The sequence below is a fragment of the Molothrus ater genome, chromosome 2, assembly GCF_012460135.2.
Source record: "Molothrus ater isolate BHLD 08-10-18 breed brown headed cowbird chromosome 2, BPBGC_Mater_1.1, whole genome shotgun sequence".
In the NCBI taxonomy this organism is placed as follows: Eukaryota; Metazoa; Chordata; class Aves; order Passeriformes; family Icteridae; genus Molothrus; species Molothrus ater.
Window position 1 is genome coordinate 114,158,667 of NC_050479.2, and position 72,089 is coordinate 114,230,755.

At 40.0% G+C, this 72,089-nt stretch overlaps 3 protein-coding genes across 3 annotated transcripts; 1 reads left to right on the forward strand and 2 right to left on the reverse strand.

Annotated features, from left to right (window-relative positions):
• Positions 1-2,544: 2,544 nt before the first annotated feature.
• ZNF654 (zinc finger protein 654) lies at positions 2,545-32,477 on the reverse strand. The gene is made up of 9 exons (XM_036387770.1): positions 32,346-32,477; positions 23,504-23,649; positions 20,526-20,607; positions 19,136-19,271; positions 15,242-15,444; positions 14,367-14,506; positions 10,444-10,585; positions 6,681-9,006; positions 2,545-6,356 (listed from the first exon to the last, which is right to left on the reverse strand). The coding sequence occupies exons 1-9, from the start codon at positions 32,475-32,477 to the stop codon at positions 6,349-6,351; spliced, it is 3,315 nt and encodes a 1,104-aa protein (XP_036243663.1). The 3' UTR covers positions 2,545-6,348.
• Positions 32,478-34,650: 2,173 nt separating this feature from the next.
• N6AMT1 (N-6 adenine-specific DNA methyltransferase 1) lies at positions 34,651-48,386 on the reverse strand. Its single transcript, XM_036386122.2, is given in 8 exon segments — positions 34,651-41,955; positions 45,275-45,402; positions 46,071-46,212; positions 46,316-46,399; positions 46,939-47,029; positions 47,440-47,529; positions 48,252-48,352; positions 48,354-48,386. Coding segments are annotated over 7 exon segments (648 nt in total). The 3' UTR covers positions 34,651-41,955; positions 45,275-45,295.
• Positions 35,468-40,027, forward strand: CGGBP1 (CGG triplet repeat binding protein 1). Its single transcript, XM_036386235.2, has one exon. The coding sequence runs from the start codon at positions 35,468-35,470 to the stop codon at positions 35,969-35,971; it is 504 nt and encodes a 167-aa protein (XP_036242128.1). The 3' UTR covers positions 35,972-40,027.
• Positions 48,387-72,089: the final 23,703 nt, after the last annotated feature.

The following is a 72,089-nucleotide window of genomic DNA, read 5'->3' on the forward strand; positions in this document are numbered from 1 at the left end:
GAGGGACAGACACTGATCTCTCTGTGGTGATGGTGACAACAGCCGAGGGAATGATCTGAAGTGTCAGGGAAGGTGTAGGCTGGATATTAGAAAAAGGTTCTTCTCAGCACTAGCCTGGCAGAGCTCAAAAAGCATCTTGATGGTGCTCTTAGCACAGGGTGTGACTCTTGGGGTCCTGTGCAGGGCCAGGAGTTGGACTCTGTGATCCTTAGGGGTCCCAGCCAGATCAGGATATTCTCTGATGTCACCCTGCACCTCCTGGACCAAGCCAGAGTCCAATCCACTTGTACCTGAGGCAAGAACTGCACATTCCCAAATGGTGCATGGCCCCAGGACTGGGAAATCCAACAGCACAGCACCTGTTTAAGGAAACAAAGTCCTATAAGCTAAAGATGCTTTTTGTTACTAAATGCAAGCTCTCAACCTTGAGTTGCTCTTCCACCTAGCACCAGTGGTAGACACCTTATAAAAGAGACAAGAGGAAAGATGAACAAAAAAGGGAAGAGAAGGCAGCAGAAGCTTTCACTGAACTAAGCATCATAAGCTACATGCCGAGAAATAAAGGTGCAAAGAGTGCTTGACCTCTCTGTGGCAGAAAAAGCCAACATTCTGCTCCACTCTATGCTTTAATAGGGACATGTGAGGAGACCACCTTTTTGTGCTAAAGCTGCCTGTGATTTCAAACCCAGGAACACACAGATCCTGTAAAGACACACAAAAGAACCGCGTTTTTACTGATGATGCTTTTGCACAAAGAACTGAACTCATCATTATGGTGGGCTCTGTTCAGAGCTGTAGTAAGGAATGCCTGCCCTCAAGATCTGGTAAACCTACAACAGAACACTGATGAAAAGGTCACATTCCTTATCCCTGTATTTTAGATTATTGTTTCCTCTTTAAGATCTAAAAATTCTCCATGCACATGTCCCAGGTTGATCAGAAGGAAAAGCAACACACATTCAGCTGAGTAAGAGCTGTTCTCTTGAGCTGCAGCAATGAATTCCATATAAGCGAGAAACAGCTGAACAAAATTTGCCCATGAATTTTAAATTCAACATTAAGATAAAAATTCAAACTGGAAGCATCTGGAAAGCTTTAACATAATAATGCTTATTGTCTGCTGTGCCAAACTTCCCCTCCTGAGCACAATGATTTACTATTCTTGATAAGTATCAATCCTGCAAACTACAAATTAGACAACGCATCTGAGAAATATAAATTACCTCTGCTTCATTTTGCTTGTTTCAATAAACCTTTATTTAGATTTGCAACCTTCAAGGAGTAATGCCTATCCAAATCTTCTGGAATTCAGGGAAACAAAAAAAAAACCCACCATCAAGATACCATTAAAAAAATTAGAGGGAGATCAAGATCTTTGCTCTGTTTTCAGTAAGGAATCAGGAGGTGGGAGGGGAAGGCAGGGAGAATTCTGTGCCTCAGAATAGTCACATTGCCATTAATCCTTAGAGAGGAAAAGTGCACTGGCATCAGAGAGATTGGAGAGACTTCTCAATATTCAGGTCTCTCCACAGCCCCTTTCCTGTTCTAAACCAAGACCAGCCCTTTCAGCAGGTTTATTTATAATATATTTACATATTATCTTACTTGGTAAATCTTTTCCCCTTTGGAGGTAATGGGGTAGAAAAGGGATAATCTCAGAAGTAGGTTTCATTTTTTTCTCTCTTTCTCATAACTCAAAATTCCCTTTAGAGTTTTTATTCAAACTTTTAATTGACTTGAGCATTGAGCAGGAACCAGCATTCCCAAAGGGGATGAAACAGGAAAATTATTAGCCTATATAAACCAAAAGGTGAACAGTACTCTTGTAACAATACATTGCTGTCGTAATTTAAGGAGTTACTACAAGGACTGTCATTGCATTTTCTCCCTCCTGTCCGTCTGAGGAGGGGCAAAGAAGTTTATATTTGGTGTTAATATATTTAACAATGTATTTATTAAATGGCTTATGTATACATTGCCATTTTGATAAATAGTTTTCCTGGCAAAATGTACCTGAGATCCCATACCCTTACGCTCACACTTACCTTCCTTAGGCAAGGACCTTGTCAAAATTATCCACAGTAGAAAACAAAGGTAAGTGTGAAGTTACACACATCCAAAAAAGTCACCATCCAAAATTTTCTAGGAGACAGTAAAAAAACCCTAGGATTTTACAGGGCTGTAAATAATAAATCTAAATTATCCAGTATTTTCAGGCATCAGTGTTGAACTTTCTGAAGAAAACAAAAAAGCAGTTACACTCTGTCTTGCTGTCTGAACTTGACAACCAACCAGAAGCAGAGCTATCTTAGAACAGCTGCACCCTGACTTGTCTGTGGCCCCAGATTTGGATTTTGAGTCCTAGGAATTAACTGCTGCCCCCATTTTGAAGCTTGGTCTGTTCAAATGCAAATATCCACACACTTGGAACATCAAGACCTGGCATCTTCACACAGGTGCCACTCAACCGTCACGTACCAAACATAACACAGTGGCTCTGAACATGACAGCAGCATTTCCAGAGTGATTCTCGAAAAGACAAGATCAGTTTCTATCAACAACAAAGACAATATTTTATTGAACAAATCTATGTACAGTACAAAAGGTCTTTAAAATGAAACACTACTGTAGATTTATTGCAGTTTGATGGCTCAGTTTTAATTTGTACTCTTATATAAAATGCAAAGTAAAATAATTTAACATTCAACAAGGAAGCACAAATTTCCTTTCTTGCTGAACCTGTAACAGCTTTTACAAATTAAGAGTCCCAAAATGCATACATTGCATTTAATCAGAAAGGTGTTATACAGTACCAAATAAATTAAGAAAATAGTAACACTACCACCCCCTTTGGGTCTTTTGTCCATAGCACTGGTGTTAAACAATAAAAGAAATGAGTACAGCTGAACCTTCCATGTGATATTAAAATCACAAAGTTTAATGTTATAAATTATCCAAACTATACAATTCATATAATTTTTATGAATATGGCTAAATAACCAAAGTACCAGTGACCTTGCCCCACAGATATGACCACTTGCAACCTAGTTTCAGTATTCCTTTTTTTTTGTGAAAGATGCCTACACCAAGCGGCAGCTTCTTGAAATTAGAAATTCCATGACCTTTACAGTGAAACATGATGTGGTTAGAGGAAACACTCTGAAAAGCAAAGTCCAAACCCAACAGAAGGAATGTTATTAATTGCACCAACTTTGATCCAACAAGGCTCCTAAGCTCATGGACAACTTCAGGCAGCTTTAGGGTAGCTGGAGGCTTACATTACACATGTACTTCAGGATTCATTGAATCAAAGTGATACATCTTCAAGGATTTCCAATTACATCACACAATGCTTTATGTTTGGGAAAAAAAAAAACAGCCAAAAAACCTCCAACTTTTAAGACCTGTAACCTGTTTACAGCCTTAGAAGTTCCAGGCTTGGTCTGGGGTAATACTCAAAATAAAAGAATCCTTAAAAAGCATGGAGAATTATTCCACACATGATCCAAGTATCTTTTTGCCTCTGATTAAAGTTGCTTAATACTGCAACTATCTGAGAATACCAACAGGTATCAGAGAGTAGCTTACAGAAAATGCAATGTCTTTTGAAGTGAAAATAATTATTTTAAAACATTACCACCCACTTGCTCCTTTACATCAATTTAACAGATTCCTGATAATTGTAGGATGATGCTCATCTTCACCTATGTAAGAATTCATAGTTCCTATTTTCCAGAGTGTACACACTGAATACATGAGAGAAACAAAGGGTGGTGTCCCAGAAAAGCATCTTGGAACAAAAATTACTTTAATGCAGGTACAAAAAATTATGGTCACAGTTTATGCATGTACACAGATGCATTTATCTACACACTTAAACCAAAGATAATACAAGTCTCAATCATGTTTTAAAGCATCTTCAAACATATGGAGCTCCACGGAAAAGGCAAAAAAAGCACCAAAGATTAAAAGGTACATTAAAAAGATTTCACAGAAACATCTTTTTTGTATCTTTGTTGACTCACTTTTTAGATTTTCAGAACTGTAATACTTTAAAATGAACCTTTTTTTTTCTCCCAAATATATTTAAGCAATGTCAAGCAAAGAAGGGGGAGCCTGGAAACATTCAACACAGTACCCAGGTCCTTAAAAATTAGTTGGTATCTTAAAGTAAAAAACATGAAAGTGCATTTGTCTGATAAGGACCCCATTAACTTTATGTTTAAAAAATTTAATGTATTTATACATGTAAATATATATATAGTGTGTATATATGTATATATAATGAATGATGCATTTAAATCAGGTTTTTTGCAACTGCAAAAAAAATTCTTTGGTGCCTCAAACATCATACAAATCTCTGGAAGTGGGCCATAACTGGGATTCATGTAATGCACAAATACCTGTGATCATAATTTTAGAACCTTTTATGTTAATCCAACCCAAAGTTAAGGCAAAACTCTTCTACAACTCAAAAGCATGATTTCGAATTTGCATTCTTTTTACCTGGCAGGAAGGGGAAAGAAAGCAGAATTAATGCAAATACCTGTTTAGTTCCACAGAGGATTATCAGCAGAGGCATTACTGAACTACTGAGTTTATCTTCCAGAACTACTTCACAGCCAATCTTACAGAGAAGCCCTTGGGTATGCAAGAGTGAGCCATTGCTACAAAGAACAGGGGGTTTTATGCACCCCCTGATTTTTACTCATTAACTTTCACCCACCTGTTGATTTAAGCCCTGCACACACTGTGATGAACTCTTCAGTGACAGCTGAGCAGAACAGTTGCTCTGTGCCGTCATACATTTCTGGAATGACTCTGAAAATCAGTTTTCGCCCCTGTGCCTCCCCTGCCGGCAATCCCACTACAACTTCCATAGAACAGGATCCCAAATAAAAATAATATTATGTGGCAAGACAGTGCGAGATAAATTAGAGGATAAATTTGTACAGTAATTGGACAATGTGCATGTTTGCCACAATTCTGCCTTAGGGTAGGAAGACCAAAAATTACAATGGCATCTTTTTGGTTTCAAAATCTTCTGTATTTCAGTTTTCCATATAGAACTGAAGAACTCCTATTTCCTGTCTTCACATTGTGATTGTTTCTGTGAACAGTGAATTGTGAATAAAGTGCTTAACATTTAAGTAACTCCTTCACCAGCCTTTGGGAAAGGCTCTCCTTTCAAGGGATGCTACTAAATGGGATTGATTGCCATGTGTCTTGAGGATTGAAAGGACTCCTGTTTTCTCCCTTCTAGACAATGAATAATTAGTGACAGTACTGAGTTGTGGCCCACCACCATTAAGCAACATAACAGATGTGAAACAGGTTCTTCCTGACCTTACTGCTCACCCCAACCTGATGTGCTCTGCTTCTGTTTGCCTTCTCAAGTTCTCATCTGTCCTACCAACAGCTGAGGGACCTCTGTGCTTGCAGAATATTAGTTTAACTCTGCAAGCTTAACCCTTTCAACATTCCAAATTTGCTTCCATCAGCTGCTGTTATTATCCACACAATCTATCACTTGTGCTGGTCTTCCCACACCTACAGCAGATGTTTTACAGGAGTCACTTTTACTTCAGCCTTGCAAAGGGCTTCTCTTACACACATCTGATTTCGACTGTGTGCAAGTCTCACAAAATAGCACATCAACTCACTTTTTCCTGCTTGTTCTGTATTTCAAGTTTTTGGCTATTCCAGCATCCCATCTAGCTCAAGATTTCCTTCCACATTCCTCTTTGGATTCTGAGTAGAAGTTTATGAAACAAGCTCCATTCTTTTGAGCAGATAATGGACTCACATACTCAGACTGAAAAAAACCTAAAAAATAAAAGAATGCATGGTTTCTTTATGCATTTATCCACAAGGTAAGAATGTAACACCTCCTTGAATGATTCCATCTCAGCTCTGTGGACAGATAACCATTAACCACACAAACTAAAGCAGCTTTCAGAACTGGCTGATGGGATTTCCACAAGGCAATGAACACCTCTACTTCCTCTGCCTGCTCACCTCTATGCCTCATTGTCCTTCAACCTTCATGCTAGAAAAGCTGTGCCATTAAGCATCAATCATACATTTGGGATGAACATGGCTTTTTTTGATAACTGGTACTTTGGGGGTTTTGTAGCAACTTTTCTGGACTCAAGACCTGCAGAGCTCCTATTACTCCTTTGTGAGTTTTGTCTAGAAAATGTGCTTTGTCTTTATCAAGGTCATGTTTTTCTATAGGAATTTGAGACTGCTTCATGATTAAGGCCAACTGGGAGACAAACTGATGCTGCTTCATGTAGTGTTTCCTTACACCACTCCTGATCTGATACTTTTCTCCACAACATTGAATCAGGCACCTGTAAAAGACAAAAGATCAGAATGTAAATAATTTCTTAATCTAGAACACTGCTTATGTTTTTCACCATAGTTAGTTTCAAACATGCAAGGAACGACAGATTGAATTACCCCATTCTGTTTTATCAGAAGTCTTTTCCGTAAGTTTGCCTACGAATTTTCACCACCTCTTTCTTATTTGGAACAGCATGTCCAATTTCAACTTCCAATTTAGCAGAGTACTGTGATTTAGTTAGTGTGTGTCTTATCTATTCCTGTTGCAAAGACCATTTTCTGATTGCTACTGACTGCCAAGGAAACCAGCATGGAAGGACTGCAGGACTTACTTTCATCATCGGAATCGAATCCAAAGAGCGTCTGACACTTCTTTTGTGCAAGGTGAGCCTCAAGTGCTTCTGAATTACAGTAGATGGTCAAGCAGTTGCCACATCTAAATCTTTCTGTTGATTTGCTACAAATTTTGTCTTGTTCAGAGTAAGCATCTACCTCATCTGCCAAAATTTTTCTCCGTTTTGGCATGCTAATGTAACGTTCATCGAGGTAACTGGGAGGCAATGGTCTGACATATGGTTTTGTTAAGATGACACCATATGAAGTAGTCTCTGTTGTCTGATTTGGTTTAGAAGGTACCTGTGAGACTGCAGGGGCATTATTTTGTGGTGCATCGTGGCAATTCTGTAAAACTGGTAACACTGACCCATTTTCTGTCCTTGTTTCATCTGCTACTCTGTCCAAAGGTACCTGGGCTGCCTTGGATGATGTCTGATCTGGGTCACTGTGCCCATTGACCAGTTGGACACTAACAACATTACAGTTTTCAGGATTTGGCTGTAACACAGGTGTCTTTTGGTCTATCAAACTTAAAACTGGAGCACTACCCTCAGATGAGCTTTCATTTCCATTGTGAATTACATTATTTGCTTTCTTCTCCACACTTTGAATATATGTCTTTGGTTCTGCAGAATCTTTCCTTGACTTCCAGGTTGGAATTGGTAAATCTACAGTTTCTTTTTCATTAACAGATTCATCATCATCTTGGTAACTACAAAGTTCTGAAGGATCATCTGAAGAATCTTTTTCACTTGCATCTTCTGAACATTCTGGGGTTTTATTTAAATAATGCTGAGCCTCGTGTTCATACAGCAAAGGGAGCTCCTCAAATAGCTCACAGCAGTTTGAGAAATTGCACTGAGCTTTAAATACACTATGACTTTTTATATGTTCTGCAAGCTCAGTTGACAGCTTAAATCTCTGATTACAATTAAAGTGTAAACAAAAGTAAACATTTGGATACACATGTCTCTTCAGGTGGTCTATAAAATGTTGAGAATCAGCAAATTTCCTCTGGCAGAAGCGGCATTTTCCTTTATTCCATTTCATTATATGCTGCTGCACCTTCAGATCAGTTGGGTGAGTTTTTCTGGCGTGTTTGTTGAGGAACCTTATTTTTTTAAACACTCTAGCACAACCATTAGCAGGGCACTTAAAGGTTCCTTCCTCATCCAAAGCATCAATATCTTTTTGAGGGCAAAACACTCCATTCACTTTATGCAGAATGGGTGACTCTTTACTGGAGCTCTCATCATCCTCAGGCAAGCTCTCTGTACTCAAAGCATCAGGAACATTATTAAAACAGCTGTCACTACTGTTTTCAGTAGCATCATCCTGGTCACTTAGATGGTTTTCCACTGCCTCAAAAACCTGTTCTGCATTCTCAGCCTCCTCTTGGACCTGATCAGAACTCGGAGCTACTGTAGCTACTGTAGCCTCTGGTTCAGCATCTTTGGAACCCTCAGAATTCCCATTTTCAAGAGACACAGGAACACTACAACATTGCACTTCATGAAGAGCAGGAGCCTCCTGACCAGCCTCAAGAGCTGCAGCAAGATGCTGCCTTTCTATCTTCCTGACGTGATTCCTTAAGTGCTTCAGCATGAGTCCTTTCTGCCTGAACTTCCTGGTGCAGAGCACACAGGAGAAGCTGCCCTTTTTTTGGTGAGCTTGTGCGTGTTTCACTATGTGATCCCCAAGGAACTCTTTGTTGCAGATCACACAGCGGTGCCTTGGTTCAGTCTGATCCAGAGTTCTGGATGCCTCAAGAGCTTGGTGGTTCTTTCTGGCATTTCCTTTGGAGCGGGCTCCAGAGCAGTTTCCAGGGTCAAGCTCCCCATTGCTGACATCTGTTAAACAGCCACGTTCCTCACCCAGAGCCCTGTAATCTGCTGTTTTCTCTGTGTTTGCAGGAGAGTTTTCCAGTGTACTTTCACTCAAGCCATCCAAGGCTTTATCCCCCAACAAGGCTAAACAATTCTGCTTGATCATCAAGAAATTCCAGAACTCGGGATCGAAAAACAATCCTTTCTTCAGGATGGGCAGCAACTCGAACCGCACGCGGTTCTGAACAGAACTAGTGCACTCATTGTATTCTTCATCTGCACATTTGTACAAGTGCTCAACAGTGTAATAAGATTCCAAGGTGCGCTCCAGGAAAAAGATGGAGAGAGCACAAATTCTGAGGATCTCCAAGTCATTCGGCAGAAAATGAGCGATTGCTTTATAAATAAGACTTTTCATGTTGGGATCTTCACGGAGGTCCAGCTGTAGGGCACATCCACATATCTCAACACAAATCTGAAGGCCATCTTCACCAACCTGCAAGAAAGAAATCATAGTGTACATAAACAATTCCCAAACATCCCACATATTTATATTCATCTATTGCAGAACAGGAGTTCAGAAAGCATCCTGCTACCGAACGTCACCCAAGGACATGAACATTTTTAAATATTGCTCAAACAAGACTATAAATACAGATACAAAAATGGTTTGCACTGAAAGCTGTACAGCTAGGAAGTTCCAGCTCTGCCCCATGCAGCTCTGTAGTTAAAGACAATTATTTGGGGATATAAACCAGAACTGCAAGAGATCATTTCTGATCTATCGATATCTTCTGCCTGCCTTTTCATTACCTAGGCTGCTTCACACTGTAATTGGACAGTTCCTCTATATTTTGGCCATTCTAACCTTTCTCGCTTGAATTACATTAAAACCATGGTAATGTTGCTGACAGTTTTGAACAACCCATGGCCAAGAAGTCTAAAAGGCTTCATTTTCCAAAACTGATGACCCATCCTTCTAATGAGCAGAATTCCTAATCCACAATTTAAACTGGGGGCCCTGTCATGAACATAGAGAATGATCAGAAATAGTCTGCCCAACAGGCAGCAGATTAAAGTCAAAAGAGGTACAGGAAATTTAGAAATAATTAATACCTCCTGTATTTGGGTTTTAACAAATACAGACATCGCTCCATAAGTAGGGGATTATTAAAAAAATAAGACTACTCAGATGCAAATAGAATTATCGATTTCCCCACAAGCATTTTAGAATACATTCCCTTGAACAGCAACAAATTATTTCATTTAGATCTGACAAAATAATTTAGAATTCATTTAGGGCATAAAATATGAAGGAGCTCTGTTAAGTCAGGTCAATGACAAATAACATGTGTTGGGAAACGAATCTCAGGCCTGCGTGCAAAGCATTGCACATGACATCTTTTGCAGACGGGGCAGAACAAGACCGAGATCGGAAGCATGAAATACAGCACAATTTTCTGAAGCAAAAATCATGTATTGTCCTGTATTATTCTCCCTTTTCCTTTATGCTATATTAAGCCATTTTGTCCAGTTATAATTAGAATTGGTAAAAGGACTCAAAATTTAACAAGGAAGAAGGGTACATATAATTACACAGATCCTATTTCCTTAAGAGGTCAGCCTGAAAAAAAAAAAAATCCCCAACCCAACGATTCACATTTATTCCATGGACTTATTCCTCAAACTTGCTGCAGAAATAAAAAAACTCAGAATTCAATTAAAAAAAAAAAAAATCTTAAAACCACACAAGCAATCTTCATATTGAAGCCCATTCTGGAACCTGACAAAATTTTAAGAATAATATTGTCCTTCCCTAACCCCTTTTTTTTTAACTTTCCACCGAAAGCGGTCATTACACAATATGAACACCACTTCTCTTTAACTGGTTATCAAAAACAAACTGGATGAGGCAAAAACCAACAGAACTTACTTCATCCTTAATGACTTTCATGAAAGGGAAAATGACTCTGACATTTGTAGCAATTCTTAGAAGCTGGTAGCAGTGGTCCACAAATACTTGTTTGGATGGGTTAGATTTGAGCTGCAGTTTACTCCAAATGAAGATCAGGTCCCTATTAGGTAGAGAATAAAATATTCCAATTACATTGAGTTTTAGAACACTCTCACTAAGCACAATGCATTACTAAAGACAATTATTTGCATATTCTGTGATTAAAATCATATTTGAGGGTGTAATACTGACCTAATTAACACCAAGATGTGCACAACGGAAAATGCAACTTAATTACTTTGTTAAAGCATTCAGGGTATCTCCTATCACCAAGCAATTAAATATTCAACAAAACATTCATGTATTCACCTCAGTTTCAGAGAAGTGCACAATAAAATCAGACAGAACAGCACCTAGCCCTCAACACCACAAGCAATAAACATCTGTGTGCTCTTGGGATTAAGTCACTTCCAGTACAAGAATGAAGAGTCCTTCAGGAAAAGAAGCTTTTGAATGTGATAAGTGGAAGCAGCATAGGAAGCTCCTGATGTGGCAGGAAATAGTGATGTTCTCCAGTTACTACAGCACAATTTTCTGCCTAGAGCAGTTATCCCAAAGTTTCGGGTTCTACAGCTATCCTACATCTTCATGATCTGCAGTTAAATAACATTCCAGCCTGAGCAAAGGAAATGTAAACAGATTAGTGCTAAACTCTGCACAAGTGATGCATTAGCCTATAAAATAGAGCTAACTGAAGTTGACAGCATAAAAGTTTTGTGCACTTTAATTCAGAGACCTAGGAAGGCAACTGGGCTAACTTTTAGTCATGAGAAGATTTGCCAGCACTAAGATCTCACACAGGGGTAGCTCTACTTAGGACTCAGGAGAAATCCCACCACAGTGTTACAATGAAAGCAGGACTCACTGACTTTGATTTTCTGAAGGAAGATAATTTTCTACTCCAGCAATCTCCTCCCTCAAAACAAACCTGGCTACTAACAAATTATTTGGCTGATTTCCAGAGTCAGACAAACTTTTTGAGGTTAAGCTTCTCTTAGTGAGCTCAGAGCCTGAAAGAAGTGACAGAACTGCCTATGACAAAACCAACTCCACTTTTAAGTTCAGGACAGCTCTAGAATTCTGCTTGACATTGAGACCTTGACTGGTTTCTTTCATTCAGAATCCAAGAGAACTAAAGTTGAAAGAAAGATCAAGCTTATGGGGGAAACTGAAAAGGGACACCTATAAGCAGCTCTACACACAAAAAAATTAAACTTTCTGGTTTCCTAAAGATACAAACTGCTCACCTCTGCCTTTACCAGGCTAGAAACCCAAATTCTACATATTTGCAAACTTCATATACAAGTTTGAAATTAGTGTCTTGATGCACTAAACCATTCTTAACAATCCAGTAGAAGTCTCAACCTGAAGTACAGAAGTAAGAACTGAGTAGTTTTGCTGTTGTATGTTACAATTCAATAATCCATCTCATTCTCTGCTTTGCCTCATATAATTTCAGAGCAAGTTTCAACACTAAAATTGTTACTGAGAGATCACAGAACTCAGCACCTCTCTACCAGAGGCAACCATGCATTCCAGCCTCTTAACTACCTACAAAATACCAAAGCCACTGTGTGCCACATGAAATGATGGTTAAACCCTCCCTAACTTAGCTGGATCTAAACCCTTTGCTGCTCTTAGTAAGTAGTGAACATGCTCTGCCAAAAGACTGATCAAACCTGTGGTAAAAATTCTTTGACTTACTGAATTTACTGCATAGGAATCACCTGAAAACAGCCAAAATAGCATTTAAAAATCATCTGTCAGAGAAGGAAGGCCATCTATGCCTGCTCAATCAAAATATTGTGTATCTTCCTGAAGACACAACACTTGGATACAAAGTATAATAAATTGATTTCTTACCATTATTTCACACAAAAAAATTTTAGTATGACCAAACACAGCTTGCTTGATGATTTAATTTCAGAAAAATAATTTGTTCATCTGAATCTAGAATTAATTCTTGACATCAGTGAAAATTTGAATTTTGTGACCAAGCTGCTTAACGTTCATCTTCCTCTAAGATGACAGCTAATGGTTTTAGCTAGAAGATTTCATATGGCTGTATAATAGCAGATATTTGCTACAGCCTCTCTCATCTGTTTTGGTGTCCTATCTTTGCTTGTAATGTTAGCAGCTAGATCTCTGTTAGATCTGCAAGGCCCTCAGTTCCAAATAAGGTGAGATGATTTCTACTGTGCTGGAAACACTAAAATCTTCCCTGGGGAAAAAATAGACTCTGAAGGTTAATTTAACCTGGCTCCTACTTCTTCAAAAAACTGGACTACAGCATAATCATGCCTTCACAAGCTTTGCTGCAGTTTCCATGAGATATTAAGTATAACACAGAGTTCTTGTTGGGAACACAACTGTTAAGGCTCAGCATCTGTGAACAATGAAACATCTGCTTGAGCTGCACAGACAGAACCGCTCTGAACTCTTCCAAAGATCCTCAAGTTCTATATTCTGAATAAATTAAAGTACTGAGATGCCAAGATTATTTCCCTGAAATCTAGGTATCAAACAGTACTTGAGCCTCTACTGGAATTTCATCTTTAACATCTGATTTGTCAGAACAAAAAGAGATACATCTTGCTTTGAGCAGCAATTTCAAAAATGGACGATGCAAAACTCAATGATCAGCTGGGTAAGAGCAAGGTCAACATGTTACTACAGCAAAAAGGGTTTTAATTACAGTATTGAAAATGCATTTCTTCAAAGATTGACTCCCCCAATCAGAAAGCATTAATTTATGGAGGTTACACTTGTAACTTCCTAGTAAGAAATAGGGAGATGCAGCTTTTGGGCTGGAATCAGCAAAGATGGATTCAATTCCCACTGAGCTCACACAAACTCTACCTTTTTGGTTGAACAGTCCTGTCCATCTTTTCCTGGACAGACTGGATGAAAAATATCACTATCTATTACTAACACATTGTACTATAATGGATGCCATTATCATAATCCCAATGGTTTTGATTGAGCAATTACTCCTCCTACAGCCCAGTAGTTAAGGAAAAACATTAATATCAAAGTAAACATTATCATATCTAACTTTCATTAGTTCTCAAGACAACAAAGCTTTTTGATTTCCTGGAATCTGTGAACACAAAAATCCAAGGCAGCTTCTGAACTCAATATTAAAATTAGTTAGACAGATTGAAAATTTGATCTCTATCAAATCCTTGCTAGGATGTTTTGCTTTAACTACATCAACAAAGAAAGCATATTTTATCAAGGAATGCAGATCTTCCTTTAGTTACAGAAATTATACAGGCTCGGCAGGATTATATTCCTTAGTCATCTTTCAGTCCTCAGAATGATGAAATTTGTTGACAACACTCTAAAAAACACTTCTTAGCCCTAAAACCAAGTTCAGGTATCAAGATAATTAAATGTGTGTGAAGACATCTTCAATGTTTTCTAGACAACTCCATCTAGGTGATACCTCTGTTCATGACATCCAAGTTTCCATAATTAACAGCACATTTTCAGCACCAAACATTCTCTTTTTAGGCACATTGGTGACACACTACAGTTAGAGAGCAAAATATCTACATGGTTAAGCCTACAGACTGCATTTTGCAAATAATAAATGCTACATTTCTAGGTAGGGTACATAAAGTTCCACTTTTCTGTTACTTGGAAATAGTAAACAAAGAGTTATGAACTATTAGGCTACCCTGTATATGACTGTGTGTAAAAGGGCAGACAGGCACAACAGAAGCACCAGGTACATTTAAAAATACTGTTTATCTGGTATTTTTAAGTTAGGTGACTTTCATTTTGGCAATAAGCATGTATTTTCTGCTCAGCTGCTTCCCCAGAAATAAAGTATTTACCATATACAATACATGTCCCCATTTTGGAGCTGTGGGACTAAGAAGGATTCACAAAGCTGTAAGGCTAAGGTAGTCTTCCCTTCTTTTTCAGTGTTGCAGATGATCTCAATTCCACTCTTGCAATCAGTCCTCAACAAGTGCTATACAATTAAAATAAAATCAATTTAGATCAATTTGCTGACATGAAATCAAAACCAATCAGATCTTGCTCTACTAAAAACTTCAGGAATTGCTATTAACACAGGATGCCTTTGAAATGGTTTTTGTGTACATCTATAAGTAAAGATTTTGGAGGGATTTCGAGCTCTTTCATATTCTGATGGTCATTACTCTAAAAAATAATTGTCTGAGAAATTAAAATACAACACAAAAGCACTTGTTCTTGCCACTTTTGGGTGGCTTGTTCTTAAAACAAGGTTAAGAAAAGCACTGTTATCTACTAAGTGCTATTAGTGATAAAAGAGCTCAAATCAAATCAGCTCAAGTGTCATTGTACATATTGGGGCATCATTAAAAAACTTGAACAAAACTATATAATGTATGATTAACATTAATTAGGCTCAAGTGCTTTTACTAAAATTGTTAATAGTAAAATAGTCAATACAATGAAGTTACAAAATACTTAGGGACTATATCTACAAGAATACTTGACCAAGAAATTGCATTTAGGTCAACAAGATTTGTAGGCATTTCACATTCAACTTTTCCAAGCTTAAGCCAGCACTAAGTTGAGCAACACCAGTGTGGGCTGCCTGATTTTATGACATTTGGGTCCACAAAATCAGAGTTCCACATGCTCCTCTTGACAACTCGTACACAGCAAGTATAAAGCACCACTTGATTTTAAAAAAGAAATGTATACTGACAAACAATACCTCCTGGAATAGCTGATCTTCTAATGGTGACATATAAAGACAGGTGAAAAGAGCTTGATGGAAATACAGATCTTTACTGATATCTGGATGATTTATGCAAGATTTGATAAGAGCCATTGCCTCAGGGATGCGTTCACAGGCAATAAGGTATCTGGCACGGAGTTCAAAGAACAGTGGATTTTCAGAGCTTAAATATTTGTTAACTGCACAGAAAAGAAAGATTTAAAGGCAATTAGAATATGAAGTCCAAACAACAAATATATCTAAATGTAATGCTGTCTTTAATAACAAATAATATTAAGAAAAAATAAAGGGTCTGCTAAAAAAAGTCTATAAAATATTAAATTAAATACCATAAGAAATCTGTCCTGCTTGGAAACAGAAATTGTTATTTTTCTTAAACAATAATCTAATTCAGTATTTTGTTTCTAACAAGTTAACACAAGGTGCTGCAAAGGATTGGTGAAATTTATATTGTATAGAAGCAGAAGTAAGCATTTTAAAAAAAGAAAATTCCCTCCTTTCTCAGCAGTGGAATATGTGAGACTGTCAGAAGCACAGGATTGACATCACCTCCAAAACTATAATTATAAATATTTTTTAAAACCTCAAGATACTCATTATCCATTAAAATGTAAGACCTCAAAGTGATGAATAAAGTTAACTGCAATTCACATGCTATTGCCTTAAGAAGCTTTGAATGCCTCAATCTTGCTTGCTTGGAAAACATATCTTCCTCTGAAAGTGCTACTGGGCACAATTTCTATCTAAATACCTTTAAATTCTGGCTCCTAATTTCTGGAAATCTGGTTTTTAGCTCTAAAACATAATATTTGAATGAAAAAAATTCAAGTGAGATACTGAAAATACTCAACATTGAAGTAAATGGAAATTCAGAAATACCTACAAGACATGCTTTGCATCTTTATTATAAAAGATCATACAGATTGTAGTATCTCTGTGGATTTAAAGTTAAAATATCACTAGCTACAAGGCTACAACTTCAGTACTTTAGAGTTTCATGTTTTAAAGAAAGAAAGAAAGAATGAGATTGTCAATTTAAAGTCAGTGAAGGCTGCAAGTTCATCCCTTAGAAGGAATCTGTATTAATTACAAGCAACTTAAAGCAATACTTCAGAAATGGTTACTAAAAACTACCATCAGAACAAAGAAGTTTTCTTCCCCCAAAATGAAGAGATTACTTGTACAATAACCTTTCAGATAAAGCTTTTTTTTTAAGGATGGAAATAATTTCTTACACTCAAACCCAAGATTCCGCTAGCATCTTTATTTTTATGCAAGCTAGCAGTGTTCCATGCTAATGAACATTTAAGTAGTACAATCCAAGGTGTCAGGTTTCAATTTGATTTGTTAACAGATGCACTGTAAGAAAGAAACATCTCATTCCCATTATCCTTTAGCACTTTAGAGAACAAATTCAGAAAACAAGAGGACTAAAAGGCAAGCCAGTGTCTAATGGGGGTGATGAACTGCAAGAAAAAGTCATTATATGGAAAAGTCATTAGAGCCAAGCAAAGGCCTCTCCTTTACTGAATTAGCACCCTTAGGATAATAAACTACATCCTCTGTTTTGTATGCAAGCATTACTGAAAAATAAGGCTGGAAATACTCAGCTCTGGTAAGTGCTAATGGTAAGGAAATGCTGCCCATCTAACAAGTGGCTATAACACCCTTTTCCCTTAAAGGAGGGGGAACTGCACTGCAGAGCTCACCCTGTTCTTATTCCTGTTTGGTGTGGGGAATTCTCAGGTCCCTTCTGCTCCAGAAATGAGACTCTGACAGCCTCCTCTCCCAGGGAAGGGCATCTCCACACCCTACACAACTGCCAGCAGGAGCTATCAAGGATGGGGGTTCCTACAGCCTCCTCTGTTTCCACAGTTTCACTGATGCTACTGGCAGGGCAGTGCTCCCTCCCTGTCCTGGCCTGTCCTATTTTCCCAGGGCAGCACACAGAGCTCTCCTAACCCCCCCAAACCAAAGACAACTGCTAGCTACAATAGTGTTTGGCCAAGCCTGAGACACACTAAGAAACAACATTTATTGCTACCCAGGCAATTTGCTTTAGAGCAACAGACATCAACCAGCACCTCAGAAATTCATTAACTGCTCCCTCTGACTGCACCTCTGTCATGTTCTCTTCTAGATGCCCACCTTATTCTCCCTAGTCCATTACAAGTTGATTGTTCTATGTTTCAAGCCTACTATTTTTCTTTCAACTCAATGACTGCTTTGTTTCCAGCCATCTCCAAAGAGATTGTGACATCTCAAAGTTTACTACAATTCCTGTAGAGACAGACCCAGAGAGGTTTGTCTTGGCCAAGCTTCTCCATGGAGTTAATGAATCCAGGACAGGATTAGGTAGTTCGCACAAACTGATTTTTTGCAAGGAATGGTTGGTGATTCAGCAATAATAGGCAGGTTTTCCTATTTAAATAACCCCTGAGGGAGCCACATGGCCAAGTTTCAAAATACACACTGCAAGCCTATAAAGCAACACAGGATGTTTGCTTTGTGTAAGACTTGACAAGAATCAAATTTTAGAGGAAGTGAGAGGAAGAAAGAACAAGCTCTCAAAATATAAATTATCTAAAATAAAATGTTTGTCAGCAAAGATGAGATGTGTCAAGGGTGTGTGTGAGGATATCTAGGTAAAAGGAGAGAAAATCTCTCAGCAGAGGGAAAGGAGATGCAGCCAGAAACAAAGTGCCCATCTAGTGATAACAGGTTTCATTCCTGCTTTGCCAGGTTAAAAACAAACATCCTCAAACTGTAACCCATCATAGAGAGGATTCATGGTGACCAAGAGAATCATTACAGCAAAGGAGTAAACTAATTCTGTGCTGGAGAGATGGAGATCAAGACCTAATTCCTTATCATAATCACCAAAATCATGGGATGCAGAACAAAACAAGGTTCATCTTGGTTTTCATTTCGTTTCTGTACTTATTTGACCAGAACTTTATGAGATATCTAATAAAAATCATGGGTAAATCTGTTGCTCAAGCAGTTGCTTACAAAAGAGACAGAATAACAAAGGCATAATGATGTTAATTTGCTATCAAAACCCTTGTTCTGGTTAAGGAGGCAGCTCACTGAGCTGTCCTGTCTTTAGTGCTCTTCCTCTCTCTCAATGAACACACTGACACAAACACAGTGGTGAGTTTCTATCAGGCACTACACCATAATAACTGAGCAGAGCTGGCATTTTCCATCACTATCAAACTAAAAACAACTTTTAAGAGGTCCCCTGAGGAATACTGTTGCTTGACATGTTAGTAAAGACTTGACTGTAGCTTGGGTATTTTTCCTCCTAGGAACTTTCATTAACATTCCAGTGATTTTGCTCCCATGCACTGCACCTTTCCCAGCTCCAGGAATTACATACCCATAAACAGAAAACAGCTGTCACATGTAGCCATGGGCATCATTGGACACAGAACCAAGAGAAGCCACAAGACCAAGTATTTACAAGTGAAGAGAAAAATTAAATGAGTCAGAGTGCCAGGAGACAAATACACATCAGATCCTCTCCACTCATGTTATTTCAGGAGTCTAAATGAAGTCAAGTTTGTCTCCATGCTTTAAGTGTACACTTAGACTTGGGAAATCCACCCTGTGAATTTTATTAACTACTCCATAGCTGCCAGTGATACAAAATGACAAATATGATCTTTACATTATAAAAGCAGACTTAAATTAGCAAAGAAATTCAGCTTCCTTTCAAACAAAAAAGAGACCAGCACATTTTACTACAGAAAAATAGTTAAAATACTACAATGCCAGCTGATAACACCTGACCCCACATAATTTTAAAAAGCAAAACTGAACACATTTTTTCAGTACTCTGGAAAATTACTGTGATAAATGAAGTACCTAATTCCTGTGACACAGGCTTTGCTTTAAGAATTGCTTGTAATACTGGATCCTCCCATGGTCCACCATCTCGAATGATTCGAGTCACTAGTTCCAGGTTCAGATTCCTGTATTTATTTAGAAGGTTTTGACATTCCTAAGTGTACAAAGAGAAACAATTAGAAAGAAAAAAAGATCTTGTCTAAAACAGTTAGATTATCCCAAAGATACAAACCAAGAAACCCATGCATGGCTGAGTATTTCCTCAGTCAGTCATTTGAGCTACAAAGTCTTTCACTGACCATACAGAAAGCCCTAAAGCAACAACTGATATTATCTACAAATAGCAATACAGAACTGTTGAAGGTCAAATTCATGGCTTCTACAGCCCTCAGAAAGAGCCTTCCACTTGTATAACAATGCAAAACCAACTTGGATTGGAGATATTACTGGCACACACTGAGACAAGCCTTCACCTCATGGCATCCTGCACAGACTTAGACATGTTGAGCTCGATTTGTGATTTCTGAGGGGAAAAACTGATTTAAGCCATGAGTCACCAGCCCTCAAGCAATCATTTTTCTCCAGATCTCTGCATAACAGGAATTATGTTTGCCTGTAATATCATGGAATGCTTTAGCCAGCCATTATTTTCACATCAAGTTCCCTCTCATCGCCATGCATTATTTGCTGTAAAAGCATGAACAACACCATTAATCTAATCAGAAAATTTTAGTAATGAGTTATCTAATATTGAAACAAAAAAATGCAGCAGAAATATGGCTTCCCTCCACATACAATTACCTGCTTTTCACTGCCAGTTTGATTACACAACTGATGCAGAAACAGTGCTGGCACATTAATTTGGAGAAGCAGTAATAGACAGGTATCAACATAAAAACAGCAAAGGAAGAGTTTTTTCTCAAACTGCAGTTCCATGGGCAGAATTAATAGAGACCCAACCCAGCTTCTCATCCTTTCTTTCCCTACAAAGTTTCCTCTCATGGTGGCACAACCCTAAAAATCCATTCAGGTATAAAAAAAACCCAAACAAACCAAACCCCACACTTACCTGGCAAAACAAGTTCTTAATTTAGGGTCATTTATCTTATGCAGTTTTACACAGACATAGAAAACTCTGTCCCAATCCACCCAAGAACAGACCAATCCATGTTTATGCTAACTTGAAGACTTCATTGAGATGAAGCTTCAATTTAAAATTTACTCATTAAAACCAGAGGGGAAATGTGAGATTTCATGTCATGAACCGAATGACATTAAGCTCTAAATAGACATAAACAAAGTTTCTTTCACTTTAATGGCACATTTCCTCCAGGTCATACAGTCACAAAAACTGTCTTTACATCTACTAAAAGAATATTAAAGTTTAAATGAAAGTAGGCAACACTACCTGGATTGAACCTAAAATATCTTTCAAAGGATCTTCATAGAATTCATCCTTTCCAAAGAACAGCAGCAATTCAAAAAGACTCCTGAAAAACAGAAGTAGTGACAAGTCACACTAAAAACATTGATTCAAAAAATGAAACTACTCTTAAGTCTCTTACTTTTAGCAGCATGCAAACCAAAATCAGGGATTCTGTGAATTTTAGACTTGTGCCATGTGGAGTCACTCAAAGATTTCTGGAGGCCAACAATTCCTGTTTTCAACTACTAACACACTTTACTTCATTTCAGCCTGTCTTGCCATAACTGAGGTGTCTCTATGAAGGTGTTGGTTTAAAGGTATTAATTATTTTATCTTTAGAAAAAAAAAGCTTTTGAAGACTATTTAGAAGGGGACAGCTTTTGTGCAGATATGCAAACAAAACTATGTTCACTTTGTGTGTGGCATTCAAATTCATACAACTTGAATTTTATCACCACCAAATTTTTAATCAGATCAGGTCTTTGTCCAGCAAGATGAAATCAGAAGTGTTACCCCAAAAAGAGGTGTCAGAAATGGGTGAAGAAAGGACTAATACTTTCAAAGCTGCTAAGATTCAAATTGATTTGTGGTCTCCATGGTTTGTATCTTAAAACACTGGTCTAGCATTTTAGTTCCTTTAAATCCTGTTACAGAATCAGAGAGGCTGGTAAAAAGCAGCTTTCCAGATCACTTTTCAATTCAGGTTTTAGTTTATAAAAGCCTTCTTCCAGATAATGCAGTTGAGTGAATTCAATCAAAAACTTGGCAGTCGTGGATCTGCAGTACAACTGTTACTGTTCTGCCTAAAGATTCTGAGAAATTTCATTTCTACTTGGAAAAAGTACCAGGCAGGCACTGCACTAATGAGCTGCAATTGCTGATGGAAAAAGTCAAGGGCAGCAGACAAGAACTGAGCGACTCTCAGAGGAACAGGCAGGACTTCAAAAATATTGTACAAATTAAAGGCATTTTTTTCTTCAGTAACATTTTCATTAAACGTGTGCATAAAATAAGTCTTAATATTCACAGACAAAATTAAGTTTTCGATAGGAAAAATGGAAAAGTACCATAAAATTAGATTTCCAACAGATTCTGCTCAAGTATTTTTTCTAACCAATGATTAACTCTGCCAAAAACAGGCTTAGAGAAATAGATACCAACTTATTAAGTTCAGTGACAGAATTTCTCTCAAGGCTAAGCCTGAGAATCTCAATTCAAATATGCAATGAAAAAACAATCCCTACCCAATAAGTATGTGATTCTGAAAAAAACATGAGCTCATTTCATGTTAAACAAAATTTTGCAGCATACTTGACTCTCAGCAAAGGTCAGCCATGAGTCACATCATGATCTGGCAAGCAACCAAACTGGAACTTAAATAATAAGACAAAACTAATTAGAGCAAGATGCATGCTTGCATTTAAACTTGTTTTGAGTGACTTAAAAAGAGGAAGATCTTGCAAAAAAAATCTGGTAATCAATAGTGAACAAGTGTAAACTACAATTTTCTGCTTTATCAATGCACTTACAGTCTAATATAGGAAGCCTTCAAAATATTTTTATTTCCTCATCACCAGTCTCCAGTTAAAATTACTACAGTCAGTTCCAACTTTGTTTATATTGATCACATCACTGCTTCAGCATCAGAAGATTGCCTCAAAACACCAGTGTGGCACCATTATAAAACCCCCTGATATTAATGCAGATGATGCTTCATTTGATATGAATAGCAAGCTTATTAAGTATAGGAAATAAACCAGTTGCTCCTGTTCACAGTTTATTGCCTGGTTACCAAGGAAATCTTACTCAAGGATGACAATACAGTCAGGCAGAGTTTTACTGTCCAAGAACTAAGACCTAATATACAGTGAATTTTCAAAAGAGATTTGAGCAAGGTTGCCCAGGTAACTGCAGCTACTAAGCCCTGGGATCCCTTTATATCATATGACATGCAAAACTGTGCCAGCCAGGCAGAAGAATAAATAATCTGACATCCTAGAATGGAAGCAAATCTCATGGAGTAAACCCAGTCTCAAAAAACAAAACAGACAAGGATGACGGCAACTCAGTGACCACTTTACTTCTCGATTATCAGAATGGATCCATCCAAAAAAAACGTGAATTTCCACCTTGTTACCTCCCAAGTTTTGCTATTTAAAGGTACATATAAACATAGTTTGAACTCTGTAGGCTTTTTCCTTAAAACTAGTGAAAAAACCCACTGCAACAGATGTCACTATGTTTTGATGTAACTTTGAAAACTGTGGTCTTATGATGCCATAAATAGTCCTCTGTCAAGCAGTTTCACACACACAAAACAGGAAATGTCCACAGTGAGGCTTCACCAGCATTTAAAGACAGCATTTATTTTTTCTTACATACTTATTACTCTGACACTTCCAGTCTTCATGTGGGAAAATAACCAACGCATCAAGAAAATTAAAATTAGAGCAAAATTTATGAAACATTCTGTAATTCTTGAAGCTGAATGTGACTTTGGGTCAGTTAACTGCATGACAAGTAATTCTCAGAAGCATTTTGATGGATCAAATATAAAAATCCATACAATTTCAAAGTAATTGACTTCTTTCTTAAGACATTTATCTTAAGAAGTACTCAGCTTATTACATCACTAGAAGTACAGAAGTAAAAATTTGAGATAAATGATTTAAAATTATCTACTGGCAAAGGCTGGTCTTCAAATACTCCAAAATAAGGTTATGATGATCATTTATTTTTTAGATTATTCATTTTGCCAGACATCCCTTATGACAAAACACTGTCATAGCCAACTTGAATATTTAACAAGGATACAAAAAAGACGAAAACAAATTCCACTAAGCAATTCTTGGTTCTGTGTAGCTACACCACCTGCAAAACCCCTCTGAGGAGCTCAGAGGATCTGAAACCCTTTTGCTGTGCTATTGTAAAAGAAGGAATAACAAAAAAGAAGTACTTACAAAGCAAGGCTACTCAGTACATACTGTACGTGCTCACACTCGGCTGGGAAGGACACACAGGCAGATGTGAAGCAGCACAGCGCCGTCTGCAGCACCTGCAGCTGAGGCAGAGGCACCTGCCACCTCCCAGCATAGTCTTCAACAACCTAGGCAAAACCATGGAAATACACATTATTATCCAAGACATTCTCCTTGGTCAGAAAGAAGAAGCAGTGTACACTATCCCTGCTTCAGCTTCCCACCTTCTCCCTCAGGAACAGTTTGTAACCTAAAAAATGTGACTGTTTTCTGGTTTATGACCTAGATCATGAAAGGAATATCACAAGGGACCTTCAACTTCTCTTTTCAGAGGAGAAGACAGGAAATACTTTCTTCTTATGCTGTGCCACAGATATTGCACTCTGTATTTAAACACAAGCTTTTATTTTGCAAAGGGATGCAAATTAGAGAGTCTGTAACAACATCCAGACGTTCTAGTCTAAAAACTTTCCAAGAGGGGAAAGAGTAACCTGCACTCTTCCAGCCTTTATGTCAGCAGGCACAAACATTCCAGTCCCTCTTCCTTATCTGATCAAATGAGTAAATTTGGCTTTATTTAGACCTAGGATGGATCTAAGGCAACAGCAGCTGAGATGGACCCATACTTGTATGCAGATTCTATGTTTTCCAAACTTATTTTAGTAATTTGTTTGAAAAACTGTTAGCTTAATGCAGCAAATATCTAGGTTGACTGAAGAAGAATTAGCAGACTTGTAGATAAATACTCTTCCTCTTAAGAAGACTAAATATTTTTAAGATGGTCCTGCCTCACAGACCTATGAAGAGTTCCCTGAAATAGTTTTAGCCAAGTCCCTTTTATAGAAAACCACAAAAGCCTTAGAAAAACAAAGCAGACAGAAACAAAAAACATCCTTTACAAGTGTGAGCCTCCAAAAGGTCAAACAAAGGTGGAAATAAAGCATCACTTCCCACCAGGATGTTTCACAATGCTTGCACCCGATGGGCACAGTACAGATATGTTCATAAATTATTTCAAGCAACGAAACAACATTTTGTGTCCTACTGTACATCCCTCACTTCACTTCCAGCACTCATCTGAACCCACTGTAAGCTCAGTTAGGAATTACTGGGCAGGGAACAGCCTCCCCAAAAAAAGCCATCAGTCCCAGTCTGCACCAGTTCCTTTGCCACACAAACACCAGAGCCAGCAGAGAAATGAACACAGCAGCAACACCACCTTGGCCTAGCAGTTGGTCTGCAGCTCAAATGTACCAAAACACATTCACAGCAACAGTCCCCCCATCCCAAACTGCTCAGGAAAAACAGGAATAGCAAACTTTTCCTGAATGCAGATAACCTAAAACCATGAATTCATCAGCCACAGGAAAAAAGAAATCTAACTGGTCAAGTCTCAGAAGACTTGCAACAATCAGGAAAAGATGGGATGTGGGGAATGTGTGTGGACAAAAAGCTAAACTAAATATAAAATAATAAATTCCAAACCACACTTCACACACATTCTATACAGAAGGAGGGGTAGGGAATAATGTATACTTCAATGTCTCTTTTTCAGTAATCTCATGGAATAACTTTTTCAGTAATATAAACCAAGCTCTATTTTTTGTACAGAATACTCAAGATGCCATGCTTTGAAAGAGGACGGCAAAGCAGAAAATAAGTAGAAGTTTATCAGCACATTTTGAACAGGCACACCAATTGCACTACAGTGAAGTCAACAACAAAAAAAAAAAAAAACCAAAAAAAAAAAAACCCAAAAAAAACCAACAACATAACATACTCAATGCACAGTGGCCTTGTTCAATACACCAGAGAGAAAACCAGAAGGGAAGCAACCTTTTTTATGTGACTTTCTGCAACAGGTGCTTTCAAAGTCTCTGTGTGCAATTTTTAATATCCTTAAAGCATCACCCCCCAGTCTGTGTGTACCTGCCATTGCCAATAACCATGAAGGGACTGGGCCTTTTTGCTTTCCCTCTCTCATTCAGAGCAGATAAAGATACTGAAAGGAGGCTGAAGCACCTTCCTGACACCAAACCCCCCATTCAGCTCCATCTTTCTCCTACACCAACACACTGCTTCCCTTCCTTTAATAGGTTTTAGTAACTTAGAGGAAAATCTAAGACTCAGATGTGTCCACTTAAAAAAATCAAGACCAGACTCATCAAAAATTTCTGAGCACACAGCTAAGACAGCTAACCCCCAAAATAACCAGGTAATAAGTAAAAACCTGGCCTATAGCACTGAAACAATAGCTTTTCTTGGAATATTATGTTTTAACTGATTAATTATACACATATATTAGAAGTGATTAAATATGCACATATAAAATTACGTTATAACTGATTAATTCTATACATATATTTTAAGTGATTAAATATGCACATATAAAGTTATTTGGCTGTATTTCAAAGACTTAAGAGAAACAGCATTGCAAATAATTAGATTTGCAAATACATAGGACACAAACCCCAAATGTTTTATGCAGTGCTAGGCTGGAAGTTGCCACAGCTTTTCCTATTCCTCCACACAAGAAAATAAAGAAACTACAAATACCACCAATTTTAAAAGTTTATCATTACTAGAATTTGAAACAAAGTTACTCCCATAGCTTCTTCTAAGATTTAAAAGTAAAGTCACCACAGGATTAAATGCACAACAATTCTGTGAGTTTTTCTCTTTATAGTTTTCAGACACAGAAAACTTATTGGCAAATATAATGGTTGTCATTCATTATAATAAACATATGTAAGGGTTGTCACATGAGAGGACAAACCCAAAAGAGGCAAGCTTAGAAAGACCAAAGTTTCCTGAAAATTAAAATCCTTAATTAAAAGCACCCACCACAGTTGCCTGATCAGCAGAAATACCAGAGCAGCTCAGATACCAAAGTTCAGTTCTAGAACCTGAGTAATACTACATTTACTCTTCCTGGAAACATTACAAGAAATCACCACAGCTTTTTAACTGTCTTTTGAACCTGCTCAGTGGATGAAGAGCATTTTGTTTTGTTTCCAAATACAAACAAGCCAACCATGTCCTTATAAATAAGGATTTTACTATACAAATAGAGAGTAGGAAAAGCCTTATGATTTTAGGGTAATATGAAATATTACTTGACATGTAAAAGTTGAAAATGCCTTTACACTAAAATATATAAGCAACGCCTTTACTGCAATTCACATGTGAATATTATATAAGGAGTAACCAAACATAATCACACTTCTGGCAAAAGAAAACACATCACCCAGCAACAGCATGATGCATCCTATGAGACAAGTTTCTACCCTTAAAGCTAAATGCTTTCCCTCTACTCTTAATCACCAAAACCTCATCCATCTCCTCAGCCTGCTTCAGGCAAGAACAATTCCCAAGTTTGGCTACCATATGTCCATTACATTTAGCCCAGCCAAAAAGTCATGTATGTTTATAGTCTGTCACTTGCACAACAGTGAAAACTAGACATTAATTCTAGAAAAGCAGTTTGGGCTGATTGGACCAGTGCTTTATCACTGAGAGATAAATGTACATACTTCAAAAGGAGAAATATTCCTCTTCATCTTTTGATTAGCACCTCACCCCCCAAATGAAAAAGTCAACTAATGAAAGGAATTGTTTTGCTCACTTATGAAAGGGAGAACTGCCAATCTTGTGAACACACAAACGCTCACATCCACATCACAGGTAACCAGTAAAATTCAGTTTATTAGGTGTATCGGTAAAGAAGCACAATTACTTCTTTTCCTCATCTAAACAAAAGGACAAAACTTCTAGATTTTTGCATTAGCTCCTGCACCACGTGTGCCTTCTCTAACTTGAACAAGCCCACGTAGCAAAGCCGTCAGACTGAAGCATCACTCACTGGAGATCGTCCCTTTAGGAATAAAAACCTGCAAGTCCTTTCTAAATTATAATCCTGATAAATTTTTTCGAAGGAAAAATAACAAGCTTATTTCCGTGCTAAAGCTATACTTAATGAAAAGGCATTAAAACCTGGAGAAGTAGCAATACCTAGAAGTTTGAAAGTATCAAAGAGGAAAGTTTCAGAGAAGTAAAAAGATGTTACAAAGATCAAGAAAAGTCTACAATGTTTTGCACAAATGTACAAATGTTTCTTTTGGAAAAGAGTAACTCCTTAATCCTACTTGTAAAACAGGGAGATCATTTCCCTGGGTAAAGCTGAAAGGACAGCAGGCACAAAAGCTGATGAGAATCACCCTGAGTATGTGAATAAGAAAAGATTTTATGATGTTAATGACAAGAGCACTGAAGACTGGAAGCCTGGAGGAGTCAATCTTCAGATAAAGAGCTTGCAAATCAACTGCTTTTGTGAATTCCCATAGACTGAATGAGGAGCCAAGAGCACTTCACCCACCAGAGCCCAGCTTTGCATGACAGACCCTTATCAGCCTTCCCATCAGTGTCAGAGAAAGGAGTGACACCACCTAACCCAGGCCAAGGACACCCTTCTGCACACACTGGTAAATCCTCACCACAACTGGAAACTCCCCTCGGCATCCAACTTGGCAGTAAAAACCACGTGGATTTCCTTTTAAACATTAATTCACTTGAATCTGAAGCAGCACAACACTAAACTACCATCAACTAAACTGAACACATTGGTTTCCACCATTCCCACATGTAAAAAACACCACAACAGGGTAAATTTTAAATTTAAACAGTTTCAAGTAGTTATGGTACTCTCTGAAATTTATTTAATGAAATGTATGATAGGCCCTTTGTAAGCTACAATGTAACAAGCAGTATCAACATTCAAAAACATGAAGAAGTAAAATATTACTTAGAACAGCGGTCTTAAAATTTGAGCCATTAACAAGGAAAAAGCATATTTGTTCAGGAAGGTACAAAAACCCCAAAACATCAACACCACAAATTATTACATGAGCAAATAAGTGGTGCAAAATTACAGATTATGTTTTTCAGAGACATAAGCTTCAAGGATGTTGAAGAAATCACTTGTCACTGCTAGTATTCACGTGAGCAAGACTTTTGTAGCTGAGCCTTAAAATGGTGTATGAAGATCAAATATGGATCCAAATGGCCCAAAATTTGATAATAAAAGTCTGGCAGAACCTAAAGGTTTGGGGAGGTTTACTTTGCACTTGTTTTGGTTCTGTTTTTTAATACAAAAACAAATTAACCACTACTGATCCGAACTCCAGAGTAAGAGACAAAAGCAAATACTTTGAAATTTAGGCAGAAAAAATGTGAAACGACATTAACCCCAAAGTCGGAAGAACAAACATCTAAAGTTGTATATTTTTTTACTTCCATCACCACAAAGCAAGATGAACAACAGTTGAATCACACACCTCTCCCTTCTTTTTTTTTGCCTGCTAAAATAAATCCAGGAAACACTATCTTCTCTGGTGTGTTACTATATTTTACTACTTAACTTTTTTTACAAGCCCAAGAATTGTTTTTCCACCAATTAACGTAAGCAAAGGAGGTAATCTTTCTTTCAGGAGTGGGATCATGCTGGAAGGCTGTAAGCTGATGCCATAGGAAGAACAGATCAAGGAGTGTTTACCCCTCACAGCATTACCTTGTTACTTGAGAAGAACTCACCTGGCATTTATTCCAGTCAGTACCAACAACATAAAATAACATCGAGTCCAGTTATGCAGCCCTGAGGACAACTGCAGAAATGCTGCAAGCAACTTGGAGTATTTTGATAGTAAAGTTATGAGAAAATATCCAAAAATATCCCAAAAAAATCAATTAATTTCTTTTTCTAGTTAATAAAACTGTACCCACTTCCATTGCAATGAAGAAAGCTACATCCATTTCCCAGCTCACTATTAAAGCTTGTTTTTAAGCCATATAAAATTGGAAATTCATCCATGTAATTATAAAAGTAGTCCCCTTAACCCTCATACCAAAAAAGTCCCCATCTATTCTGTTTTTACTGCCCTTCATCATTTGTATTTCTGTCTCACAGGAACATCTCAATGGCTACAGTTCCTGAGAAACCTCCTGAAAAAATTTTAAATTCCACATACAAACACAAGCTGAAACTCTTCCAAACGTTTAGGCTGAGGGAGTCTCTTCTAGGTACCACCTTTCAAATGTCTTTAACTTACAAAGTAGTTACAGATGCGTTGTTCTTTTGCCTGCCAAAGCTGGGAACAGCAGATTTGCTTTTCCCAACATCCAAGTGGGCCTGGAACTCCACAAATAAGAAGAAAAGCCACATCAGCAAATTGTAGAAAGTAACACAGAAACAGCTGGTGAGATGCATAAGCTGGGCACTTGACTCATCGTCCAACTGTCTTTTTTCCCTTCCAGCCACAAAAACCTTGATTTCTGCTTTGCCCATATCATCAATCTCAAATAACATTCCAAGAAAAAATTTTATTCCATTTTGCCTTGAAAGATTCAGGCTGTAACGACTCTCTATGACCACAAACACCTACAAGACCCAGATTCCAAAACTACAAATGGGCTTCAAGACGCCACATTCCATCTGCATCTTGGATCACTAAATTGTGATTATCCATAAATTTATGGAAAATGCTCTCATAATCCTGACACCTCATCTTTCTCAAACTGGCACTTAATCAATTCAAAACTCAAGTTGAATTACAATACTCCAGGCCTCAAGAGAACTGAATCTGGCTGTTTACTGCAGGTTTTTTACCTTTCTAACATCATTTAAGGATAAAAGATGTGCACACCAATGCATTTCAAGCTCTAAGCCACTCTCTTAAAGAGAGATAGGTAGGATGTTCTAGGTACAGAAAACATATCTACAGACTAAAAAAGGCTTTCTTTACACCTTGCTTCATTTATCCTGTAGTTCTTATTGAGACATGCTCAGTCTTTAGCTTAACTACAAGCAATCTAAACAGAATTATTTTCAGGTGACAGCAAGCTCCAGCACCATGTCTGAAGCACACCCAAGTGTTTTGATAGGTTGTTATTCTGAAAATAACAATGTTTCTTTTGGGGAGTCCAAACTCACTGCACCATCACTAAGCAACTATTTCTACAACTGCTGTTCCACTTAGGACATAAACCCAGGAGCACAGGAGGCAAACCAGGACCTTCAGAAGGGCCAAATGAGTATAAAGACAAGCAAAACTGTGTTAGCAGTGCAAAATGGAGTGAGGTGGGAAGGCTCAGTCAGCAGAGCAGCCAAACACATCCCCCAGGAGATCTGGATACAAAAGTACAAATATATATTACGTGTATAGTTACACAGTGTCAATCCCAGGAGGAAAAATGAGCTCATGTGGAGCACATACAACCTCATTTGTTGTCAATCCATGAATGTCACACAGCTACAGCCTTTTCAGACCAGCACACCCCTTAGGATCTTGTGTTTGTGTAGTTAAATCAGCAGAAAACCCCATTACCAAAAAACATGTTTAAACAAAACACTGGTTACCTTGAGCACATGACTGCTGTTCACACCAGGCCAAATTTACACAAAACACACACACAAAAAAAGAAACCCTAGGGATAAACTGTTAATATATTAACTTACTCTCATCAAGATTATTTAAACTATGCATTGCTGCAAAGAAAGTTTAAGAGAAAAGGAGCAGAGCCCTTTACATACTCAGAACATTGGCTGCTTTTCTGGAGAGTTCATCAACTCAAAGTAGGGGAGAGGGTTTGGCAATCTCCCTACACACACATGCAAAAAAATCTGCATAAGTCAACACGAGATATATAACAAAAAACACTTGTGATACAACTATTTCACAGGAAAATTCTTCCACTGCTGTTGTCCTCTTCCGTTTCCTACTAATGCATGCTTTGCCCTGGAACTGGCATTAGTACATGAAGCAATCACCTTGTCTGGACTTCCTCCACACAATGAATTCAACATTGAGAGAGAAAACATTAAGATAAAACCCCCAGAGTTGAGCAAAAGTAAATGTCTTTCCAACCAGCCAACATGATCAAATATGGTTGTCATTCCTTACAGTTGTAGAAAATGCCAGACTTCCAAAAACATTTGCTTCTCCTTTTACTGTCTCTGCAATTCTTGAGAGATTATAAAACAGAACAAAACATGAAAGGATGAACAGCACCAAAAAGCAACTCATGGGCTTAGTGAGCAGAATGCCCCCCGAGATTATTGTAAGCACATATAACAGTAAGTAATATTTTAGACAGGGTGTTTCACTGAACGATGAAAGAGGAACAAAGTGACAATAAGGCATCACACTTTTGTAGATGGCAGAAGACAACTGCAGAGGTGAGATAAGTCAAAGAGTTGATAAAACGAAGCAGTTCTATATAAAAAAACCTCTGGGATGTGTTTTGAGCAGCAGCAAGTGGCATAGCTGGAATACACCAAAGGTAACTAATGCTCCATCCACACCTGCCGATTAAAGCAACCAGGAGAAGCAACCTGTTGGTGCTTGTCACTTTGCAAGGCACACCTAAAGGGCTTTCTTGGAGCCCAAGAATCCCGAGCCCGCATCGACAAAACGCTGCTTTTCAAACGACAAAACCCTAAAAATCATAAAACACCCTGGACTAATCCGGTCAGCGAGACGAGAACTGTTCCCGAGGCCCTTCTCGCCTCTCGGCCACGCAGACGAGGCCAGCCGGGATCGTCCTGCCCGCAGCACCACGCGTGTCCCCGCAGCCGCCCCCGGCTCTTCCTATCCGCTCCCGCTCCGGGACTCGCCTCGCCTTCCATCCCTGGCCCCCAGGACCCTCCGTGCCCGCCCGGCCCGGCCTCACTCCCCCGGGCCGCGCCCCGCACCCGCTCCTCGGCCCGGCAGCGTGAGCGTCCGGCCCGGCCCGGCTCCCTCAGCGCTGCCCCCCGCGCCGCGGCGCTCACCTGGCAGAAGCGGCGGCAGTAGTACTGGCTGCGGAGCAGAGCGGGCAGCCCGGCCGGGAGCCCCGGCGCCGCCAGCGCCTCCAGCTCCTCGCTGAGCCGCTCCGACTCCTGGTCGCTCTCGTCTTCCGCCATGGCGGCCCCGCCGCCCCGCGCGTACCGAGCGCCCCCGCCCCGCCCCGCCGCGCCGGAAGAACCGCCCCCGCCGCGCCGCCAAGCGTCCGGCCACGCCCCCGCCGCGCCGCACTTCCATTGGTCCGCCAGCCCTGCCAATCAACGCGCCGCTCACCTCTGGCCCCGCCGCTTCGCAGGAGCGCGATGCGATTGGTGGAAAAGTCTCGTCGTTACTTCAGACCCGCCTTTCCACTGGCTGCTCCCCCCGTCGGTTACGCCCTCCTCCGCAGCAGCCCGCCCGATGCCCCGTCCGCTGAGCGCCACCGCCCGCGCTCTGATTGGCCGGCGCACGCCTCTATCAGCGCTCTCACGCCCGCTTCCCATACGTAATTGGGCTCAATCCTTGCCCATCTCCGCAGCGAACCGATCAGCGAGTGACTTCCGGCGGCGGGGGCGGGCCGGCGGAGTGGGCGGGGCCGTGCGGCTGCGGCGGAGCGGCGCGTCCGGCCCGGCCCGGCGGGGCCCAGCGCGGAGCGGCGGAGCAGCAGCCCCGGGGCGGCCCCGGGCGGGCGGCGCGGCTGCTGCGGGTAATGGTGCCTGGCACGGGTCCGGCGGATCCGCATCCGCGCGTGGGGAGGAGGCTGCGGGGCCTCCCGGGAAACACCCGCGCTACGGGGAAGGGCCGCAGCCGCGGGGCCTGGGCTGTGCCCGGCCGGGCTCCGCGCGTTTCACCCGCGGCGCCGGCAGCCCGGGGGACGAACCCGGGCGAGCAACGCACCGAGTGATGGTCCCGGTCCCTGGGCGGAACCCGCCCGGCGCTTGGAGATGCAGACTCGCTGTGCTCCTCTCCCAGCGGCTCCGGTGCGGTGACAGCGGTCACAGCCGAGACCCCGGAGCAGCCGCCTCGCCCGGAGTGCCCCGGAGAGCGGATCCGTGAGCACCCTGGGGTGGGGAGGCAGCAGCCCTCTGCAAGGAAACACGCCAAAATTTGATATCCCCCCCAAAAAAATAGACCTACCAAAAATCCTGTGTTCTGCTGCTCTCAGAATCCTGAGAGATTTTGCTGCAGTAGGACTACAAGCACCTGGTTTGGTGGGGGAATTCTTTTTTGGCTTTTCAGAAGCCAAAGCAACAAGTTTGTGTTGGATTCGGACTTGTTTTCTTCTTGATTTCAGGAAATGGTTGTTAGGAAACTCTTGTATAAAGCAAGAAAAAGAATGAAGAAGGTTACATTGATGCTGGGTACAGACTGTTTATCATTGTATCAGTCTAAGACTTACAGGTCTGCAAAGCTGCAGTGAGAGCAAAACATATTCACTAGGAAACTAGCTAATACCAAGATCTTTGTTGCCTTTTGCAGAAGCTTGTAATCTCTTCTTGTAGCAATGGCTTAAGAAAAAAGACAGTGTTGATGACAGAATTCTCTATTCCTTTAGTTCCAGGGTGGGGAAAACCCATTCTGGGCAGCAGAAACTGTATTCAACCTTTTTTTTTTTTTTAATGTCGCTACAGCAAACTGGGTAACAAAAGAAAACAAGTACAGAGAAGTACATACGGAGGTAGCAGGACACTTAGAAGAAACATTGTTGCCTTTTCGATTTTTTTTTCAGGAAATGGGTAGCTAATGCAATGACCATTAATTTTGCTCAGAAAACCTCTAACCTCAGCAGAGCTGCTACTTGACTTCAGCTTTACTTTAAAAAGAAGTTAATTTACCTATAGTTGAGATTTGCAGTAGCTACGTACCTCAACAACAAAAGGGACACTGTTTGATTTCAGAGCACTTGACTGGGTTATTGCTTGCTTTGGTGACACGGTCTAGTTTAGAGTGATGGTAAACTTGTTTGAAAATAGAATTGCATCTATTGCAATGCAAAATAAGAAATTCTATGTTCCCATCAGGCTGTTCCAGCACTGACAAAATTATTTGCTCTAAACTCCAGGTTCAATCTAATAGCTGCAGTTTAAAAACCAGGGCTGTTTCCAAACAAGTGCTGGCAAAGCTTCGGTTTGGGGTTTTTTGTTGGGGGTTACTGACTTTTGAAAGTTACAGTAATGGTTTTCTTGCTTGATATGGAAAAAATACACAGAAAAACACTGATTCAACACAATTAAGATACTGTCAAATACATTGAAAACACTAAGAACAAAGTATCCTTTGTCCTAATGTGTAAAGGATAAAAAAGGGTCTTCATAAAAAGCAAAAAGTGGTTTTGTTTTACTTTAAGTGATTAACAGATTAGGTTTTGAGGGTTCTGTCAATATTAGTGGTGTGAGGATAACTTCAAACAATTGTTAAAAAACACTTTAATTACAATCTAATACCTTATAACTACACCTATATATCCACCACAATCTCAACAGATGCACAATACATACCATAAAAAAATCAAATAGAAAAAAAACTCTCACCACATTAATAAAATCTTATAGTAAAAGTCCAGATAGACTCTTACAGTAACCTGTTGTCATCTTATTGCAGGGGTTCCATACTGTTGTCTCCTCATTGCAAAAGTTTCATACCTTCTTAGTGTTTCTTGTGGGCAGCTCTCAGAGCACTGACTCTTCCTTCTTCACAAAGCAGGCAACTGACTCCAGTTCCTTTCTCAAGCCCACTCCACTCTTTTATAGCACTCTTCTTCTCATTGGTTACAGCTGTGGCCTGTTCAAGTCAGGCCTATTCCTAATCTTTGATAATTGTCCCAGCTGCGACTCCTTAGGGGTAAGATTACTTTCTACACTATCTTTATTTTCTTATATTCTATCCCCCTACAGTAACCCAAATAACAGAAACCACTCCTCATAATAAACCTAAAAACCAAACCAAAAGAAGTGTTTTCCTCTGACTCACAAGGAACTTCACTCTCCCATTTAACTGGACTTGCAGATGAAAATCCTTTCAATAGCAGTGTCACAAACATGTCTTATGTGTAGCTAATGACATTTTAGATGTCAGCAGGTGCCAGGCTGGACATTGATTGAACTCTTATTTGTTCCCCAGCTTTGCTGTAATGGAGCGGTTCGGGGTGAAGTCGGCGCCGTCGCGGAACCGCTCCAAGACCGCCCTGTACGTGACGCCCCAGGACCGCGTGACGGAGTTCGGCAGCGAGCTGCACGAGGACGGGGGGAAGCTCTTCTGCACCTCCTGCAACGTGGTGCTCAACCACGTCCGCAAGTCCGCCATCAATGACCACCTCAAGTCCAAAACACACACCAAGAGGAAGGCGGAGTTCGAGGAGCAGAACGTCAGGAAGAAGCAAAGGACTCTGACTGCCTCCCTGCAGTGCAACAGCGCTGCCCAGACAGAGAAAAGCAGCGTGATCCAGGACTTTGTGAAAATGTGCCTGGAGGCCAACATCCCCCTGGAGAAGGCCGATCACCCCTCTGTGCGGGCCTTCCTGTCCCGCTACGTTAAGAACGGCAGCTCCATACCCAAGTCAGAGCAGCTAAGGAAAGCCTATCTGCCTGATGGCTATGACAATGAGAACCAGCTCATCAACACTGAAGACCGTTGAGAAGAGAACTGTTTTCATCCTTGTTGTGAAGTTTTACATATTGATGGTGTGGTTTATTTTTATATTCATGCATATATACAGTGTTACATATTGATTTTACAAGCTATTTTGTATTCTTGTAGAAATGACAATCTACTCCTGAACTTAGCAGTGTGCCACAGATTGTTGCTAACCCTGCTGTGGACTTCAGAGCTACGTTGATGTAGAGCTCATGAGGAATGTAGGGAGCATCCCTGGCATACACCTGATCTCTGTTCAGTCCAGCTGTAACTGAGGCTGAGAAAAAGGCACTGGAATGGAGGACCCCAGTTCACAGTGCATCTAAGAAGACGGTGTGGTAGGGATTGCTGTTCGTGGCAGTGGATTGCTGTGTCCAGTATCCTGTCCCTAAGTGACCAAGAAGAGGTGCTGCACCTTTGAAATGCAAGAAGCTCTGGGATGGTTAGTTAAAATATCACTGCTCTGTTGGGGGAGGACTATTGCAACTTTCTATTCAAGCTTGGTTTATGTTTTGAAACAGGAAACATTTTTCTTCTAGAACTCTCTCTTATGCTGTTTGGTGCAACTGTGGATGTATTCATTATCCAGCTTAACCAGCCAGTCTCTTGTACTGACCTCTGAACTCCACTATTCTCATAAGGCTGGGAGTTCTGCAGGTTTGCTATGTCTGCTTTTCTAAAAACACCGTTCCTTTGTCTTGGTTTCACATGCCCCCTTCCATTTCAGTGCCAATATTTGAAAGCTGAGTAGACAAACCAGTAACTGAGTGTGGTTTGCAGTGCAGCTGCTGTCAAGTGTAACTTATGCTGGACAAAGTTCTTAGCAGAGATTACTGCCTTTTTCCTACTAGCAGGACTAAGCTAAATCTAAATTGGGGATGGTAGAGGCACTAAACTGAGGAGTTGGGAAGGTTTTTTCATTGTGCACAGGAGAAGAGGCTGCTCCACCTTTCCCTGAAGGTCCTTTACACATCTGGCCTTATCATCAGCCTTTCAGTCAAGGGAGGTGAAGTGAATAAAATAAAACAGTTACTGCAAAGGTTCTTCAGTACTTGTAAACACAAGTAGGAAGGCAGATACACTTGGAACGTAAAATAGAATTACAGACCTGGGCTGTATTTCTTACTCTGTACCACAGCCACATCTATTGGACTGGCAGAAAGCAAAATGGGAAATTGAAGAATTTCAATAATGTTACTCTCTCCAAAATCTAGTTAATAGTTACTAAGCTATTCCAAATGATGATGCCAAATAGTTCACTAACACAAATGTTCCATAAAGGTTTGGAATTAAATGAGGGAGTACTGTGCAAAGTGCCGGAATACAACTGACCTCTGCCTGCTCTAGATCTCCTGGAGATGCTCTGGGTTCAGACAGGTTCCAAGCATCTCCCGGGAGCACAGGAATCCTCCCTCTCCGTGGGTACAATGGCATAAGGATGCTTTAACTCCTGAGGGTGGAGCCAGTTGTCCAGCTTCCTTTCCCCAGCAGAGTTTCACAGCAGTTTATTTACAGCGATACCAAGAATTGCTGAAAAGAGAGACAAAATAACCAGATTATTTTGGGTTTAGAGCTATTTCCCACCTGTATCTAGAGCAGTCTCCTTTGCTGGGCTGAGAGTGAGCTATTTCCCACCTGTACCTAGAGCAGTCTCCTTTGCTTACATACTTAGTAACAACTATTTTTTAGTGCAATTAGTCTGCAGAAATGCACTTGTGTTCCATGTCCTGCTATGAAACCAGCTGGAATAGATGGACAAAGCTAAAAAGCAGGTTTCCTACCCATATGCATCAGTCCAGGAGTGCTCAGCCCACTGCTGGTCTAGGACTTCAGACAGAAATAACAGTAGCAACTTTTTAATCTAATCCTAGAGATCAATATATGCCTTCCTAAATATCATTTCTTATTGCACAAGCTTGGGTTTACCTTAAAATCCTTAACTGCCTTGGGCTAGAACTGTTTAATTAATTTTCTGAAGCCAAGTGAAAGGTAAACTGCCAATAGCCTTTTCTGTCCTGACAAGAACTGAAAGTATTTTCTCATAGCTGCTGTTTCCTTACAGTGAAACAACATCCTTGCTTTAATTTTTAATCTTTATTGAAACCTCAGCAATGCTATCTTAGAATTCAAGCAAATGGAGAATAATGGGATATTTAGAAAAGAAAAGCAGCTAGAGAAATGGGATGGGCAAAAGGAATTTGGGCTAGTTCACTCAGTTTTGCTAACATGGGATTTTCCAGGCTGCAACCCATAACAATTTTATATAGGATTAGATGCTGTGGGTTCTTCCCTTGACTGACAGACTGACAGACATTTTGAAAGCTTCATGGGAACATTAAATAGGCTCCTGCATAACTGGAAAAGAAGAAAAGAAATCAAGTTGCTTTCAAATTTACAGTTTTACATAAAAATGAAGCAATTGGCAAGTGTAATGGACTCAATTTGCAGGACATTGCTGGTTTAATAATAGGATATTTTCATTTAAAAATAAAGCTACATACTTTTCAAGCTTTTTTGAAAATCAGGATGTTGATCCATTCATTGCAACAAACATTAATAATGGAGTAAAGCTACGAAAAATAAAGCACTTCCAGGTAATCTAGAAAGAATGAATAAGTTTAAAATCATGAACATAACCCAAATCATCAAGGCATTTTTAAAGAAAATATGAGTAAGTGGTTGCATTCTGTCATGAGACAGAGTCCTTCAAACACTCAAATTCAGAACATCATTTTGCCAGTATGGCTGCAGACGGATAAAATATAACTTTATTTTAATTGCTGTTGATCTTAGGGAAGATTTACAGCAGAAGTTTTCTCATCTATCTAAACCTAAGGAATAACTAAATCCTAGTTTTGAGGCTGTGATGGAGTTGTTTGAACAGTCTCCATGGGTGATTAATTTCTTGTGCAAGAATAAATTTCCTGTAAAGAAGAAAACTCTCAGAAGTAAAGGGAGGATGGTAACAGTGTCAGCTTTTCACTTTACATCCAAATGTAGGGACAAGCTCTAAGAGATACTTTCTGCCGTGTGGTTTTAGGAATATATTTGAACTCTAAATGTAACAGAAAAAAATTAAAAGAAGTATTTTCTTTTCTGACCAATACTTAAACTAATTTAGCCAAGTTAGCTGAAATTACTCCCAAGTGTTTTTCTTGAAAGAAAAGTTGCAAAGAGTAAAATACAAACAGGAGCATTCTCTGTTGTGTGACTCCTTACATGGACACACCATGATAGTTTCAGCTTGCATGTTATTGAAAAAACAGGAGCAAGCTTCAGAATTTTTAATCATTTTGAAGCCTGTAATTTGGCAGGTCCCATGGGAAGGTGAAGCATTCAGCATAATGAAAGGGAATCATTTTTCAGTGGAGAGAGAAACTTGTTCTGCACAATGGGATATTCTCATGATAGAAAGGCTGGTTTTAGCCAGAGCCCCTTTTAGCAATTCTGTTGAACTGAAGAGTGAGATGCTCCCTGTTAGGTTTTGCAGCATAATAGGCTGATTTTCAGGAAAAAGGAAAAAAAAAAGCTGGAAGTTTGGCAAGGATAATCTCTATTTATATTTACATATAAAAAGAGGCAAGGCTCACTGTTGTTGCATTCACATTGTACTCACTGCTACTTACTCTGTGTAATTTGAGTGCTTGTTGTCTTTGTACAATTTTAAAGTCGTGTCTAACTTTCAAAATATTTTCATTTTAACCAAGTTTCTCACTGTAATAGTGCTGTTAGAGTTTAGTCTCTTTTGGTCTGATGAAGATGCTTCATTTTTGTTTTGGTGGTAGGGATGTTTTGTTGATGGTGAGTGGCCACAGAAATGGTTTTATTTAAAAAAATAAGTCATGAACTTATGATTAGATACTAGAGTGAGGCTGAAGAAACCCGGGTCCTGCAGTGCCACAAGACTTCCTGTAGGAACAGTAAGACCAGAGTAAGTGATTTAAGTTTTTATATTAAAACAATACTGAAGAGAAATACTTTACATTGTAAAGTTTTCACTTGGTAATGGAAAAACGGTCTCTTTAAAAAAAATAAAGGTATTCCTTTTTTTATAGAATTTATGCATAATCTCTTATTTTACCAATCAAGTGGATTAAGAACTTGTGGTCGTTCCCATAGAGTGGTGTAATATAAGACACAAGAAATGGACGGGGTCAGGAAAATTTCAGGAGCTGCTGCTGTAGCCTAAGGTAACATCAGATATTGAAGCATTTGGTTGATTTACCTGTGCAGTGACACTGAAGTCTGTTTCAGGACTGGTTATACAAAACCTCTGCTTCCTGTCACTCCTGATTTTCTTCATGGTGACAGAAATTCCCTAATGATGCCTTCTGCTCCAAGTGAATACCAGGTGGAATGATTTTTGTACATTTTGACACTGCAGTAAACCATTTGTAGTACAGGATCTTGCAGCAACCCAAGGCCTCAGATCTTTTCAGGAAGGGCTTCTGTAATGTGGAAGAATCCAAAAAGGTCACAGTTTGATTTCTCTCCCTTGGGGACTTCATGAAAATTGAGCAAATAACATCAACCCATCAAAGATTATCATCAAGTGTGGGTTTGATTGTTTACGCATTTCTTTTCCTGAATTCTGACCTTTCTTGACATCTAAGGACGGATCAATGATAAATTCAGGCAACCTCTTGACTGATGAATTTATGAACCATAATTTTCTCATTTTCAGTCACTTCCAGGTCACAGCACATTAAGATCAAGTGCTTTTTGTTGTGAAATGGAAAAGCAGAATAGAAATAAACATACCCTTTGTAAAATTTTCTTGTGTGGACAATTTGTGTATGAAACAGCACATGCACACTTGCAAAATCAATGTATCAGTCAGGATTTCTGTGGAAGCTGATGCAGAATCAGGTGAAGCAAATATTTAAAGTTTAGTAATTAGGCCATGCTAAATTCTGATAGTGACATTTTACCTTTTTACCTGAATCAAGGCAGTTCAATCCATATCCAGAATGCAGTAGGATCAAGTACACACAGCTTTCAGGCCACAGTGATATTGATAACTAGGTTTGACATTTGTAATTTGCATAGGCTGAAGGAGAGACAATCTTTGACAATTCTGCTTTTTTTTTTTTTTTTCCTCATCCCATGACTTTTTGTACAAGGAGTTTGGAATTTGTGGCTTGTGTGGCCACCTCTTTCATATCTACAGGCACATCTCAGGTAGAAGCAGAAAGTGCAGGATGAGAGTTGGAATACAGAGAGCTACTGCAGCTCAGGTGAAAGTACTGTTCAGTAGTTCTGTTCAGGGCTGACAGAAAAGTATTTAGGGACTTTAGAGGTTTTTAGGAGGGGTTTGTATATTGGTTTGCCTGAAGTGGTTTTTTAATCTGTCCTCCAGTGTCCAATTCAGCATTGGATTTTACTGCAGTAACTGACCACCTTCTCACCTCAATTCTTCTATAATTAGTTTTAAATTGCTTCCTCCCTCCCCTTTTTTCTGAACCTGTCATTACTCCAACACAAATCCAACAGCTACAATACCCATGGTTGCACTTATGTAAGTGTTTTACAGACAACAAACCCCGAAGTGGAGCTTTAACCAGCTCTGGACAGAAGGAACTGAGCCCCCTCCTGAGAGCACCCAAGCTGAGCCTACAATCCAGAACCTGGCTCAAGATGTGCGCTTCAGTTTAACAAGACTCATCTCACCTCCTGAAACTGAAACTGCTAAGGGAAAAGTGGGGAGATGCAAAGAATCTCATGTTGTGAAGGACTTACACTAAAATGAAGGAGCTGACCCCTCCTCTAACAGGGAGGGGAGTAAAACTGCAGGGGCTACCTTGGCTGGTGCAGCAGTAAATCCTGAGTTCTGAGATCACGAGTGACAGGCAAGGAGCTGATGGGACACTGGAACATTGCTGCTCCTTTAAGGCACTAAAACTCCTTCACGCAGTGTTAAAAGGTAATTTTCAGCAGACTTCCTGCAGCCCACTCTCAGAACGCTGTGTCTCACTCTGCGGTTTCCTACAAACAGGAAAAATGCAGCCCCAAAATAGAACGTTGGTCTTGTCAGAAGAAAAACTGAGGTGGGACAGAAAGAACATTGCATAGATTATGGTTGGGTTTTTCTTTTCACTTGCCTTCAGTAAATTAGCAACAGCCCTAGACTGAAGGGTAAGGGGAGACTGAATCAGGTAAAGTTTCTATTTATAGCGATCCTCAGGTCTGAATTTCACCCCATCTTTTTGGAGCCTTTTCCTCCAAAATAATATCTAATACAGAGAACTATTGTAGTTGTGTTTAAATGGAAGAGGTTCTTTGAATTCAATTGCACTGAGGGTTTTTAAATACCTGATTTCTCTTAGGATTCAGCAAAGAAGTTACTGAGTTATTACAGACAATGCTCATATGGTGACATCTTTTTCTGCCATATCCTTTTCCTAATTATACAGTTTAGGATTAGGACTCTCATTCCTTACTTTGACAAATACTTATTTTATATTTATTTAGCATTTACTATCCCTTGAAACATGCTTTTAAAGCAAACCTAAACTCGTGCAGTGTCTCAAATCCATGGACTCAGTTAAAAAAACAAAATTAAAAACTCTAAATTACCATTTGGAGATCAAAAATATCTCATTTGTATCTTAATAATATAATAAAAATAGAATGGCTCAAGGTGGTAATTAAGTCTCAGCAAGAGAAAAACTTCCCTGAATAACCAATTTTTCTCTCAGAACTGGCCGTGGATGCAGCCACCAGGCGTCTTCAGTGCACAAAAAGGCAATTTGTGGCAGGAGTATTTTGGCTCAAGTGGAGCCCTGCTGTGTGTGCAGTTACACTCAAGGTGTTCTCTTCCATAAATATTTTCCATTTAGGCTGGATTAAAGTTTTTGTCATGCTTTTTCAGCTCCTCGTAAACATCAGTAGGATTCTCCTGATCACACACTCCATCCAAACAAAAATTTTTCGATAGAAAAAAGAAATCCAAACATAACATTTCAGAAAGCTGTTCCATTATTTTTTCCAAAATATTATTCTGGGAAAAAAATCCTGATAATTTAGACTTTGGTAAGCATTTCCATCACAAGCAGAGGTGACAATTGCTATATACAAAATTCCTGTTTGCCTTCAATTTGGTTCTAACTTTATGAAGAAACTTTGCATAGGTAAAAGTTTTTGGGAAGGTTCAGCTAAGTGCTTCAATGTCTTAAAAATACTTAGGGAAAAAGGTCTTAAAGACATGCTGAGAAAGAAACACACAAAATCCAAATTACTTGTCCTTATGAAGATGCTGAGAACAAGCAGCAGAAACAATCATCCCTTACAGATTGTTGTGTGAACAGTGAATTTTTTCAACTTCTTAATTGATGGATGTTGAACTAGAGTCATGCAGAAGCACTCAATACATTTAAAATCCTGCTTTGTATCCCTCCACTCTGCTACTTTGTTTCTTGTAAAATCAAAACCTCATGTGCAGGAGGATCTTTAAAAAAACAAAAAAACCCTGCAGCTTTGTTCATTACTCTGTGAGGGTAGGCAGGAGCCAGAGAAGGGGAGACGTTTTTTAAACCCTCACGATCACCTTCTCTTTCCAATGCTCAGACAATAAAGGTTTCTCCAGTCATGTTGATAAAAAGGATATTCCTGTAGATTTTTCAGGTAACATTGGCTCAGAGCAATTATTAAATTTACAATAAGAAGTGGCCTCATAATTAAACCTGTCTGTAGCTATTAAACATTACAGGTGGAGAACAGAAACCAAAGCAGTGCTCAGAGCACCCTGCAGATAATGGGTCTTATTTTATTACCATAGCAGAGTCTCCCAACTTAACTGGAGAGGATGATAATAACTGAGAAAATATTCAGTAACTGGCCAGATAAGAACTCCAGCACCTGAGGACAAGGTACTTTTGAACCATGGCCAAAGGTTTTGGTAGCATTCAACCCTGAGCTTGAAATCTGGAAATCCTACAAGCTCTAGGTCCAGTCTGCAGTCAAATTATCCTTAATTTGACAGTGTATCTGCAATTATTTTGCTTAACCACATTTAATTATCATCCCACTTTCAACTCTAATAGTTTTTGAGTAAGAGGCTCTGCTAATTTGGACTGATGTGAGGACTACATCGTGCCCAGTACCCTCCTGTGATAAAGCACTGCTAAAATTACACAGATTACTACAAGTATCAAAATAATGTTTATAGAAGCATTACACAAAAACTCTTGCAAGTCAGTCTCTACAGAACCATGATGGATTTTTTTTTAAATGCACTTCCATCTTACCCCTTCTAAACTTGTTTGGTTTTTATTTTGGTCAAAAGTAAGCTGGGAGTTGAAGCCAACTTATTTAAGCTTTGTATCCATAGACAAAACAATGAGAGCCCCAGAAAACCCCCAGTGTACACCAGAAAAACTACATTAGTGTTTCTTTAGAATGGGGGAAAAGAAGTGAAAACTACTAAAAATCAATTTCTATTTGCAAAACTGTATTCCTCAAAAAAATTCCCAATCGCAATATAAATACGTACAATTACTAAAATAAAATTTTCCATCATTCCTTGAGAAGCCACCTCTGAAGCTTAGGGAAGGTGTCTAATGAGTTGCAGAACTCTTGAGCCCATAACAAGGGATTGAAGAATTGGAGAATCCTCCTTATCTGCTGCTGGAACATATGTTGGAAGAGATAAGCAGTTCACTACCCTGAGTAGTAAAAATATTTGACAGCTATGTGAGAACAAGTGAAACAACTCCTAACTCTGCCTTCACATTTTGCACTGTATAAAGTGCCACTGTATTTCCATCTGTGCACTGATCCAAACTTCCTCCAAATGCTTTTGTGCTGAACTCTGAGCATCTGTGTATTTTAACCAGGCTCTTTCTTCTTCTCTGAAGGTCAGAGGGACGTGAGGGACTCTGGTCCTTAATCAAGGCCAAAGTGATCCATGCTGAGAACGCTGATCCTGGGAGAGGAAAGAACTTTTTAAGCCAACAGAAGGATACCTTAATACTGCTGCTTGTAAACTTGCAGTTTGTGGTGAATGCTGATGGTGTAAAATGATCCTGGTTCTGACCAATGACAAGTGAAGACTACAAATTAAAAGTGATACGTGTGCATGGCTCGTAGAAGTGAGACTCTCTGGTGTGTGGCATTTGATATGTCAGAGGATATAAGATCATTATGAACCCATTGATATTTTGTTCCCCGGTTCAGTTTTTGGGTTCATTTCTTTCTTGATGTTTTGCTTGTATGAGTAAATTCCTGCCATTAACAAAGGGCAGATTGCATTCACTTCAGTGTTTACCAAGTGACAACTCTGTTCAATTTTCTCCACGCCTACTACCTGGCAGGTGAAGAGAAGTTATCAAGAGTTCCTAAATCTGAGGACTGTCAGCATCTCTTGTCCTGCTTGCCTGGAAAGCACTCGTGTGCCTTTTAAGCCGCTTTTCTTCATTGTTTCCAGAATTTCATCTGCAATGGAAAGTGCAGTGTTTACAAATGAGTTGAAATTGGTTATAGAAGATAGTTCTAAAATATTTGTCAAGCTGCAAAGCAAAGTTTATAAACTCTGTCCTCCTACTCTTTCAGACAAGAACTTTTATGCAAAATAATCTCCCACCAAGCACAAATAAAGCTCACAACTTACAAACTGAAGTTTAGTGTTTTGCTAGAATTCTGTATGAAGCTAAACTGCAGAAGAAAGTGAAATTTGTAACACCTTCTCACAAAAGCTGCCTAATAAATCAGGTGTGAAGAATAATCTTGTCATTACATGATCATTTGTGGCCATTAAACATTAGATCAGAAGGAACAATTCCAAATCTTTTCTCTACACCTGTAAAATGAAAGACATCACATTTCCCAATAAGCCTTTTCAGTTAACACCACCATTCTCTACCGTAAGAAAGAACTGGCCTGGCTTCATTGATTAATTCAGACTTAATTAATCCACCTTTCAGACTTGGAACTGAACCTGCAGAGCTGCTGGGGTCCCACACACTTTCATTTTCCAAACTAGTTTGGGGAGTTCTTAGTTTTGATAAATTTGCTTGCATTTTTGGTCTAGCTGTGATCAACATTTTGATTTATACCATATTAAACCTGGTTTGGCCCATTTGAATTTCAAGGACAGTAATCACCTGGATTATTTTCTTTAATTGTGACCAAGTAGAATAATCCTCCTGGTGAAAGCAGGTCTGGTACTAATGGGAAAACTCTATCCATTACTTCTCTGCCCTGTTTGCCCCCAGCCCAGGATGCCTCTATTCCTTGGCTTTTCACCTAGGAAGAAGGAAAGCAAAGATTGTCATAAAACAGAATGACAGAATTGTCACAACAGACAGTAGCAATACTATTTTTATTGTGTATTTCAAAATTTTCCTACCTCTTCAGAAGGTGTTACCACGTATGGTGGGTTAAACAGCAGCAGATCAACCTTCCCATTTAATCTTGGGGATAATCCTTTGACCTGTAGGTGAAGTTCATGATTGTGTGGGGGGTTTTTTTGAATGCAAATGTTTTGTAAAAATATAGTTACATAGTGTAGTTGTTCAGCCATTTTAAATCCCATTTATTGTGGCCTACCTACATCGTCTTTTATAAACATATAAAAGGGTTAAAGAGATGAGAAAAATTAGCTTTTCTCCATATCAAATTTTGTAAGAAACTAAAGGTAACAACAGACAAAAGTTCTAATTAAATCAGAAAAGGTTGAGAACCAAGAACTACATAACTTTAGACAAAGGGCTATGATAATGTCAGGCCACTATAGAATTCCTTGTCCAGCACTTTCCAAACTAAATCTACAGATTTATTTAACTAATACAATGAATTTTTAGAGCTTAATTTTGAATTTTAGAGATTGAATAGCTGGTTGGGGTTTTTTGACAGGGGGTGATGTCCAGAGGTCCCTTCCAACCCTAACTATTGTGTGACCCCATGATCTCTGTTAAGTATTAAAAAATTACACAAACTATGAAGGAAATACTATTGAAACCTCTCTCTTACCAAGTCAGTGATGACAGGCTGCAGGTGAACATTGTTCAGCAGAGCTGTCTCCTGAGTACAGTAAGCTGCCATAGGGTTGATATCTGTGCATCTAAAAGGGAAATATTACAAAGTGTAAGTTATAGGCTACTGTACCTTATGAACCATAAGCTAGTTTATAGAATTACAGAATATTCTGAGTTAAAAGGGACCCACAAGGATTAAACCCAGCAAACACAAGAGTAGGCTTAGCAATTTGTCTGAGAAATGGGAAAATGGATTTCTAGCCACAGCACTACTCATTTGTTACAGAATGAAGAACATGAAGTAAATAATTCAGGCTGCACCATAAGCTCAGAAATGCTCAACAGGCTCTCTTTGCTCTGATTTATGTATCTATAGAATTGAGAAAATAACAATTTTTAAAATGTGAAAATGATAAATATGTGTAAGAGGGCTAAGGATCCTGGGTTAGGCATCCTTTATTATTGCATGCAACAGTTTAGGTGCTGTTATACTTACATGTACAGTGCATTGGGTCCAAGGATGGAAGAAGCCAGAAATGTTGAAACTACACCAGATCCAGATCCTATTTCAAGGCAGATGTCTACTCTAAAGAGAGAACACTCTGGATGACTTTTGTTTGTAACAGACACAGGATTGGTCAAGACAGCATTACAGAACATGCTGTCCTCCCAAACACGTTGAAGTACAGAATTACAGAATATCCTGAGCTGGAAGGGACCCCCAAGAATCATCCAATTCAACCCCTGGCCCTGCACAGACCCCCTAACAATCCCATCCTGTGCATCCCTGGGAGCGCTCTCCAAAGACTCTCTGAGCTCTGTCAGGATGGTGCTGTCACCATTGCCTAGGAAGCTTCTCCCAGTGCCCCACCAGCCTCTGGAAGAAGAAGCTTTTCCTGATATCCATCCTAATCCTTCCCGACACAGCTTCAGGCCATCCCCTCAGCTCACACAGAGCAGGACCAGTGCTGGCTCATCTCATGAGAAAGCTGCAGACAGCGACGAGGTTTCCTCTTCTCCAGGCTGAGGAAGCCAAGCACCCTTTCACGCTGCAATGGCTTTATCACCCCTGCGCCAGCAATTCCCCCTCAGCTCACCCCTCCCGGCCCTTCCCCATCTCCGCAGCCCCTCTGGAGCTCTCCAATGGCTTTAACACCCCTATGCCAGCAATGCCCCCTCAGCTCACCCCCCTGCAGCCTTTCCGCATCTCCGCAGCCCCTCTGGAACTCTGCAATGGCTTTACCACCCCTGTGCCAGCAATCCCCCCTCAGCTCGCTCCTCCCGGCTCCCCTGCCCGCCCTGCCGCACCGAGCCTCCCGCAGGCTGTCCGCGTCCCGCTCCAGCGCATCGAGCAGCAGGAAGGTGTCCTCGGCCGGCTCGTACACGTCCCGAAAGAGCCCCCGCGGGCCCCAGATGCTCGTACCGCGGGGTGGGCAGCGCCATCCCGGCCCGCATCCGGGGGAAGGGGCGGGACGAGGGCAGGAACGGGGCGGGACGCGCCCGCACCTCCGCAGCGTCGCTCGGTGGCGCTCCGGTGTGCTCGACCCGAAGTTGCAGCGGTGCGGTGACACCTGATGGCATCTATCCAACCTTGAACACCCTCGGTGTGGTTTATGTGCGATCCCCGCCGCTGGTGCCCCCGAGGGCGGAGAAAGAAGGGCGGTGCTGCTCCTGCTCCTGATTTCGGTGTTGGCTTCACAAATGGTGTTTCCATCACGAGAACGACCGCAGGGAGTCAGCACAAACCCGAAGGAAAGAGCTGCTGAGGAAGTTTCTGAAACGCACGGGGGAAACCCTGATATTGATATCCCAAAAAGCCCTGTTTTCTAATAATAAAAGCTCTGTTTTTCTAATATTTCTGTGATTCTTAGCCAGCAACACTAGACAGCATCCTTATGTACCAAGCATCTGAACTTCAGAGTCACAGAAACACAGATTGGTTTGGGTTGGGAGGGACCTTTAAGCTCATCTCATTCCGTCCCTGCCATGGGCAGGGACACCTTCCACTATCCCAGGTGGCTCCAAGCTCTCTTCAACCTGGCCTTGGACACTGCCAGGGACCCAGGGGCAGGTACAGCTTCTCTGGGCAGCCTGTGCCAGAGCCTGCCCACCCTCACTCAGTAAAATAATTTCTTCCTTAAATTCACTCTAAAGCTACTCTCTATCCATTTGAAGATGTTCCTCACTGTGCTGTCACTGCAGCCCCTTGCTGATAGTCTCTCTCCATCCTCCCTGCAGGCACCCTTCAGTTACTAGAAGGCTGCAATTAGATGATCCTGAAGCCTTTTATTTTCCAGGCTGAACAATCCCAGTTCCTTCAGGCTTTCCTCCCAGCAGAGCTGCTCCACCCCTCTGATCATCCTCCTTCCTCCTCTGGACTCTCCCCAACAGCTCCAGGTCTTTCCTGTGCTGACACCCCAGAGCTGGAGGCAGTAATTAAAGATTGAGGAAAAATTTCAGGCCACAGATAAGATTAATGATTTTCTCAATGAAACCCAAAGACATTCCAATCAGAAGCAGAAGAAAAAGCTGAACAGATTCTAATTCCTATTAAATGTCTCTGTTGGATTATCAATGCCCTGAACGCTCAAATTCTGAGTAAGGTGACTCTCTAGGTCAGTGAAGGAAAAAGGTGATGTTAACAAAGTCAGTGCAATCAGATATGCAGAGATTAATATTCACAGATCCAAAGATGAGGTTTTGACTCAAGGATTGTTTTTGTCCTGTCGTGGAAATGAAACCACCAAGCTTTACCTTAGAATAAGCTTTTGATCCACTATCTAAAACAAAGCAATTGTAGAAACTCAGAAGTTCAGAAAATTTCAATTTCCAGAGTAAATTTATTCATGGACTTGATCTTGTACAAATATTACCTTTTAATTTTAAATGTTACTTTCTCTTCAGGAGACAATACCGGCTTTTTTTTTGCTCCAAAGGAAATGTAATAGGTACTACTTCATTTCATCTGCCTTCCCCAAGATTTGCCAGAGAAACAAGTACTTGTAAAACATATTAAGCTTCCATAAAATTCCATTCCTTTGGCCAAATGAAGTCATGTTAAAAGACAGAATTTTACACTGTGCCCATATTAGGAAAATTAATTCTTCAGATATATTTTTTTAATCTCTCCAGGTGGTCAAGCTTTGGAATGCAGTAGGAGAAATGACTTCACCTCCTTCAGCTGTACAGCTTATTATTTTTGGCTGTTTCATGCTTCATGAAATCTAGTTAATTATTATTGGGGGCTTTTTTTAATACTTCTAAGTCCTTGTGGGTGCATTTTATAAAACATTTATTTTTACTGCTTACATAACTACCTACCTAAAATGTTTTTCTTGGTAGACAACTGTACTGTTTTTGCCAAAACAGATTCTCTTTCAATTTTGGGAAATTGTTGGAAAGCTGATATTCCCGTTTTTCAGCGGTGCCTGTGCCATGTTATTAAACTGGGCTTTATGGAGATGAAAAATTGATCTTGACAGGAATCATAACCATTTGTTTACACTAAGCTGTATGGCTTCATCCCATCTGAAATTCAGTACCATGCCTCTCATACAGAATCCTTAACCCATGATTTCCTGCCAGCCCTCAAAGGCTTTCTCTATAAAAATTCTCAAACATTTCACAGATGCATCTCCTGGAAGAGACCTAGGCCTCTGCTGGACCTGGGAATTCTCCTGTTTTGGTGCATTTGAGGAAGTAGAGCCATCAGGATAACTACAAAGAGCAGAACTGCTAAGAGAAAGTGGAAGAAACTTCATAATTTCTTTCTTCAACTGAGCGTCTCCCTAAAAGTAGATAATTTTCTTGCCATCAGTATTTCTAATCAAAAGATAACACTTCAGTGCTCTAATAATTAGAAAGCTTGTAGATCCTGGCATAAATACTGAGGGGACAGGTTTTACACTCAGTCTTCTGGCAAGTATGTAAACTTAAGCAATTCTTTTCACAGTTTTTCTTGGTGGATTTGTAGGCAAAGAGAAGTTTTCATCAGCCCTTGTTCTGCTTGACTAATAAAACATGCTCTTAAAATTTTCCTGTCACAAGACATTATTTTCATTTCTCTTACCACACTTCTAGACTTTCTGCATGTGGATTCAAGTCTGACTTCACCCTGAATGTGACTGGCACAAAATATTACAGTTAATACATTACGGATGCTTTGAATAATTTACATGCTTCATTATCTCTTGTGAAACTTTCATGGTACATGCCACGCTCATGGTTGCACTTTGCAGAAATGTTTTTGCCCTTTTATGATCAGCTGGTTTTCCTAAGTTTTCCTCAATAATTTCCAAATAACTGACCATAAAGTGAGAATTCTGTAGCATTTTATTGTTTTTAATAGTTCCCTTTTTGCATGCCTATTGCTCACATTCTGATAATTTCATTTTTAATTGATGTCTCCTGATTTCTTGTTGTCATCACAGTGATGCCAAGGATCCTTATAAAAACACTAAGCACAATCAGCCCCAGGACTGAAATTTCAGGAGTCACCAGTAGTGACTGAATCTGTCACTATTCCTTTTCACTATAGTATATGACTCTTGTATTCAGGTTCTTGTTCACTTCATGCTCCTGCTGCCAATTCCAGCTTAGTTCATGCTTTTCCACATAACATCACATCTCAAGATGCATGGGAGCCAAAGCAGATTAATTTTTGGTGTTTAAAAATGGAGACAGACACTGCAGTAATGTACCAAGGTGTCCTGCCTCTGCCACATGGCCAAAATCATCACTCAGCTGTTATTTTTAATTACTATCCCATTTCAGTGGTACAGAAGTCCTGCTGTTTTCATTCTTGTCCTCTTGAACACATCCAAACTTTTTTTTTCTCTAGTATTTAATATCTTCAATAGAAATATAGAATCATAAAATTGTTTGGGTTAGAAGGGAATTTAAAGATCATCTCATTCCCTGCCATGGGCAGGGACACCTTCCATAGACCAGGTAACTCCAAGCTCTGTCCAACCTGGCCTTGAACACTTTCAATTTGAATAATTCTTATTTTACATTATATATTTTTGCTTCTAAGACATAGCTTTTTTAGTAATCAGTCTTTTACCCTATTTCTTCTCAACACTATCTCATGCTTGAGATGGTTGTTTAACCAATAGGATTTGAAGACTATTCCTGCTCTCATTCATTCCATCTCTTAGCTCAATCAAATGTTTTCATCCCTTTCTGACCTTGGCATCCTTGAATATCATGTTCATCACTTAACCAAGGCCAAAATAATATCATCTTTTTACTGCTTTCCTAGCTATTAAGTGAAGAACTACTGCTGCTGTTGATGTGAAAATGACTTGGATGTCACTCATTTCTAGTCTCTGGATAATTCACTTCTTTTTCCAAGTGTCACGTCTCCCAGTGACCCTTTGTAATCATACCTGAGTTCCCAAACTTACCAAACAACAAACCTTGGGGTTTATCCTCCAATAAAACTCCACAATCTCCACAGATACTGTCAGATGAGTCAAATCTGGGTTTACACACAGTTCTGTTATATTTCTAAGGTGAACAGCTAAAATCTCTTATCGCGTCAGTGCTTCCCTCCTGACTGATGAAAATCCTTGCCCTTACATCATTCTGCAATACTTCATGGTACTGCTGTGGGATTTTTAGACCTGCTAAGGAATGGTCCAGGGATGACATATTAGAGAGCAGGAATGCTGGATGCTTGTTTACAGCCCCTCCTGAAAAGATCCTGGAGTGCATATTAGGCTTTAAAAACCAATTGCAAGCTCTTGAAGGAATTATTACATCACTCCAACACTGAAATGCAGCTGCCTCAGGGGAAAGGCAGGGAACTTTTAACAGTGCATAGAAGTATTTCAGCACTTCAGGAGAGAAAGTGAATAATGCCATAATCAACTGAGCAGAAAGGGAATGTTTAGTAAGTAGTCATATATAGTTATTTTAACTGGATTTAGGCCAGAAACCTGGGAAAAAACTGCTGCTAATGGCAAAAATGGAATTGGGGTTTTTAAGTCACCAAAGACCAAGTCCTTTGGTTTTCATTTGCATATTAAGCCACAGCACCTAAAGCAGCAGAGTTGTGGTGGAGTTTTCTTTTATAACTGGTTACCAGCATTTCCTCCTTCAGTGAGCAGGAATGATGTCTGATTTTCCCAGGAGCTCACAAGAAATTAAGTTCTATATAGGCCTATACAGAGAAGCAGCAACACCACAGTCAGTTGGTTATTTCAATTAGTCAGAGCTAGAGAAAACAATACTTAACAACAATTTTGTCTCATCATAGGCATCTGAGTGGGTTTAAATGCACCACACCAGGTCTTTACCTATTTTAATTTATCATTTTATTGACTTCATCAGAGCTATAACCACTCTAGTGTTCATAAACAGAAGATAGAAAACCTAGAAAACACAGTTATAATTGTCCTTATACATTTCAGGATAAATGTATTGTCCTCAATCAGAAAATAAATCATCATCATGGAAAATCAGCAAAAATCTGTTTGAGATACTATAAACATACCTTAGCTTAGAAGGAGAGGAAATAAAATTGGAGATATTATTGTATTATCATATATATTGATGTTGAGATATATAAGCGCACATATATTTATAATGGCAATTTTTAAATTATATTTTATGTAATATATGTTACCGGATGATGTATATATATACTTTTTATATAATATTTTTTGAGCCCTAGTTTTGTAAAGAAGCCCATTAATGGGGGATGGAAAGTGGTTGAAGCCAGGAAAAGACTCGGCATTTTTGGAAAATAGATTAGGATGGGAGACAAGGGAAGAATAAGAATAAAATGTGATTGGAGCTTTTAAAATAGTGAATGCTAAAAACTACATCATATGAAAGGAAGAAATTGAAACTATGAATTCTTGGGAACTCAAAAAATTAAAGACAAGAAAGGTTTTTCCTGTCTGTATTATAGTGTGAAAACCTAATAAAGAGATATTAAAAATGGTTTTTGCTTCAAAACAACCATTGAAATGTTGTTCAAAAATGACATTTTAAAACTATACATTGTTCAGTCAAAAATAGAATAGCAAAATTTGGCCCATAATGAGGGATTTTAAGGCAGTACAAGACAGGAGCAAAATGCCACCAGCACAATCTGAGTGCAAGGGACTATGAATGAGAGGCCATGTTTTCTATGGCTTTCCATAACTGTATATGAAGACTTTAATTACTTTTCTTAGCTTTTTTAAAGGAAGAGTAAAAGATAATACATGAAAAAGCATGACTGAAAGAAGAAACTGAATATATAATGAGAAGGAACCTGAAAATTAGCATATTCCTGGCTGAGTTAGCCTGATCTACAATCAGAATGTGAGATTTGTGAAACTTTTTTATTTTTGGCTTGTAACATTTTCATTGGACTACACCCAAACGGAGTCTTTGTCCAGTAACAACAACCTCCTTAAGCTGTCTGTTCTTCACACTCACACCTGTTAATATATTTAAAGGAAATACTAAAAATATGTTGCAAGTAGAGACATAACATATGTCAGGGGGAATTGCAGTCTCGTCCCGCGGCCACTGGAGCTGACGGGTGCTAGCTAGCTGCTCCCAGAGTGACCGGTGGAGACCACGAATCCCGCCACTCCCAGGTCCTCTGCGAGAACCCCTGAGTAGTGGCTCCGTCTGCGGCGTGGTTACGCAGGCGAGAGCAGGACTGCGAAGCACTGAGGCGAAGGAAGGAAGGAGTGGACACACGTATGGATGCCAAGGCGCTTTATGGACCCAGGCGGGGCCAGTAACAGTGTCAGAGAAAAACCGCTGGGGAGGCATTTATAAAGGGGAAGGGCATGATGAAATTGCTGATGGCCTAATTTGGCCTGCTGGTAGATGCTAGATAGGCCAGCCAGCTGCAGGGGTGCGGCTAGGGCGTCTGCCCTGTGGTTTCCCTTGGCAATAAACCCAGGGAGGTCGGTGTGGGATCTTACATGCATTACAAGGAAGGGTTGCTCTCGGTGGGAAACCAGGTGTATTAAACGTGAGAGCAAGCAATAGATGGTAGGATTGGAAACTTCTTTGAGCACTGCATGTTCTGCCCGGGACACTACTCCTGCTACATAGGCCGAATCAGTTACTAGATTAAAAGGCTGTGGAAACTTCTCAAAGGCCCTAATGACTGCATCTAACTCAGCAACTTGTGGAGAACCCTCCACAATCTGCACATCTGCTTCCCACTGCTGAGTCTGAGGGTCCTTCCAAGTAATGACTGACTTGTGGGATCCTCCAGATGCGCCTGTAAAAACTGTAAGGGCCTTGAGTGGACCGTGACTTTGAACCTCTTTTGGAATCAAATTAAATTCAACATTAAACAATTTGTGGCCTGGATGGTCAATTGAAATTTGGCCAGTGTAGCTGTCTAGGGCAAACTGCAAATTCTCATTAGACCGGGATAAATTTTCCACAGTGTCCAAAGATATCCTCCCCATGGATGTTTGGATAGGGAGGTGAATGCATGCAAAATCGCACTCCGCCAACACACGCAGGGGAGCCCTAGCCATCATGATCAGCTGAGCCATCAGCTTTTGTGTCTTGGTGATGCTCTTGGACAGCTGGTGACCAAGGAACACCCACTCTATAATTAAGAGGGGGTCCTTATGGTCCGTGTCCCATTGAAAAATCAACCCGTAAAGATGCGGTATCCTACCCAGAATGATGAAGCTGAAGGGCAGATCCTCACGACTCTGGTGGGCGCGTCAACTTGCAATGATGGATTGGACCTTCTCGAGTGCTGCCCTGGCCTCCGAGTCAGGGCCCTCGGGGAATCCAGGGTCTCCCCCCCTTTTAACAAGTTGAAGAGAGGGGATAAATCTCTTGTAGTGAGCCCTAACCAGGGCCTGATTCAGTTTAGGGATCCACAGAGTTGGTGCAGGTCTCTTAGGGTTTTAGGGTTAGTGTGAATTAGGATTTTTTGGGGTGTAATGGTACGGTGGGTGACCCCAAGGCCCAGATACTTCCAAGGTGGCAGGCGTTGGACTTTCTCTGTTTGCAACTCAAATCCTGCCACCGACAAGGCTATAATAGTGTCCTCTAAGGCGTGTGCAAGCATGTCGTCGTCAGGGGCACAAATAAGGATATCATCCATGTAATGATATCTTTTGCATTTTTTCTCCCTTGTGCGCACAGGGGACAGAACACTAGCAACATACCACTGGCAGATAGTAGGGCTGTTTATCATCCTCTTAGGAAGAATGCACCAGTGGTAGCGCTTCATGGGAGCTGCGCTGTTGATGGAGGGCACAAAGAAAGCAAACCATGGTACATCATCTGGGTGAAGGAGAATATGAAAGAAACAGTCTTTGATGTCAATAACTGCCAATTTCCAATTTTGTGGGGGCATAGATGGGGAAGGCATCCCATTATGAGGAAGAACATGGGGGGAACCGAGGGTCAAACCAAATCTTAACTTATAGAAAATAACCAACTTTACAATAAAACCTGTATAAATGACACAATGCTAGAGGGGATGATTGAGGTGATTTAGAATTAAAACTTGCAAGGTGCCTGGTTGGTGAGCCATGCTCTAAAGCACTGCAGGTTGACCTCAAGAAAATTGCTGTGATGGATCCTTGTCACTCCTTCTCCCTCACTTTGGTCTCTTAGTGTGGGGCTCAAGTTTGTAAGAAAAGTTGGAAAATATTTTTTAATGTGGTGATGAGTTGAGACAAAGCTCTGGAGATCTGCATCTGCTGCATGTAAACTTGGAGAGCTGAACCCAAAGATTTTTGTCCCTTTCAGCAGCAAATCCCGACCAAGAGGTATTTAAATTACAAAGGCTGAGAGGTTGAGGAGCACCTCACAGGGAGAAATTTCCTAGCAAGAGCACAAAACAAGCAAAGAAAACAAGAAAAAAGTGCTCTTTGTTTTAGAAAGATTTCTCGGATTGTGTAAGATGAATTGTATGTTTTCCCCCTTTTGCTGAGTCTGTAAATGTTTTCATCAGCTGTCGCCCTTATCAGTGGTACTTTGGAATATGCCAGAATATTTGGGGGATATTTGAGCTCCTTGACGTCTTTGGTGCCTAAACACAGGGCTGCCAGTGTCTAGGGGGTTTTTGGGACTTATTTCAGGAAAGGGAGTGCTAAGGTGAAGTACTGCTTCTAAAGGGAGTAAATCTGTAGTATCCTCACTGTGCAAATAACAGCCTTTTGAAACATCTAGGAGTTAGAATTTGGGAAGGGAATAGAAACCTGTAAATAGATACACAAATCAGGTCACTCTTTATTAGGCTCACAGCAATTACACATGGAAAAAAAATTGTTATAAATCTTTTCTGATGCTACATATGTTAAAAAAGCAAAACTAATCAATCACTGGGAGATAGGCTGGTGGTCTGATTAATTAATGTAATTCTCCCAAGTCAAATTAATTTTTTTTAAAATATGCTAGATATTACCATGAAACCTATCAAATAAAAATTCCTACAGCCATGGGTTTTTTCATTTCCAGCTTAAAATAACAATACTGACCTTGGCATGAAATTATTTTTTGAGATTAATGACCAGTTTGGGTTAATGATCTTTGGCTGTGCTACTGACCTTCATCCCCTCCCAGCCGAGCATTAATCCTCAGGAAATTTACTGCACCTTGACTGTTGTTGCTCACACATGTACAAGCCTCAGGAGCTGGGGCAAATGTGTGTTGTACATTGCATCAAGAATTCTTACAGCAAAAGCCAAAAGAAGAACAGCTTGGAACCTCTGAAAAATCAGAAAGGCAAATCATCTGATTTTGATCAAAGAATTATTAACAGGCTTTGCTGTGCACTGTTCTCTCTGTATGAGTCTTGGAGCAATTATTGAGGAGTATTACAGAATATAAAAAATGTAGCCCTTGGCATTGACTATCAGGATCAGGCATTTCTGAAACTGCTATCAACTTTGAATTTAAATGCCAAATACAATATTTTGCCTTGATGCAATTCTTCCAAGTACCATCCATCCTCCTTTCACGGGAAATGGTGCAAATCAGAACAATGCTTTTATGAAGGTATGAAATGAATGGAAGGTTTTGGCTCATCAAACCTTTTTCACTACCCATGGGTCACATAATTAATTCTTGCACTTAGCTGTAGCTTGCAGAGGGAGATGATGAGGCAGAGGGTTTGCAAGACCTTACAAAAAGCCATATGTAAAGTTATAATGTGAAAATGAGATGTTTCTTATTAATAATGATGTTAGTGTTCATTCCTGAAGTCTTTTTTTCTTCTCTGTGCTAAGGATGTGATGTTGATATACCTGATGATGGTGTACAAACCAGAGTTACCTTTTCTAACACCAAGAATTTCATCAGAGCTCCAGATACAGAAACAAATAGGAATAAAAATATGATATGATCTCCTTTCTACAGTTGTTTGAACTGGCAGTTCTGGGGGAAAAAAATTACACAAACCCCATGGCTGAAATTAGACATAAATACTTCACTGTATCAGAGGTCTAACAGTTAAATTTGGATCTAACTAAACTTCTTCTTCCTTCTGAAAATGACCAAACAAGATTGAGTAGGAAGACATCCTAGAATACTTTAGCCACATCAGTTAATGCCTGTAGAATTTATTTAAGCAAAGACACTTTTCCTTTAAAATTAATGGCTTTAAAGGCCTTGGAGATCCATCTTCTTCCATTTTCTGTGACTTTCTTGTCCCAGTTCTTTACCAGCCTAGGCTCTGCATTGCCTTCCAGCAGTGTTCTGGCTAAGGGAAATTGTATGAAAACCTTGGAAGTGCTGTATTTTGACCAACTGTGCAGATAACCCGTGAAAAATGTCAGGGATTTATTTCCCCTACAAACAATTCATCACAATGTCTTCCCAGCATTCCCACATCTGCCAGTCTGAGAGGAAAAATACCTGAGGAGCTCCTCCAAAATGTTTTATTTCCGAGGCAATTTCTGACTGTGCAGATGCAGATGGAGAAAGTGAAAGAGTGGTTTTCCCAAAAGAATAAAAAGAATTAAAATGCTTTTTACAGACTTCATGAAGACTGTCAGGCATTTTTTAAATGACAATAAGTAGAGTCATCTTTCTTCCCACACAACAGTAATTTGTAAACCTTCCATCAGAACTCTTTGCATGTAACATAAGCTACATCCAAAAATCCAGTGAAGTCTTTACAAAGTGAACATTTTATGGATAGTTTCCCCTACTATATTTTGATAACAGAAAAGTGCAAACAATTTGGCCTTTCTCTAGTTCTAAGAGGATTTTGCTAAGATAAAATGAGAGTTCAGCAGTTGCTCAGAACTCTAATTTTAATGTAAATTTAGTGTCTTGCAATGCAGGGAAGGAAGAAGGAAGATTTTCAGGGAGATTGTAAGAACTTAATATGAAAATAACAGAACTTTATTGTTTCGGTCAATTCCTGACAAGAACTGAAATGTTTTGTTCTCCAAATCTCTTTTGACTTTATGGCATTTCACTAATATGAAGTTTATCTAATTTCCAAATATTTGTTCTAGTATCACACTGACATTGGAATATGCGTGATCTTTTTATAAATAGCAGTGCAGGTAATAAACATTAATGATTTAACTAAGAGTAAAAAATTATGGATGGCTCATCACTCATCACTATTCCAGCTCTGTCTTAATATCCCATACCTGAGGCAAGAATCCTCAAATATTTAGTTATTGATTAACAACAGCCAGCTTGAAAATATTTTGAGAAATGGAGAGCTATTGGCAATGAGGACAAGAGCACCAGAACAGGACAAGAACATCAGAACAGGGCAGGAGTGAGAGGACATTCCCATTACAGTTCTTTGTCTTATAGTATGTATAAGGCATGGAAGGAAGTGTTTTATTTTCTGATCTCCCAAAATTACCAAGCAACATCCATCCAGGGCAGATACTCCAGCCTGCCCTCCTGGTGGTGGGAGAGCAGCTCTGTCACTGCTGTGGCCCAGGCAAGGACAGCTTTGGGCTCCCTCTGGTTCTCAGCCTGCAAATTTTGGGGCCACAGAGGGTCAGGAGAGTGATGAGGACAGGCTGCACACAGTGCTGGTCTGATTCAAAGCTACACAGAGCACCTGGCACAGCTAATCTTGGACAGGCCTCCAGAGGGGTTTTCTCTGACCTGTTTTTTGTGAGGAAATAGAGAAAATGCTCAAATTTGCCATTACACCCACTTCCATCCACCTGAGAGGTTTAGGCTGTCCCTTCTCCCAGGCAAGGAAGGACCAGAAAGCCACTGTGGTCATTCCTGACATGTCCTTAAAGATATCCATGACACAGGCTCCAGAGTTTACTAGGTCCTCTATTACACATTGATACTTTTCTTAAAATTAGAAAGGACTTTTCAAAATGCGTGTCCCAAATAGCTCTCTTTTCAGTTCAAGCCTGGGACTCCTTGTTTCCACCAAAGAAATAAGATAACTCCTTGCAGTGTGTCCTGCAGTGAAAGATTGTTGTCATGACTGCTACTTTGGGCACTGTGGTGTTGAACACCAGCTGGAAATTCGACTCCAGATAAGCTCCTGCCCTTCCTCCCTGTTCTCTTCAGTTAGAGGGGGGCAAAGGCAGAGACTGAGGGCTGAGATAATTTACTGAAAGCAAACAGCAGTGGGGTGAGGAAATGCACAGTAGCAGCAGCAACCTGTTTGGATAGATCAAGATTAAACACAATCACACCTGATTCACTCTCTATGTGCCAGAACAAGTGGACAGCAATCAGTCCTTCTCTCTATTCACATCATATTTACTACACAGAAAAAGTTCCTTTTTTTCATGCAGGACCTTTATTTTTTCAAAGTGTTTCTTTTTTCTCTCTAGCCCTGCCAACATTCCTTTCACATGAAGAAACTTGAACAGATTTAAGCCCTTGTTCAGAGCACGGTTTGTAGTACAAACATGCTACAGTTATCAACGCACAATGCCCAAACACACGGGGGCAAAAACAGACTGAGCTCCCACAACCTACTTTTAGAAAATGGTACAAAAAGTAAGTGTTCTAAAAGCAGATCACTATTTTATCATGTGTTCATGAAAAAGTGGTAAAACTAGTGTTGTCTATAAGATTTAAGATATGTACTCAATAATTAAAATGTTCAATATACATATAAATTGTCCAAAATAAAATACAAATTACCTCAGCACACTTTTGCTTTGTCTGCTCAGATTCCACAGGTTAGCTTTATAACACAGCCAAGGAGACAAGATTATTATTGCAATTCCACCTGTCCCCAATGGCATGTACCCAAAACTGAGGCCAAGTCTAGCATGATGTCAAAATGGATCCACTACACAAGAACAGAATTAGCCTAACTGGCAGCACTTGATGTTATCCAGACACTCTTAGAAAAAGGAGAAAAGTTAAATTGGGCTGAATTTTTTCTAGGGAAAATATGCAAAAACGAGGTGCTGAGATTTCTGCTGAGTATTCATCTCTGAAAACTATTTTTTTAGCCTTCTCATGTAGAGTGGGATACTGCCAAGGAAGGAGATGACAGCAGTGTATACACATCTTGCATCCTAGTTCAACAATAGGATAAATTCCAAGCTCTTGGTGCACATGATTAGAGTGCAAATTCATGGGAGCCTTATCTTATGAGATGATAGAATAAACCCACACTCATTCAGATATATTCCAGTGCCATTCCCAAGAGGGTCTTCTAAGAGAACAAAAATCTCTTTTTGTTTGCATGTGGCCACTCATATTAGTTTTTAAGCTGTCTGAGTTTTTGTGGAGACTGGTTTTCTGCATAGCATGTCTGAAATAGGAGCTGTTTGGAACAGAGTACTGGGTTGGATTTTTCAAGATTGTTTAGATTTATCCTTAAACAAAAAAAAAGAAAACAAACCAAAAAAGAGTAGGCTATTCACAATTAAACTGGCAGAGAAGGAGATCTGAACCCACAATACACTGAGTTTTTTGGTGGCCATGGTTCCATTAGTTCCATTAGTGGAGAGCTAGGTTACTAAGACAAAAAAGATTGTCACCACTAAATGATTTAATGGATGATTTCTGTTTCTCTCCATTCAATTGCTGAGTCATCCCTTTTAGTGTCCATAAGGTTTGTTAAGGTCAGAGCTTCCTTCTGGTGTCATGTTGCAACTGAATTGATTCATGTAACAGTTAACAAGAAACTCATGAATAGCTGTTTTTCCCCTGAAAGAGATATTTAAGTGAGGACACTCAATTTAATTTGGGCAGATTTATCAAGAATTCAGGACCAAGAGGAAAAAAAAGGAAAAGGAAAACAAGAAAGGAAAAGTTCCTGTATTCCCTGGCAGATAGATCTGTAATGACTAATTGTGTCTGATGGTTGTAGTAGCATTTTGCCAAGCTATACATGAGATCATCCTTTAACATTTTTAGGAGGGCACAGGTGAGTTCAGAGGGAGCTGTGCTAAGCTTCAGTATTCCGAACACAATGCCACAGTACAGGCAGTAGAAGGTGCTCTTGTAACAGCAAAGCTTGATTTGACCAGCTCAGAATCCTCCTGCCCCTCATGCATCCTGTGTTGCAAAAGCCACAGAGCCAAAGGATTGCACAACCTGATTGTTTTTAATCGAGCAAGACCAGCTTTAGCCACACTGAAGTGGATAAAGAGGGAATTCCTTCATGGTATAGGGACTTACCCTGTTGCCTTTTTTCCCTCTCTCTACAGCCTTATCCCACAGCTCTGGAAGTTCTGACAGCTCTGATGATGCAGATTATTTCTCTATTTAAATATATTTAAAAAGTTAATTTCTATTAAATATGGTTTACCTACATAGCAATTAGGACAGGTGAGTGTGAAACAACTTTTACTGCTTTACAGTGTCAGATATTGGGAAACCTCTTGCTGCAGTCTTCAGGAAAGGGAGCTGAGCTTTTTCCTGAGCAGCTGTTAATGGTGAATGAGAGAAAACTCAACAGTTTTTCAGTTGTTTTAGCATCCTGTCTGTTTTCATCTGAACATTGCAACTAGAAGAGAGCCAGCACTTTCCAAGCCCTTTCAAATGCCCAGGTAAAACAGAGCATCAAATTGTGAAAAGGATATTGTGAGTGGACAGTTGTTGATGGTTCTGGTGCCCATTGTTGGGACATGGATCTCAGCACTCACAGAATGAGGTCTGTGGAAGGGAAACAGATAAGTAACACAGGTTCACTTACCTGGAACATTTGAAAAAAAATTTAACATTTCTCTTTAGACATTAATGGATGAATTTCAATTTGTCCCTTCAAGACTTGAAAGAACTTATAGCTGTTACTTGCTAAAGGAAGGCATATTGTACTTCTTACTATGCCCTGGAAATGACTGTGTGTTTTCACTCACATCTTAGTATCAGTAAACCAATACTACTAGAATTATTCTTTAAATAAGTCCTATCTATGGATTTTTATAGTTCATGGTGATTCCCAATCTGAAGAAGAGTAAGTGCTAGTGAGATTTCACCCTGAAATTTAAAGGAAGAATTATCTCGAGTATCTTTTACAGTAGTGTTTCCTGATTAATGACAATATTAACAGCCAGACAAACCGACAGGGCACATGCTGTAAGAAGCCTCAAGCATTGCACATATTGATTAATACATAAGAACTTGTGAATGTTTAGAAGAAAAAAGGAAATTGATGTTTTGAAGTCACAAGAACAAATTTGCTTTCTTTTGTGTTAATTGTGATTCCTTATTTAGAGCCCACTATAGTTGTGCTCATTAGTGATGACTGAAAAGCTGTGCCAACAAGTTTCCATTTAAAAAAAATCTAAATAAAAAGAAGAGAAGAAGTGATGTAGAATTACATTATCAAATACCTAGTTGGTTATTTCTGAAATGTGCGTTGCAAGGCACAGAATTCCAGAGATTATCCCTGTAATAGTTTTGGCCTTTAAGCTGGCACAGTAACGCACACACACTCAGACTGAACCACCAGACAGCTTGATGCTTTGTTTGGATGAACATTTGAATACATGACAGGTAAAAATGATTAATTCACCCAGAGAATATCCCTTTCTTCTAAAGCACAACCACACTTGTTACAAGCCTAGTCACTGCAATTATACATTCTAGAAGCTAAAATTATCATGCACTGATAAAATCACAGGATGGTTTGAGCTGGAAAAAACCTTAAATATAATCTGGTTTCAACCCCTCTGCCATGGGCAGGGATGCCTTGCACTAGATTTTGTTGATGCTTAAAGTATCACGAATTTATGGAAATGATGCAGTGCCCTGACATGGCAGAGCCCCTGCTGCCTCAGAGACAGGACCAGTAGGGACCAGTGTGTTCCCATGCTCTCAGCAGCTTCCATTTGCTTTTTCCCATGTGTATTCCTCACACAATTCACTCCTTAAATGGCTCTGACATTCCCCCAGCAACCTCTCTCCCTACATCCCGTCAGAGAATTGTCACCGAGGCAAAAGAGCCAGGCTGGGTTTTTTCTTAGATGGATTTTTGGCAAATGGGCAGACAGTTTTGAGCTCAAATGTTATGAACTGCAGTTGCCAAGTCACAAGGCATTTTCCTGATCTTCTTGCTCCTCTCTGCTCTGATACAGAGATTTAGGTGCAGCTTCTTTGTGATGCTGCATTCTCTAGAGGCACATTGCTTGCTGTCACCTTTGCCAGGTGACCTCGCATCTTGGGCCTATAACATCCTCCTCCTATTCCTGGAAAATTTGTTTTCATCATCCAAGTGCCTGGGAAACCAATGTGGTTCTAGTGCATCCAGTCCTAGCAGCAGACAGAGGAGTTTCAGGAAGATTCATTGGCCTTTTCAAGCCACACATGATGTTTTCTCTGAGTGGACATAACTGCACTGATCAGAGGCAGACAGGAGCCAGGAGAAAGCAAGCACTGTGCAAACCCCACATACATTTATGTCATGGATCCTGATGTCCAGAACCCTCTTCGACCTCATATTCCCCTTCCTTATAAACACAACCTGCCAGCCGTGCTCCACCAGGCAATGCTTTTGCAGTGGGACCTCTGGGGCATAGATGACATCATTAAGATATCCCAAAAAACAGGCAGACTTTTCATCTTCACATCTGGAAGCTCTAGGCTTATGCTTGAAAGTCCCCTGATGTCTCCCAGAAATGCAGGTTTGCTGCCTCTCCTTTCTGTTTTCCAAATTTGACTTTCAAATGAGCAGAGCAGTAGGAGTTTTATTTTGTGCTGGATCTGGGCATGTCCAGTTCAGCACTTCGTAATTAGTTAGCTGATTTCACAGAACACTGCATGTGGTGTGCAGCAAGTGATTGCAAAATGGGTTATAAATGAATCCATAAAAATGTGGAGCTTTGGCCCTTGATGGATTTCCAAACAAAAGCCTTGGATGATGAATATTATTTTGATTTTTAACACCTGTAAAAAATTGAGATTTATTTCTCCTCCACACTCCTGGCCTGGAGATTTATTTTGCTCATATTACAATCAGGCTTATCTGGGGTATAAGGTTTAACTTCTGGTTAAGTTTCCAGATGCAATTACTGTTTTAAGATGGGTGGTTGTACCTATTCCAGTGATGCTGTGTTGCTTCAGCAGATTTTTAATTCTCATGCATACATTTATTTTGTGGTTTGTCTTGGCCTTACAGGAAACATTCTTCATGAATCTCTTGAAATCCCAGCAGCCTTCATTCACCTTTATAGGGCTTTTACATGCATTCTTATAGGAAAGAATTCCTGACAGGCTGTAAGAAGTCTGATAATTTTATTTCTGATCTAGACATTTGAGTTGTGCAAGTGTGCTGTAAGAGGCTCTCCTTTATTTCCCTATTCCTTTCTACCCAATTGGCTCAGAGAGCTTGCAGTAATTACCACATGTGATATCTGAATTTCGGACTCCCCCGGTACTCACTAGAGTGAATTGATGTCACTACAGTGACAAAGTAGACTCTTTTGTTTGCAATTCTTTTGTTTTAACATGCTTTTTATTTTAATATATTTTTGTTCTCCTCTTGCTTTCAAACTATTCCCAGCAATTAGAGGAGAACATGGTAAATTTGCTTCTGATTTATGGAGCTTGAAATAATTTTCTCCAGTGGAAATTATCCTGCTGGTTGTATGGTCAGCACGTGTTAAACACTTACTCTGTAAAAGCACTGCTAAGCTCATTAAACTCAGGAGAAAACCCCCAAGAATTAGGGAGAAGTAAAAGTAACAATGTTAATTTAGAATAAATGGAGGGTTCAGTCTGTTTTAAAATGGATGACTTAAAAATATCTGCAGGTGGATAGGAGGCTGGATATGCCCTGGCTGTGTGCTCTGGGAGCCCAGAACCCCATTCTAGGATTCCATTTTAATTACTGCATTTATTTAAAGTAGGGACTTTCTTCTCCATGATTGGGCATTCTTTTACTTTTTAACAAAAGAGTATCTTTGCTTTTCTTCAATTTTATTTTAAAATGCTGTATGTTAACTGTTGATTGCTTATCTTGGAAAACAAGCTTAAAAAAATATCCAAAACAAAAAGGTTTTGTGCAACCCTTTAGAGTGAGGATACCAAGAGGGTGACCTGTAGTCTTTAATTAATAGACACAGTTTGCTATTTATTGACTTGTAGATTTAATTGGTTGTGCTGTAGGAATTCCAGGAGTAACTGAAGATTTAAATTCCTCCAAAAATATGTTGCCAAGTTGTCCTGCCTCAAATCTGCAAGAATGTTTTTGTTTATTCAGCCTTTAGAGTGCTTCATCCACATATTTCTAAGTGGAGCTGATCTGGGTTTTTGCTGAGGGAAAAGGTTCTCTCCAGACCTTGATCAGAGCCAAACCACACATGCTTGTGTGCAGATGGATGTACAGGAGGCAAATTCAGTCTCCTGAGGCAAGGAGGGAGCACTGATGCTGCTTGGTTCAGGTGCAGTGTGAACTTGCCTCCTGAGTGGCTGTACAAAGAGGAGAGCTGGCTTTTTTCTGAGAGTTTCATTCCATGGCTAAAGGGATTGTACCGGAGTGTCCAGTTCAGAAAAAAAGTGAGAACTCAGAAGCCAACGTGGCTTGAGTTGCATAGAAGTTCTGTGATTTGTTTTCCAACCTGAACAAGCCCCAGAAGGTGTCCTGTGGAAATTTCAGCAGAATTGTGGCACAGTGTTCCTACCTGGGTCACCTCTAGTAGGAACCAAGGAAACAAAGGAGCTTGTAGAACTTGTGGAGATGGACTTGTTGGCAGTACTGCTGCCACCTCCCTTTCATCCAGCCACTTATGGGGGCCTCAGCATTAGTGGCTGTGATTTGTGCCTCCTGTGCTGCTTTGCTGGCTGATTTCTGCAGTCTCACCTGAACACCCATTTCCTTGGAGTCACCTTTTTTCTAATTTTTTACCCCTGCTCTTCCCTTTCTACTTCATCCCTTTGTTTTTGTCACCCTACCAAGACAAGAGATGGGCAACCTGTGAACAGCAGATCGTAAAATCACAACAGAATTTGCAGAACAGGACTTTCTAACATAAAGTGCCTTTACTTGTTCTGGTTTTGAGCTCTGTCTTGTGGGAAAAACTGCACTTGCATTTGTGTTTTTTCAGTTATCCCTTTTCCTGTCTTTGGAGAGCTGCCTGCTCTTCTCATCATTCCAACACTGCTTTTCTCCCTGTTTCTCCCTGTACATTGCTCTGCTTTCTCAGAGTGCTGTGATATCTCTGCACTGTGATGAGGTGGAGTGGGACACTTCATAACAAAAGACAAAGTTGTGTCGGGTTCTCTCGGCCAGGCTTGGTTGCAGGATTGGTGAGAGAAACAAATTTGAAACCAGGATGTATCTAGATGGGTCTAGACTTCAGCAACTGCTGAACAAGCAGGAATTTCTGCAGAGATACAAAAAAGCAGTTTATGTTTCACGTTTCTTATGAAAATGGCAAAAAGTCCAAATCAACTAAACAAGCTCCCTAAAGCAATTCCTGATATTTATAAAAATACTAAGACATCAAGTTGCAAAATTAAGCACCTGGTTTAGGAAGTGCCAGTCATAAGATTTCCTGGCCAATCACAATACCTCTGAAATATGAATTCTGCAAGAATTCTGGCTCATGTCTCATTTGCATGTGAAACACTGCAAAGAAGTTCCATATTTCACTTATATGTGCGAAAGAAGAATGTTTGTTTTTGCAAATTAATTGTTCATCTCACACTAGTTGAAGAAAACTGCACGTGTAGGCTCCTAGACCTTGCCTACAGGAAGGGAGAGTTTATTCCCCATCCCAACTGAGCAGCTTTGCCTTGGTTTGCACAGAGGAACCTTCAGCAAATTCATATTAACCACATTTAAAAGACTTTTGACTGAACTGGGGCCCTGGCAAATGTTGCCTCCAGAATCTCAGGATGGCTCAGGCTGGAAAGGGCATCTGGTGCCGCCTCTCTGCTCCAACATCCCAGAGCACAGGGCACAGGAGTGTGTCCAGATGTTCTGGAATATCCCCAGTGAGTAAACCCCACAGCCTCTCTGGTCTCTGCTCAGGGCTGGGCAGAAGTTGTGCCTCCTGTGCAAGGGAATTGGTGACTTCAGTCCCTGCCTGTGGCTCTGATGCCATTGCTGGGCCTGGGGCAGAGCCTGGCCCTGCTAAGAGGCCCCCCCTGCACACAGGGACACCCAGGAACAGAAGGGACACCCAGGGCTGAGTTCCCCTGTGAGTACAATATCCCCCCTACCATCACAGGCCTTCCTCAGAGCAAGCTGTGACACTGGACCAGACCTGGATCATCGACATCCAAGGACATCCTGAGGACTCCTGAGCTGGCTGCTGACTGTGTTTGACTCTGTGGAGTTTGTCCAAGCTGGGATCCTGATCTCTCATGGCTGCAGCAGATCAGTAACGCTCTGCACTGGTTTGCTGGCGCCTCCTCCAATTTGGAGCCGTGCCCAGCTGTATAAAGTCCCCAGGACTTTTTGTTCAAACTGGCAGGGGTTTTGCCTTTTTTAACCATTAATCACTAAATTGTGCAAAGTGGAGAGTGGGAGACAGGGCATTGTATAGCCCCAGACATAATAAATAGTTTACCAAGGATATTGCGTGAAGTCACATGGACAATTCTTTAGTTATTTATCTTTACTACGCACCAGCTGAGAGCAGACTGGAGTGCATTTGCTGACAAGATTTGTGTGCCATCAGGAAAACATTTTACAGACCTACCACAATAGTCCAGATATTATGCTAAGAATAATAATGACAGCACTAACAGAGTACCTGAAGAAGTCCTTCTAGCCAGGGGATGCTTTCAGGTGCACAGATGGAAAAGATAACAAATATGCCTCATCAGGAAAAATTTGAGAGCCAATTAAAATATTTTTCCTTTGCAAAGACTGTGATTTGGCAGCTGATTTTATAAATGTTCTTTAACTCAAACAAAACTGTTTTCCATTAAAAAACTCTTATTCTTTTGCTCTCAAGTTGCGTAAGACAAGCCTGAGACAGACATTTTATTGCTGAAGTCTGTTTAAATTTATCTTATGACTAATTGGGCTTTGATTAAAGTATAATAAAACATTAAGTGTCTGTAGGCTGAGTCCAAAAACTACTTTTCCTTTTTTGCAAAAGATGATTTTTGAGCGTGTGTGACTCAATATTTCAGTGCTCTTTAGTCTAAGGAACTCCTGGTACTGTAAGTACTTGCAAATGACACTTGAAATTTGTGGTTACTCGTAGTGTGTAGCAATTTGTGGTTACTTGCAGAAGAAAACCTCCACATAATTTACCCAATTGCTGTGCTATCTTTATAAAAGATTACCATGGTTTGATTAGCTTGTAAGAAAGAGCAAATCTTTACTCTCAGGGTGGGAGCTGGGAACTCCACGTCTCCAGGACTGTGAAGGATTGGAAATGTCTCTTGCTCTGAGCATCTGCCATAAAATCTCCTGACTAAGCCCCTAACTCAATGTTTATTGCCATTTATAGTCTGCTTGCAGTTGCCATAAGATGAAGGGTGTCTATTTTGGTTTCCTGCTGTTTTCTAATAAATAAAGAAAAGGATGTAAATAATACAAATAAATATTTATTTCTTCCACCCTCACCTGCCCTCACTGAAATAAAACTGTGTCCCAAATGGAGGAGCTGGACTCAAGGTCAATACAGTATTTGGGATACTGCTTGACCTCTCTTCTATTATTTTTGCATCTTTTATTGACACTTTGGTTTATTTTTCTGACTTTCTCATGGGACTGATATTGTGCCAGTAGTAAGGCTATACTGACCCATTCAAATGCAGTTTTCCAGCTCTGCCCACTGCTAGTATCCATCTGCAGTGGGTTTTTAGATGTGCTGCTGTCCAAAAAGCTCAACCAGGCAGAACAAAAATCTCTGCCCCAAAACTTGCAACTGTGAAAGTGTCAATTCATTCCATACATTGGAAGAGCAATTAAAAAATTTAGATGCACAACCAGAATTTTTATTTCCTCCATTCTCTGGAGTTGTTTTTTTTACCAGAAGGGAAAATGTGCTGAAAGGCCTTCTACATTACTGACTCATACTCTGAACAATAGCACAGAAAATATGGCATGATATAGTTTCATGCCTATGTAACAGCAGCTTTTATGGAATTTTGTTGAGTCCACAAGACAGATTTGTCCATCTTCCAGTTCTGCAGGCTTCTGATCTTCTTGAAATTCAAGCTGCATTCCCCTCGACTTCTTCCTGTCACGACAACTTCCCACCAGCCAAACCGTGTCTTGTCTCAACCAGAGTCATTTATGCAAGCACACATTCTTCAGATTCTGTTTCTGGTTAATCTTTCTCATTCCTTGTCTTGCAGAGGCTGTCTGGAGAGACAGGATTATGGCCCTGGATTTGGAACATATTGATACATGATGCAGAACAGAAATCCATTAACTCACAATGCAGAACAGCAGAACATACGGAAACATGATGCAGAGCAGAACTTATTGTTCCTTAATGGATGTGGCTTTGCAATACTCAGAAGGGGCAGAAATAAGAAGAAATATCCACTTCAGGAAGAAAAAAGTATTATGACTCGTAATATCTGCAGTAATATATGGTTTTTACAGATCTGCTTGCCAGAGCACAAGCGCAGATCTTGTTACATGTTAGAGTGGCAATCACATGTAATTTAGAGGCTAAGGTGGGGTAGTCCAAAGAATGGCATCACAATAACTAAGTTTGCTCATCTCATTATACACTTCTGTAATGCCAAATAACCTTTATTCTTTTGAGTTTCCCAGCAAATCTGTTAAAAGCATGATGATGATCATGCCGAAATTGCAAAATTCAGGTTTCAAAGGTGGTTTTCCTGGAAGTGTTTCCTTCCGGGCAGCAGGTTGGTCTGTGTGATATTGGGATTTTTCTTGATCTGCAGGATGTTGCTCCTCAAAAGCCAGAGATTATTCTGGTCTGTGTACTGGAAGTTTCACTTGCTGACTCATTGAAGGCAAGGAGCATTGCACAGCATTTTAAGTGTATGTTTCCTGCATCCTCAGGATTTTGCAAATCCCAGGATCACAGAATGGGTCAGGCGGGCAAAGACTTTTGAAAGGTATCTAGTCCAGCCTCCCTGCCGAAGGAGTCTACCTTCACTGACTGCTGACTCCCACTAATGATGCCCTTAAACCTTGTGCCAGCATTTGCAGGAATATTTAACACATGTGAAGGTGGATTCTGCAGCTTTTCATTGAGGGACATGATTTTTCCTCAGTGTCACAGAGTAGTCTGTCAGAAAAATGGGGTGTGGGATGGGCTGAGTGTCACCTTACTGACTGTCCTCTACAGTTTGCAGCCTCACAAAAAATGTGACATCATCTTACTCCTCATTGCTCAGCATCTGAAATCTCTTGATATGACCAATGTTTTTGTAGGATTGGTTTACTTGTTGGACTCATCCCTTGAAGGTGAGGAGTTTGAAGTGTGATGTGTACTGTGCAAATATCACTGTGCAAAATTCATGCACTCTCCCTTTTCCCTGTTTTGCAGCCTGATTTAATAATGGAGACAGGGAGAAGTCTGGCCAGTGCAGAGTATCAGACAAGGCAGGCTGAACGGTCCTGTTGGAGAAGGTGTCTGTGAAAGCCAGTTAATTTATGGGGGGCATGTCAAAGTGCTAAGGAAGGGGAAACAAAGCTGAATCAAGAAAGCAGAGGGAGAAGGAGCAGTCCTGAAAGCAGTATGTGATTTTGGCCTTGCAAAAGTATGAAAGTTGACAATAGAGAGAAAAATCTTTGTAGCTGTGAAGAGCTGAGTGGCTCTAAATGGCTCATTTCATAACAGAGAGGTCTTTGAGAGG

What these genes read in the sequence shown, in the direction of transcription:
- ZNF654 (XM_036387770.1), bottom strand. Translation starts at nt 32,477, where the DNA reads ATGGCGGAAGACGAGAGCGACCAGGAGTCGGAGCGGCTCAGCGAGGAG. An exon ending in GCCTGTGTCACAGGAATTAG is followed by an intron (nt 15,445 to 19,135) that starts GTACTTCATTTA and finishes TTTTCTGTGCAG; the next exon opens with TTAACAAATATTTAAGCTCT. An exon ending in GGGGACATGTATTGTATATG is followed by an intron (nt 10,586 to 14,366) that starts GTAAATACTTTA and finishes TCTACCTAATAG; the next exon opens with GGACCTGATCTTCATTTGGA.
- CGGBP1 (XM_036386235.2), top strand. Translation starts at nt 35,468, where the DNA reads ATGGAGCGGTTCGGGGTGAAGTCGGCGCCGTCGCGGAACCGCTCCAAG.